At 32.0% G+C, this 72,089-nt stretch overlaps 1 protein-coding gene across 1 annotated transcript; it reads left to right on the top strand.

The window, feature by feature from the left end:
* Positions 1-39,748: 39,748 nt before the first annotated feature.
* LOC136220111 (gibberellin 2-beta-dioxygenase 2) lies at positions 39,749-48,326 on the top strand. The gene is made up of 3 exons (XM_066007812.1): positions 39,749-40,245; positions 44,703-45,051; positions 47,751-48,326. The coding sequence occupies exons 1-3, from the start codon at positions 39,851-39,853 to the stop codon at positions 48,012-48,014; spliced, it is 1,008 nt and encodes a 335-aa protein (XP_065863884.1). The 5' UTR covers positions 39,749-39,850; the 3' UTR covers positions 48,015-48,326.
* Positions 48,327-72,089: the final 23,763 nt, after the last annotated feature.

Genomic DNA, 72,089 nt, shown 5'->3' with positions numbered 1-72,089 from the left:
GCCCCCCTTTTTGGGAACGAATTGGACCGGACTAACCCATGGGCTATTGGAGATAGGAAAGATTATACCTGCGTCGAGGAGTTTGATTACCTTGGCCTTCACTGCCTCTTTCATGTTGGGGTTAAGTCATCGTTGCGGCTGCACGGAGGGTTTGACTTTATCCTCCATAAAGATGCGGTGTGTACAAATGATGGGGCTAATCCCTTTAATGTCATGAATGGTCCATCCAAATGCGCCCTTGTGTTTTTGTAACACCACAATTAACGCTTCCTCCATTTCCTCTGTCAAAAGTGAAGAGATAACAACCGGTAAGAAATTAGGAGATTGCAAAAATACATATTTTAAATTATGAGGCAAGAGTTTAAGTTCTAAAGTCGGAGGCTCTTCGAGAGAGGACTTCGTCTTTGCTTTGCTATCCCGGTCCAAACCCTCGAACCGGCTCATTGCCAACAGACATTGTTCTATTTCGGAGGAGTATTCAAATGGCTTGTTCGATGGCTCCTCATCCAAATGCTCATTACCATTTATTTCTGAAGAGGTTCCCGCAGAAGACCTAACACAAAAATCCTCAACAAAAAGATCAATAGAGTCTAAAAAAAGTTACAATCCTCCATGGTATTAGATGGGAATTTCATGGAGTTGTATACGTTAAACTCTACCTCTTCGTCTTGCAACCGTAGGATGAGCTTACCTTCGTGGACGTCAATGAGAGTCCTACCTGTTGCAAGAAATGGTCGTCCTAGGAGGATCGGTACCGAATCGTCTTCCGCCATATCGAGTACTACAAAGTCGGTGGGGAAAATGAACTTGTCCACTTTCACTAAGACATCCTCCACAACTCCTTTTGGCCGGGCAATGGATCTATCGGCCAACTGGAGCGTCATATTGGTAGGCTTTGGCTCTCCCAAGCCGAGCTTCCTAAAAACAGACAAGGGCATTAGATTGATACTAGCACCTAAATCACATAAAGCTCTACTAAACTCAACATTTCCAATCGTGCATGGGATAGAAAAACTTCCTAAATCCTTGAGTTTAGGTGGGAGTTTATTTGTTATAATCGCGGAGCATTCCTCCGTAAGCGCTACCGTTTCGTTGTATTCTAACTTCCTCTTTTTGGCGAGGATTTCTTTAAGAAACTTCGCATAGGTGGGCATTTGTTCTAATGCCTCCGCAAGCGGAATGTTAATGTGAAGTTTCTTAAAGATTTCCAAAAACTTGCCATATTGATGGTCCAATTTTTCCTTTTTAAGTCGTTGTGGAAAAGGAAGCTTCGGTACGTAAGCCCCAATTGGATCACACACATTCTTATCCTTATCCGAGGAAGTCGTGGGTTTCGAATCCGAACCGGGGTTGCTTACCACTTCCGGTTCGTCACTTACCTTTGGAGCGGTGGTAGTCGCCTTTGGAACCGGTGGTTCTAAACCCTTACCACTACGGAGAGTTATTGCTTATGCGGTCTCCCGGTTCTTTGGTCTCGGGTTTTGTTCGGTGTTAATCGGGAGAAACTCATATTGTTTCTCTTGTCGTTGGCGACTTAATTGGGCCACTTGATGTCCCAAATCCCTACAAAAAGCTTCATTGCCAGCAAGACGGGAAGATATTTCTTTAAGGAGATCAATTACCATAGAGTCTTGCGCATTGTTAGGAGGTTGAACATTTTGTCCTCTTCGGACATGAGGGAATTGGCCCAAATTTTGCTCATTGAACTCATTATGGGGTTCGGATGGGGGTTTCAACACATTCCGATTATTACCATAAGACAAATTCGGGTGTTGGTGTTGAGGCCTCCATCCGTTGTTATCGTTGTCACGGTGGTGGTAAGTTCTCGAGTTATGAAAGGAGTTATAATGAGAATTATACCTTTGTTGCTTCCCTACATAACTTACGCTTTCGGCATCGCCGGTAAAAGGGCTTCCGGCTTGACAATCCTTACCATGGTGATCACCACCGCAATGTGAGCACATCAGGACCTGTGCCGTATTTTTGAGGCTCATTTGCGCCATTAAGGCATCTAAGTTTTTATTTATTTCAACCATGAAGAGCTGGGGAGCCTCGTCTTCCACAGCAAAAGTTTGATGTCGCGAGGGTCCGACAAGCCGATCTTCTTGCCATTGGACACTTTTCCTAGCTAATTCGTGGATGAGTTCGTAAGCCTCGCTTGCCGATTTTCGAAACAAATCCCCACCTGCAGCAGAATCAACGGTTGCACGATTAGCGGGTGTTAAACCATGGTAGAAGGTACTTACCAAATCATGCTTAGGAATATCATGGTGGGGACAGCTTCGGAGCAACTTTCGGAACCTAGCCCAAGCTGAATGGAGGGCCTCGTATTCAAGTTGCCTAAAGGAAGTGATATCGTTTCTCAACTTAACCGTTTTGGAAGGCGGGAAGTAGTAAGAAAGGAATTCCTTCTCAAGCTCCTCCCATGATGTGATCGATCCCACCTCCAACGAGTGCAACCACTCCAACGCTTGTCCTGTCAAAGAGAAAGGAAATAACTTTAGTTGGATGGCCTCAACCGGAACACCGTTTTGCCGAGAAGTTTCGGCACACATAAGAAATTTATCAAGGTGTTCGTTAGGGTTTTCATGGGGTTCCCCTCCGAATTGACCAAGTTGTTGGATTAGTTGGATCATGCTAGTCTTTATTTCATATGTGTCGGCCGGAATGGTGGGGGCAACGATTCCGTTGCGGTTTTGAGGGCGATGCGGAGCAAGAATCTCCAACATCGAGCGCATGTCATTGCCACCACCATTGCGGTTATTATTCACGGGTTGCTCCGGCGGCCTTTGGTTGACCTCGGGCTGGTTAGCTTCATTGTTGAGGTTTGCCATTTTCTCTCTCCGAATCCTACAAAGAGTACGTTCAATTTCAAGATCAATAGGAACGAGAGAATCACTACGAGATCGGGTGTGCATAAAATAAATAAATGAAATAGATTATAAACAAAAAAGAATATTGTTAGTACAAAGTATATATATAAAAAGTGTATATAAACAATTTATACAAAAATAATGCTTAGACTAACAACAAAACGTTTTTGTCTAATATTGCAAGAAATTATAAATCCCCGGCAACGACGCCAAAAACTTGATGGCGTGGTGCCTAGGCGTAAAGCTTTTCTGCGACGATGACGAAATGTATATTATGATAAGTGCGTTACGACTAAGGATGTGATCTTTCTAAATGCTCTAACTCTACTAGACGCCACTATTTAGGGGCAAGTGTACCCCGTCGTATCAAGTAATAATCCGGTTAAGACCGGGTATCGAATCCACGGGATTTATAACTGCAAGTATTAAACGACTCAGTTTTGTATGTTATCTAAGCGGTGAATACTTTGAGTTGATTCAGGGAACAACTACAAACTACTCCTAACTATGGGTGAGCAAATTTATATAACAAAACTCTACGAAATGATATGGATGGCGATAAGTTATAATTATGATAAACAATGACTCCTAATGTATACACGGTTAACGATTTACTCTTGCAATGATGACTACGTGTAGTATGACTGACCCGTGAAGTACTTAGACTACGTGGTTTCTAGTCAAGGCGTGTCTAATGCTTGGGACAAGAAATCAGGGCCCGTAAGTTACGTGGCTTGTCAATTCCTACGGTTTCCGGAGCGTCACTTCCGGTAAGGCAACACCTATGTGAGTCCCTAAAGATAGCCCGAATGGCGTCGGAAATCACGTTCTCCTACACAATAATCAATTACGAATATCAAAACAAGTAACAAACATTAACACATATATAGAAAAAGGGATTATGAACCATAAATTATAAATATGGAGAATGTAAATATGAAATACAACCAAGCCTAGTACATAGGAAGAGTACAAGCTAATTAGCAAGTGAAAAGGGAAGAATCCACCCTCGAAACTAGCTAACCGGACTCAAGGCCGTCTCTTAGGACTTGGAGGTAGAGCTTTCGAGCTTAGTGGACGGAGATGGAACGAAACTTCGATGGAATGTCGGGATCAACGAACAAGCTCTCAAGGTGGAAGAGAATTGCTATATAAAGCCTAAAAACAAAATCTAAAACTACAATAGCAAGAACTTAATCTATCTCAAGAGTTTCTTTCTATGCAAAAAAGAAGGTATGAAATGAGTGCTAGTCACTCCTATTTATACACATCAAGCTAGGGTAGATTTGTAAATTCACAAAGTACAAGCATGGAGCAACATTATTTTCTGCAGAATTCCCATGATGCGCCTCACGTATGGTGGAGTACGCCCCGCGTAATTGCCCATTCCGTCAGAAATCTCCTGCATGTGGACCAAATTCAGATCTTGTTGTCTCAACCACGCCCCGCGTAGACGGGAATGCGTCTCGCGTGTTTGACTTTCTGAGATTTTATTGCTTGAATTCGGTCATTTACGCACCGCGTAGCTGAGGCACGCCCCGCGTAAATGAGTCTCTGAGCTTTTTGCATTTGAAGAACTCCCTTACACGCCACGCGTGTAAGGTGGTACGTCCCGCGTAGGGTAGTTGACTCAGGTAGACCATGCAGTCTGACTTTCAGGATTAGGCTTATCATTTCTGACACATGTTCCACGCCTCGTGTGGTTGTTGATACGCCCCGCGTATTGGTGACTAGATTCCACGTGGTGCCTGTGGATTGCACAATTATTTCTGACCAAATGTTCCACGCCCCGCGTGAAGGGAGATACGCCCCGCGTATGTTGGTGGAATTTCACTCCTTGCTCGTACCTGAAATGCAATTCTCGAGAGCCGAGTTAGCTTGACGTTTTTATTTTCTAAAGTAATAAAAAATAAGAAAAATTAACCGAAAGTACGGAATTTATTTTTATTTCGTTATTTTATTAAAACACTCTATTTTTGCAATTAAACTTATTTATTTCATCTAAAACTAAACCGTAAATCACGCTAAAAGATAGGGACGAAACGCCCCTATCACCTCCCATTAACGTCTAGAGAGATCCTAGATTCTTGCGATAGAGGATTTTGAGGAGTGAGATTTTTTGTCACATCCGACCCTAAACTACCTCAATCGGCATCAGGCGTGAAATAGAAAGATCATAATCAATACTTAGGAGTCTCCAATTTATCCAAATATCATTATATTACAATTGAAATACCAAAGTTAATCTAACATTAAGCAGCCAACTTCCAAATCTCGCCTAATCGGTTGGTAACCTTCTCTATATCATGTACTTTCTCACCTAAAAACATTAAAACATTTAAAAACGTGAGACAAAAATCTCAGTAAGAAACTATCAGCTATAAAAACCAACTTTACTTAACATAGCTACATATATACCTTTAGAAAAGGATTTGATCAAAACCTTATAAAATATATTCAAAACTTGATAAATGTTTTATCAAACCAACTTGTAATCAAAATAAGTGTTTTATCAAACCAAATCGTATTCAATCAAACGTAAAACCTTATAACAAAATCAATCATAACCGAAAACATAATCCAAATGAACTTAAAACATTGTATCCATCCTCGAGTTTCTCCCCTTAAGTATCAATCCATAACCACATATATAGTCGAGACGTCTCTTAACATTGCCTATCCCATATGGTCTTACCCAACACTCCACTGCCATACCCAATATATCTTCAAACTGTGTACACAGACCATGTCCCTCACTGAACATGGTCTTCAAATATAAAACCACCGATCCAGATAACTCTTGATGGATATAAAATCATAAAATCATAACATGCTCAAATTTCATTTCACAATCAAATTCCAAACTATTTCATAATCAGTTATTCAAAATATCAATCCTTAATCAATAAAAATTCCAAAAATCAATCAAATTAAGCCTTAAATCAACATAATCAAGTAAAATCCGAAAATCACAAATAAGCATAGTCAATAGCTTCATTTGAACCATAATTTCACAATAAAAAGCAAAATTATGAAAACCCCAATTTTACAAAATTCCTGCATATCCCCTGAAATATCAATTTCTGAAAATTCTTTGATTATATATATATCTATATACATAAAACTCAAAATATAGTTGATAGTTACTTACCTTGGCTACTAATTGAAGAAAATACACCCGATCGATTCTCCTCTAAATACTGTCTAACACGTTTCCCCTCCAAACACTTCCAAAACTCAAAAACTCTTCGGTTAGGATTTAGAACTATGCATAAGGATGCTATGTTTTCAATTTCGAGGGATTCGGACAGTCGAATCTCCGTAAATCAAAGAAACGGTGGAGAAACGATTCAGAGAAAATTGATGAATTTAAAAAGAATATAAAAAGAAAAAAAAGAATACAATTGATGAATTTAATCCGGTAAAGATCCCATTTGATCCTTTATCTTTATATAATCTTTTAAAAATTATCCTAATTTTTAATTTACACATAAACCCTTCAAATTAACTCCAAACTTTTCCTATAACACCAAATTAACTTCACACACCCAATAATTATAATATATAATATTATTAAGGTATAAATTCTAGAAATTTAGACACGGATGTGACATTTTTGTTAGGGGGAGTTCCGTTAAAGGAAGAGAAGCGGGGGCTTGGACTCCTTGATGTGAGTCTTTGACGCTATGTAAGATCCACATTCACCGCATCAATTTGATGTGAATAAATGTTGAAAGGGATCTCTCGGTGCTTGGTTCCAAAGCTGATAAAGCATGCAATAAGACAGAAAAAAGATCAAAAGAGGTCCGAGATCCAACACCCTTACTCTTATGTTTAAATTAGTATACGCTTGTGAAAACGAAGATGAAGAAGATAATGAAACTCCAGGATTGAGAGAATGTGTGTTACCTTGGATGTGCCAACTTCCTTACTTAGATTACAATGGTATTTTAGGAAAACACTTGTTTCCTACGCTATTTGACATTCAAGACACGTGTAAAGATGAGGTTATAAGCATATTCTTTGATGGAACCATATAGATTTAACGTGTGTTAACTGTAAGCAGTACATGATCACCCTTAGACTGGGACCTACCCACTTTATTGGTCCACATCACTAAGACTATTACTATTTCATCATCATTCATATATGAAAATAAATATCTCCAACCTTTACATTTAAAAAAAAAAAAATTACAAAAGTATATATTATATTTCTATGTCACGGGGAAAAAGAAGTTTTGCATAAACAATATATGAACAATGATATGTGACAAAAGAAACAATATATTCGAAAATTAATGATTTGATTAAATTGAATGAATTGCTTTCTTTATGTGGTGCAAGGTGAATATATAATTAATCTATTAGTGTCCTTCAATTATTATGTTTCCTGGACATTGGATTACTTGGAAGGATAAACATCAATACAAATCAACAAACAATAATTAATAATATTCCAAATTAATGATTAAAAAAATCATTAGATGCTCTACTATTTTATTTTATTATATGAAATCATCATAAATTAATTAACGAATAATGTTATGCATTTAAAAAATTATCCTATTTTTTTATACCTAAAGTGGTAAATTATAATTGAGCCAAATAAAGTATTATCATAAATTAATATTGTATTATTGGTACTTATTGGTTGTGTATACTTTCTAATTATAGGATATGAGTAAAATATAAAGAATTACATGTCCTCGTCGAGAGAAGTGAGAACACGTATTGCAAGAAGAGTTTTCAGATCAAATTAGGTTAAGATGAGTAACTGTAAGACACATGGATCAATAAGAGGAGTTGCAAAATTACTCCGGAATAGATCCCTTATCCCACGTTTAGAATCAAGGGAATACAGTTTTAGCACACAAATTATCCTCATTGCAACGGATATTCATCATTTAGAGGTAGGCACATGTTTTTAAAAGAAGTTAGAGCGTATATTACAACCGACCACTAGAACTCTCCATGCTACCCTATAAATAGAACGTGGTGTCATATGACTAAGGTATACGTACAAACATTCTTTAAAATTCATACTCAAATATTTTGTGTTCACCTTCTTATACTATGTTAACTTTAGCATTAGAATGGGATCGTTAGTCTCTGACCCCTCCTTGATCTCCTTTTCTATCCTATATCAAGCACTAAGGGAATCTTAGCTGACATTAGAGTAGTACTCTCTAATTAACTCATACCAAATTGGTGCGGTGAACGTGGGTCGTACAAACTATACTCATGGCTAAAAAAATTGTGAATCCATCATCCTCGGGACCTACCTGAGGAACCTAGAACCCTCGTGGATGCTAGCAACAACCCACTTGGATTCTAACCAAAATTGCACCTTTAGTGTCAGCTCTGACAAGTTTTGAGGATTCCTTATCTTACAAAGAGGAATAGAATCTCCGAATGGGCTTTACATTTGAAAAATTCTGACATAAAGTCAGAGCCTAGAAAGGCTTTCAAAGCTCAAGCATTTGTAAATTTTCTTGTAGAAATCTCAGAATTAGAAGCATATGCTCTAATTACACTCGACGTATTGGAAGTATTTGTTGATGAGAGCTCTAACAAAGATGGAGCTAAAATTATAATTTAAATCAAGGGCCCAGATGGGATCACCCTTTAGTATGTGATGTGACTCGAGCTAAGACTCAAAAGACTCACTAAGGGATAATGTACCCCATTGTTATTAAGTAATAATCTGGAAAATCTAGGTATCGAATCCTTGGGATTTATACTACAAGTATCGATTTATTCAATTCCTAATTGATATTTAAGAGATGAAAAATCGATTTGGTTTTGTTTCTAATCTAATTTCTAATTCTAAGATGATACAAATTAACTGTTAATACCTATGAATGTAAACAGAGATGATACAATAATAAGAATGTTTAAACAACAATCAAACTTAATTATTAACTGAATTATTAATGCATAAAATAGTTAAAGATCAACCTGACTTACTCTATGAAAGTTCTTAGCACGTGATTCCCTAAATGGGGGCGTAACTAACTTAATTAGATCAGAAACTTGGGTTTGTTTACTGTGGTATTGTCAATACCTATAATTTCCAAATACTGTTAATGTCACACCCGACCCTAGACGACCTCAATCGACATCAGGCGTGAAATAAAAAGATTATAATCAATACGTAAGAGTCTCCAAATTATCCAATGCCATTATATTACAATTGAACTACCAAAGTTCTAACCATAATTCTCACAATAAGCAGCCAACTTCCAAACCCCGCCTAATCAGTCGGTAACCTTCTCTATATCCTGTACTTTCTCACCTAAAAACATTAAAACATTTAAAAACGTGAGACAAAAATCTCAGTAAGGAATTATCAACTATAAAAACCAATTTTACTTAACATAGCTACATATATACCTTTAAAAAGGAATTTAATTAAAACCTTATAAAATATACTCAAAACCAAAGTTCATATAATTTTATCAAACCAATTCATAATCAAATAAATGTTTTATCAAACCAACTTGTAATCAAATAAGTGTCTTATCAAACCAAATCGTATTCAATCAAACGTAAAACCTTATATCAAAATCAATCATAACTGAAAACATAATCCAAATGAATTTAAAACATTGTATCCATCCTCGAGTTTCTCCCCTTAAGTATCAATTCATAACCACATATATAGTCGAGACGTCTCTTAACATTGCCTATCCCATATGGTCTTACCCAACACTTCACTGCCATACCCAATAGGTCTTCAGACTGTGTACACAGGCCATATCCCTCACTGAACATGGTCTTCAAATATAAAACCACCGATCCGGATAACTCTCGATGGATATAAAATCATACAATCATAACGTACCAAATTTCATTTCATAATCAAATTCCAAACTATTTCATAACCATAAATCATTTGGCTTCAATGAGCCCTTTTGTATCATAAAAATCATATTTGGACTTCAATCCAAAATAATAACAACAATAACCGCAACAGATTTCTCAATCCAAAAACAATTCGTAAGAAATCATCAAATTCATTTTGTTCAATATAGATATATATTGAAACCAAAAACATATATGTATATATGTAAATCAACCAAATTAAGCCTTAAATCAACATAATCAAGTAAAATCTGAAATTCACATAGAAGCATAGTCAATAGCTTCATTTGAACCGTAATTTCACAATAAAAAGCAAAATCATGAAAACCCCAAATTTTACAAAATTCCTGCATAACCCTAAATTATCAATTTCTGAAAATCTTTGATATATATTTATCTATATACATAAAACTCAAAATATAGTTGATAGTTACTTACCTTGGTCACTAATTGAAGAAAATACACCCGATCGATTCTCCTCTGTAAATCAACCAAATTAAGCCTTAAATCAACATAATCAAGTAAAATCTGAAATTCACATAGAAGCATAGTCAATAGCTTCATTTGAACCGTAATTTTACAATAAAAAGCAAAATCATGAAAAACCCAAATTTTACAAAATTCATGCATAACCCTAAAATATCAATTTCTGAAAATCTTTGATATATATTTATCTATATACATAAAACTCAAAATATAGTTGATAGTACCTTGGTCACTAATTGAAGAAAATACACCCGATCGATTCTCCTTTAAATTCTGTCTAAGACGTTTCCCCTCCAAACACTTTCGAAATTCAAAAACTCTTCAGTTAGGACTTAGATCTATACATAAGAATGCTATGTTTTAAATTTCAAGTGATTCGGACGGTCGAATCTCCGTAAATAAAAGAAACGGTGGAGAAACGGTCGAGGAATGGCGAAGAGGCAAAGAATCAGAAAAGAAAAGAAAAGAAAAAAGAAAAGAAGATGGTGGAAGCGACGGAATTTGGGATTTATATTCCAAATTCGGCAAATGTCACATTTGATCCTTATCCTTATAGAATCTTTTAAAAATTACTCTAAACTTTCAAATTACACCTAAAATCATCGAATTAACTCCAAATTTTTCCTATAACACCAAATAAAAATCACACACCTAATAATTATAATATATATTACTATCAAGGTATAAATTCTAGAAATTTAGACACGGACGTGACAGTTAAGACTCACAATATTAACTCAGGAATATCTGTGGATTTATGAAGGACTTATATCTCCTATTTATCAGGAGTGATGAATGCTCAATCTAACATTAACTATCCTACAATTACTTTATGTGATACCTAACGCCTACTGGCACACACCCCAGAATCATCCTTGTTATGGATCGTGTTTAAACAGAGTCTAAGTATTACACTCCATAATCCAGAATCACTAATTAATGTTTATTTGAGTCTGGGGATTACTTATACCTACTAATACCATTTGAGATGAAACATGTGACATTAGATAAATTCATCCATCCTGTTATCTCAAGTCGGGTCCCCAATCCTAATGAACTCTTTTACCGTATCCACATAATTGCCTAGATATCTCCATATCTAAAGCTTGTGAGATCAGCTCTCTATTCACAACAGAAGACACTATTACATTCACCAGTTAGAGGCTCGCACATGTTTTTAATAGAAGTTAGGGCATACATTACAACAAACTACTAAAACTCCTCATGTCATCCTGTAAATAGAACGTGGTCAGTCATATGACTAAGGTACACATACAAACATTCTTTGCAATTCATACTCAAATATTTTGTGTTTACCTTCTTATACTATGTTAACTTTAGCATTAGAATGAGATCGTTAGTCTCTCACCCCTCCTTGATCTCCTTTTCTATCATATATCAAGCACTAAGGGAATTTTAGCTGACATTAGAGCAGTACTCTCTAATTAACTCATACTAAATTGGTGCGGTGAACGTGGGTCATACAAACTATATTCATGGCTAAAAAAATTTGTGAATCCATCATCCTCGGGACCTACCTGAGGAACCTAGAACCCTCGTGGATGCTAGCAACAACCCACTTGGATTCTAACTAAAAGTGCACCTTTGGGGTCAGCTCCGACAAGTTTCGAGGATTCCGCATCTTACAAAGAGGAATAGAATCTCCGAATGGGCTTTACATTTGAAAAATTCTGACATAAAGTTAGAGCCTAAAAAGGCTTTCAAAGCTCAAGCATTTGCAAATTTTCTTGTAAAAATCTCGGAATTAGAAGCATATGCTCCAATTACACTGGGCGTATTGAAAGTATTTGTTGATGAGAGCTCTAACAAAGATGGAGCTAGAATTATAATTTACATCAAGGGCCCAGATGGGATCACCCTTTAGTATGTGATGTGACTCGAGCTAAGGCTCAAAAGACTCACTAAGGGATAAGTGTACCTCATTGTTATCAAGTAATAATCTGGAAAATCTAGGTATCGAATCCTTGGGATTTATACTACAAGTATCGACTTATTCAATTCCTAATTGATATTTAAGAGATGAAAAATGGATTTGGTTTTGTTTCTAATCTAATTTCTAATTCTAAGATGATCTAGATTAACTGTTAATTCTTATGAACGTAAACAGAGATGATACAATAATAAGAATGTTTAAACAACAATCAAACTTAATTATCAAGTGAATTACTGCATAAAATAGTTAAAGATCAATCTGACTTATCCTATGAAAGTTCTTAGCACGTGATTCCCTAAATGGGGCGCAACTAACTTAATTAGATCAGAAACTTGGGTTTATTTACTGTGGTGTTGTCAATACCTACAATTACCAAATACTGTTAAGACTCACAATATGAACTCGGGAATATCTTTGGATTTATGAAGGACTTATATCAACTATTTATCAGGAGTGGCGAATGCTCAATCTAACATTAACTACCCTTCAATTACTTTATGTGATACCTAACGCATGCTCGCACACACCCCAGAGTCATCCCTGTTATGGATCGTGTTTAAACAGAGTCTAAGTATCACACTCCATAATCCAAAATCGCTAACTAATGTTTATTTGAGTCTGAGGATTACTTATACATACTAATACCATTTGAGATGAAACATGTGACATTAGATAAATTCATCCATCCTGTTATCTCAAGTCGGGTCCCCAATCATAATGAACTCTTTCACCGTATCCACGTAATTGCCTAGATATCTCCATATCTAAAGCTTGTGAGATCAGCTCTCTGTTTACAACAGAAGACACTATTACATGCAAGTCTCAACAGTATTATGTTAATCCCATAAACACATTACTTGACTTGATGTTGTTTTAAGTTTATTAGTTTATTATAAAATTTAGTCTCACTTCCTGTTTGTATGAACACTTTATAATCACTTAAATAAACTTTGGGATTTATTTTATTTAACTTAATTTTTTCCGATAAAAGATAAATGCTTGTATATAGTTAAATGTACTATATTTTATAAAACAAATGATAATGAACGATTCATTTAACTGATTTATATCTTATAACAATTGACTATAGGACACTAATTACCCAACAAGATATATCGAATACTCACATCTATGATTGCACCCAATAATACAACCATTAAATTTGGAAAAAGAAAAAGCAAAAACTATTTTGAGGCTCTTGATTTTTTTTTACATTAAGTTCTTGAACTTTTATTTTTCATCACATTATGCACTTGCTTGCCAAATTAGTTAGTTGTGAACATATGGTTCAATTAAAAAATACATTATTCATTTTATTTGTGTTCAACATTCAATTTTTAAATTCGAAAAAAAGTTTTTACAGTTTTTCTATAGTCACATTACACATATCAAAATTTATCATAACACATGTATCGCGTATGACATAAGGGACATGATGACTTGACGTCATCCTCGCCTTTCTCTGGCTTATCACCAGGAGTCTCCTCAAGGTTCCAATCTCAACAGTGGCAACTAAGCACTAGGGTTGCGCTTATTAAGGGACTTAACCCAACATCCTACGACACATGTGTTCGTATTCCCGCATGCACCCCTCTATTTCAAGAGGATTCACGACATGTCAACCCCTAATAAGATTCTTCTCTTTGCGTCGAATTAAACCACATGCTCCACTATTTGTGCGGCCCCATCAATTCCTTTGAGTTTCATTTTGAACTCTTAAAAATACAAATTCCAAACGCAAATGAAATGAATAAAACCATGTTAACTGAGTTTTATATTAGAGCTGTTTTTTTTTAATCATCACCAAAAAACTAAAGGATTAATGCACTTAAAAATGAACTCTCACAATGTTTTTTTGGCTTAATACATCATTTGCCCCCTGAACTTGTCCAAAAAGATTGATTGGCCTCTGGAACTTTCAAAGTGTCTCGGTAGCTCTATGAACTTGCATAAAATATTCAGTTAGCCCTCTAAACTTGCGCAAAATGTAATCAATTGATCAATCGGTTGCAAAAAGTAAGTTAAATGCGGAAAATGTATTGCACGCGTCTTAAAAAAATTAAAATAATCAAGATCGGGGTATTGCGGTTGTAATATTAGAGAATACAAGGTTTATAGTTTAGCAAGTAATAACTTCATTTTTACTCTATTCTTGAATTATGTAATAACATTCTAAGACACGTAGAATATATTTTCCGCATTTAACTTACTTTTTTGCAACCGAGTGATCAATTGGTTGCATTTTACGCAAGTTTAAGGGGTTAACTGAATATTTTATGCAGGTTTATGGAGCTATCAAGACACTTTGAAAGTTTAGAGGGCTCATCAATCTTTTTGGACAAGTTCAGAGGCAAACGATGTATTAGGCCATGTTTTTTTATAACCAACTATGAGTATTAGGTGCAAAGAATATTTTAATTGTGACTTAAAAAAGAATATTTTCTTTAAAAAAAACATTATTATAAAGAAAAATCTATAAACAAAACATTATTATAATTATTAAATGGAATTTTAGGTGAGGGAGTAGGCTCAAGGAGAGCATATAGACCTTATAATTTGATTGAAAATGACTTGAAAAATGGGCGGTGTGAAAGTGGAAAGAAGTCTCATTTTCATTGAAGTGTGGGACTATAAAAACTATAAATAGAACCTTATTAAGGGTCAAAATACTATAATTAATTTCCAAAAGTATATCTATTTCTAGTAGGGGGATTAGGTGATCCTAATCTTATTTTAATTACTATAATTAGTGCCATCTCTATTATTGATTACCAAAACTCACATTTTTATAGGGTAAATTACACCCATGGCCACTGAGCTTTACCCATTTTCACATTATGGCTACTGAACTTCATTTTTTCCCGGTATGGCCACTGAACTTTATACTTTTTAACACCAGTGGCCACTTAACGCTTCAAAACGACCGTTGACGGCTAAAAATAAAAAATCCAAAGCATTAATAATATTTTAAGGAACTTTAATTCTTGAAAATTTTCGTTTTGAGGTCATTTAAGTATTGTTTGGTTAGGAGAGAGAAAGTGAATTTTTAAAGAGAGAAAGCTCCAAAAATTATGATTTTCGAAAATAAAAAATGTGGTTTCATGGTAAATGTCGTTTTGAAGAACTTTAATTCTTGAATATTTTTATTTTGAGGTCGTTAACGATCGTTAACGGTCATTTTGAGAAATCAATTAAAATTGGGTGGTCACCGGTGTTAAAAAGTATAAAGTTCAGTGGCTATACTGGGAAGAAATGAAGTTCAGTAGCCATAATGTGAAAATGGGTAATTTACCCCATTTTTATATAGGGTAAATTACACTCATATCCACTGAACTTTACCGATTTTCACGGGATGGCCACTGAACTTCAAAACGTAAGATAAAAGCTATTGAACTTTACATTAAAGGCTTAAAGTGTCATTTGATCCCTGGCCTATTGTTCGGTCACATCTGGCGTCTAACAGTCCCAATTGGTAAATTTTCATCCAATTTGGATGAATTCTTGATTAAAAAAAAAACCATCCCCTGATATATAGTGATATTTTGACATATGGAATTGGACATGTCGTACGTTTTAAAGTTTACTTACCACATAAATTTTCTTATGTTAACACAATTAATTAAATTAAAAAGAAACAAATCCCTAAATTCAAAATTTATCAAATTAAGTGTCAAAATATCGTCAAGTGCCAATAGAATAACAGTTATGTTAAATCTTCAGTCATATTGGGTGAAATTTCACCAATTAGAATACTAATTGGAATACGATAAAAGCCAGATGTAACCAAATATTAGGGGAAGGACTAAATGATAAAAAAAAGTGGATAGATGGAAGCTCAAATAGTAGTTTAAGTCTACAATAAATTTTGCTCATGACCACTATTACCGCTGACTCGCCTTTTTGACATTTTGACTCCTCAACCGGTTAGCTTCTCTTTCTCCCTATTTTACTCATCTCAAGTAGGGTTGGACACAGTTCGGTCCAAGTCGGGGATTTATAAATCTCCAGTATTAGATTGAAATTCAGAGATTAATAAAAGGAAATCTTTAAGATTGGATTAAAAGAATAAATCTCCAGATATTCGGTCCAGTCCAATATCTCCAGAATTCGCGTCCAGTCCTAATCTCAATGTCTTCTTTGTTTTCATCTCTTTCACTCTCTATGTTAACATGTTGAAGATGGAATCAAATATCAAAAGGTGGATCAATGGTAATAGTGGCTATAAGTGTAATTTAGTGGTCATGGTGTAAATTACCCCATATAGAGTAAATTACATCCATGACCACTGAACTTTTCTCATTTTCAGAGTACTGCCGTTGATTTCAAAACGTAACATAAAAATTTTAAACTTCATATTAAATTACACTCATGACCATTATTACTGTTGACCCACTTTTTTACTTACTCCTTCCTCAACAGTTTAACTTCTCTCTTCTTATTTTACTCATCATTTTCACTATATACGCTCTTCTTCGTCTTTATCTCTTTTACTCTCTCTCTCTTAACCTATTGAAGATTGATCAAATGTCAAAAGAGTGAATCAACGGTAATAGTCGTTATAAGTGTAATTTAGTGTAAAATTTAGTGACTTTTATGTAACGATAAATATGGACAAAGTTGAGTGTTCATGGATATAATTTACCCACGTATATATCCATACATTGTCCAATGAATTATATAGTATATGTCTCTTGCAGTCATATAATATATAGTTTCTATTATTGTACCAAAACTTACTTAATTCTACAATTTAATCTTCATATAATTAACATGCTCTAGCTATATGGAGTAATTATTAGTTTCTTTTTGGAGATTGTGCCTTCCTACCTTATTTTATGGCATTATTCCCTCTATTATTGAAAACAATACCAAATTATGTAGTACAATTATGTCTTTTGATTTCAATGTTGTTATCCACAATGTTATAAAAACCGGACCAGACCGATTGAATTTGAGAACCAACCTAAGTCCGGTTTATTAAATCTTCAATAAACTGAACTACTAGTCCGGGGTTGAACCAGGAACCACGGTTGAATCGGTTTGTTGAATCTTAACTTAATACTTGAGATGAGGTTAAATTTGCCGTATCGTTTTGAGGGAAGTGCAGTTTTTACTCCTAACGTACAAAATAGTACCATTTCATTACTAGAGTTTCAAATAACGTCAATTTTATATCTATCTAATAAAAAAAATCAAATAAACGGGTTTATTGCTATTTACTCGTTATTTAATTATCACATCAAACATTTCAAAAATTAATTATGTTTAAAATATTTATTCTGTTATATAGTTACAAACAATTTACGAAAATATTTGTATTTAAATCTGTCAAATACAAGCTAATCATAAAAGTTGTCTAAAATATCCATTATATGTTATTAAAACAATTATAAATGACGTGTAAAAATACACAAAATTGCTTCTGTTTATTGATAAATTTATTTGAAAAATCTAATATTGTAGTCGAATAATTGTCAAATGAATACGTTCAAATCTTTTTAGGTTGAAATAAAATTAATCTTATTTAAAAATATTAAGAATAAAATGACATCATTTCATTAATTTCTATAAAAAAAACAATACGCACAAATTTATGTCTTATCCTAAATATTTTTATATCAATTATTTAGAGTAAGAAAAATACTAAAAAAAGTTAGCAAATGGATACAATGTAACACAGGAATATTCATATTTAAATGGAAAACTATATATATTATAAATATTTAAAAAATTTATAAATAAGTAAGACTTTAAAGTTTTTCACTATGGTAAACGTGTCAAAGATCGGCATTGATAACTGTTGGCTAAAACCATAATTAGATCCTTGAACTTTCTCAATTTTAAAATTTATCCGGATTAAGTTTTTGAATTTTAATAGTTTTAAAAATTAAGCATCTGATCTTTAGTTTATATAGACAATGGGTCTTTTACTAAGGACTGATGTTTTAAAAATCGGATCGAAAATCGAACCGGATTAAGAATGAAGTCAAGGATCAATGAGTTCAATTGGTTAACTCGGTATAGTTAACAGAGCCGTTAGTGAATAACTCAAAATGTGTGAAAATTAAAAATTATGAACTTAATCTTTAAAACTATTAAAGTTCAATGACTTTAGCCGGAAAAATAAATGATCAAAGCTTCAATCGTTAAAACAGAAAATGTTTATGACTTGTTTATGCATTATAATTATAAGGATAATGGTCAAATTTAACCCTCACATTTCAAACATAGTGCAGATTTAGTCCTAACTTTAAAATTGGTGTAAATTTAATCTTAACGTTTCCGAGCGAAATCAATTTTAACCATGCGCTATCAAAATTTTGAAAAGACTAATTTGACTGTTATTTAACTGTAAAATCGGACATTCCAAATAAGTTTGTCTATAAATTTAAGTAATTTCATACATTTTTTTTGTTGATTTTTTTTACTATATAATAACAATAAATATTATAGACAGTTTGAAAAAAAAATTGCAATTAACTTTAACAGAACTTTTATAATTTTCTTGGTAATATACTAAGGCCCCGTTTGGTACAATGTAATGTAATCAATATTGTAACGTAATCAAAGTTGTAATGGAATGTAATAGTGATTCCATTACAATGTTTGGTTGGTAAATTTAAAAAAAAAAATTTGGTAAATTTTTTCCATTTTTCTCGTTTTCATGTTTTCACGTTTTTTTTTTTTTGCATTTTTTGCATTTTCCATGTTTTTCACGTTTTTCCCATTTTTCCGTTTATGCATTTTTATGTTTTCCCTATCTTTCTCGTTTTTTTTTGTTTTTCGTGTTTCATATTTTTTTCTCATTTTCCCATTTTTTCAGTTTTTCGTATTTTCCCGTTTTCACATTTTCTCCATTTTTCGTGTTTTTCATGTTTTTCTCATTTTATGTTTTACCGTTTAATAAGAATTGTGGATAATAAAGATAAATAACAACAATAATAATAATAATAATATATTAGACCTAGTCGTAATGGATATTCATGTCTATTTTTTTTATGTAATCCCCATTATATAAATTTATAAAGAAAATTTGAGTGATGTAATTGTGATTCCATTACAACAAAAACAATATGATTATGGTAATGAGCATCCATTGTAATGGCATTCTATTACAACGTTTATTACAATGTACCAAATGGTGCCTAAATATTCTTGACATAATTGATATTTGGAAGATTTAAAATGACAGTTAAATATCAGTCAAACTAGTTTTTTTTTAATAATATATAGGGCTAATTACAAATTTAGCCTAATTAAAAGGGTACATTTACATATCTAACCCACTTTGCTTCAATATCACCAAATTAGACACTTTCATCCACTTTGGACAAAAATACCCATATTTCTATTCGATTCATTCTTCTTCTTCGATCGATTCCTCTTCTTCTTTCTTCTTCTTCTTCTTCTTCTTCTTCTTCTTCTTCGGTTCATGTTCTTCAATTTCTGATACCAATCGTTAGTGATTATTGAAGTATTATGTTCAATTTCCCGTAGAAATTGTATGTTTTTAGCTTATATACATATTTTTCTTGCTAGTCTTGCCTCTTTCTTCATCTGTAATGGTATTGTTTCAATTTCCTCTATTTTCCGTCAATTTCCTCCATTGTTGTCGCATTTATGACGAATTTGTCGCATTTAGTCACAAATGCGACACCACTTCACAAATGCAACAATCGCTGTCGCATTTTGTCGCAAATGCAACAACTGCTGTCGAATTTTGTCGCAAATGCGACAATAGCTGTCGCATTTCGTCGTAAATGCGATAACTTGCTATCGCATTTCGTCGCAAATGCGACAACCGTTGTCGTAGATGCGACAAATCTTGTCGCATTTGCGACGAATTCGTCACAAATGCAACATCACAGCAGTTCAATTGTTAGATTTTTTCTTTCTTTCTTATTTTTTTAAGATTTCCTTCCTAATCCTCTTCCGCAGACACTAGTTCTTCAAAGGTTGAACGAAACAAAATCTCTTCTCTCTATAAACCACCGTCTTTTCACCTGTTTGGGATGACGAGAAAGACGTTCAGAATCTGAGAAAGAAGATGAATTGAAATAAGGATATTCTTGTCCAAAGTCGATAAAAGTGTCTAATTTGGTGATATTGAAGCAAAGTGGGTTAGATATGTAAATGGACCCTTTTAGTTGTACTAGATTTGTAATTAGCCCTAATATATAATTAAAATTGATGTTACTTAAGAATAAATATTCAATTTTATACGTTAAAGTTAAATATACACTTCTTGTGGTAAAAACACCTTAGAGCTAAATTTAGAAGGGGTTTTGCTATTCATCGCCCTCAAATTACTTATCACCGCATCCTCTTAGACATTTTCGCTCTTTTCATTTTTCCATTCAAAAACTTAATATCCTCTCTCTCTCGAGCCAAAAATTGGATTTATGAAAAATGGACCCGAGAACGTCGAGGAAATCGAATAACTACAATTCCTATTTACACTAATTGAAATTCGTCTCAAAAAACTAACCGATTGAATCAATATACAAAAAAATTCATACAAAATGTGTTAAACGGGTGATTCACACCATTTCACCTAGGTAGAAACGGAGGCGGAAATGGGTAGCAGAAACGCGTGATCCACCCATATCCACCTAGGAAGAAACGGGTGATCCACCTTCTACCTAGGTGAAATGGTGTGAATCACCTGTTTAGTACATTTTGGATGAATTTTTTCTTTGAATCCGGAGATGAAATTCGTGTTTTCGATTCGATTTTCAAATAAAAATACTTATCCGATGAATTATTAGTCTTTTTCATTTACCGTGTTTAAATTCATGAATGTTGTTCGGGTTTTTAAATTTCAAAGAAATTTGAGAGAATCTCAGTTTTTGAATTTAAAAAATGAAAAGGGTAAAAATGTTCAAAAGGAAGCTGTGATAAGTAATTTGGAAGCGGTAAATAACAATGCACTTCATAAATTACTTAAAAAAAAATAGTAAAATAAATAAATTAACTAGTGAAGCTGTTGCCTCGTGAAAGATCAAGTCAAAGGTATATACAGTAAAGTCAAAGTCAAAGCAACCTTGGTTTTCTTTAATTAAATAATAATAAATATATTCCACAAGGAAAAGAACACGTGTTAGCCTAGAAATATGTACACACAGCTATGCATGACGTCATCATCCTTGAAGAAATATGTGAGGCTGTCATATGCTTACTTGTTCAATAAGTATCCAACATGGATAATAGAAAATAAATAAATAAATATAGAGGACAATTATGCTCATTTATTTGTTGAATAATATTTAAATAATATATATTTTTGTTTTCGATATTTATTTATTTTAAAAAATAAATCAAGTAAAAAAATTAATATTAATCAATTTGAGAAATACAAATTTAGCTTTAATATATGAAATTGGATAAATTTAAGTCTAACATAGGTCGTTGGTGCTCCCTTCAAACCAAAGGTCCAAAATCATGCTCCGTTGGCTTGTCCAGGAGACTTGTTCTTAGCGGTTACTGTACAACGGACAGGGATGTTGACATTGCGTCGTGTTTGCGGATCAGGCCAAGGTCGCATCCGGCTCCAAACATAACCAAGGTACGTTGGCTATCATCGCCTCGCGGATGGCTGAAAGTGAATGTCGATGGCTCAGCTGTTGAAGCACTGGGAAACGCAGGTGCAGGAGGTATATTCCAAAACACAAAGGGATTTCCTAAAGGTTGTTTCGCCTTTGCTATCCCTTACGCCTTTGCTATCCCTTGCACCTTTGCTTATGTAGCTGAACTAAATGCAGCGATTTTTGCGATTGAATTGGCTTGGGAGCACAATTGGAGAAGGTTTTGGATTGAATCAGATTCAACATACGTAGTGGAGCTTCTAAAGCAGAGATCTAGGAAATTTTCCTGGATCGTTCGTCAGGAATGGATAAATTGCTTAAATATTTGTTCACAGATGGAAATACAAATAACACACATTTACAGGGAAGGGAACATAGTTGCAAACGCTCTCGCCCAATTGGGAGTGGCTACCTCAGGCATCAACTGGTGGTCATCAGCTCCAACATTCTATCACTCGCTGATATATGATCATCTGTGTAATGTTAGCCACCTGCGGTTTTCGAAGTTTAGTTTTTTTTTTCAGTTTCCTTCTTTTCCTTTTCTTTCATCTCCCTGCTTGTAAACTTTATAGTTTTTAATTTATTTATTCTTTGGTTCCGCCTGCCTCCATCTTCTAATAAAAAAAAAATTATTTATTCTTTGGGTTTTATGGTGCTTGGTCCTGGGGTGCTGACCTAGTCGGGATGTCAGGGACAGTCTTCTGTATCGTCCCAATTTTTATAAAAAAAAAAAAAATCTAACATAGATCGGTCCTAACATTTTATGGAGCCTAGATGACATAAGATATAAAAGACCCTTAATAAAAAAAATTGTATTTAAAATATAAATTTGAACTCATTTTATTGTAGGCCTAAAACATCATATTATTTAGCTTTTTAAGCCTTAATTGATATTATAACTACATTTATAATAAAATATTAAACAAAATTTTGGATCTTTGACTCTTGGGTCTGGGTGGCCGCACTTTTGACCTATGTCCAGGGGCTGGGCCTGGTGTTTTTAAATAAGACTAGCTTTAGCCCTATGTCACCGAAAATTTAAAAAGACTGGTTTGACTGTTATTTAACCGGCACATCAGACATTCCAAACAAGTTTGTCGATACCAGTTAAGATTAGGTTGAGTGGTTAATGGTCTTAAATCGCTTAAACTAGATCTCGAGTTCAAGTCCTAGCGTACGCATAAAGCTTTAATTGGAAGAGGATCCGCCTAAAAGGTGTATGACGAGCCTCAAACTGAGAAATCAGATAAATTATAAAAAAAACAAGTTTGTTGATAAACTACAGTAGTTTCTTATATTTTCGTTGGTTATTTGTAACGATATTTAGTAACACACTAAACATTTTAGAGACTTTAATAAAAAAAAATTGTGATAAATTTATATGTAACAGACTTAGTTGTTAGCATTTTAATATGTTTTTGTGTAACTACGTGAGTAACACATTAAATATGTTAGACATAATTGATGTTTGAAAGTTTTTATATGATAGTTAAACAACAGTCAAATAAAAAATTTCAAAATTTCGATAATATAGGCTAAAATTAATCTTGTTTGAAAATATTAGAGTTAAATTTGAACTATTTCATACGTTGAGGTCAAATCTGCATTTTAATGAAAATGTTAAGGTCAAATTTGACAGTTACCCCATAATAAAAAAAAAAAGTAAATAATAAAAAATATTATCCTCGTTTAATGATATTCTACTTTCACTTTATTACTTGATATTACTTAATATATGATAAAGGTGCACTTGCATTCACAAAATCAATAGAGATTAAAACAATATTACAACTTAAATTTACACCTTCTAGACCTGACGAAAACCACCGACTTGTCATATGTTATTTTTTGAACATTAAATTTTTTTTTATTAACAATAAAATAGATGAAAATCAGACCTGATTAGTGTGTAATAGTAATATGCTAAACTTGTATTAAGAAACTAATAAATTATTTGAAATCACTATTTTGAAGAAAAATTTCATTTGCTTTCCAATTTTTTAAGTTTGAAGAAAAAAAAATCAGCAGCCAAAAAATGAATTTTAAAATTTTAGAAATAAACTTTTTTTTTAAGAATTGAAATAAGCTTTTAAATTAGAGATAAGGTGCAAAACCACCATAACGTTTACATCCAGAAGTAATTTTGCCTTTAACGTCTAAAATGATGCAATTTTATTCCTAACATTGGCAACCAAGAGCAATTTTACCCCTAACGTTGGCAAAGTGGATCAATTTCAGATATTATTATACAACATATACATTTTGTTCCTTATTCTACACCATTTGCATATCCGTTGTTTCAAAAAAAAATCATACTTTTTCAGATTTAATAATTGAATCAGAGATTAATATTTTGAAATTCGGTGAAATATTTGAATTTTTTTGTCCAACTCGTACAAAACACAGTATTTTTTATGGGGTAAGGTGCAAAAATACCCCTTACGTTTACGGTCAGGATCAATTTTACTCCCAACGTCTAAAATGTGCAATTTTACCTCTAATCGTTGGCAGCCAAGAGCAATTTTACCCCTAATGTTGGTAAGTTGAGTCAATTTTAGACATTATTATAAAACACAGATATTTTGTTCCTTATTCTATACCAATTGTATATCAGTTCGTTTTAAAAAAAATCATATTTTCTTGATTTACCAATAGAATTGAAGATTAATATTTATAAATTCGGCGATTTTTTTTGTCCAACTCATACAATAGCCAGTATATTTTTTAATTTTTTTAGAATTTTTTTCACGTCTAATCATAAGTTTATGATTTGTTAGTAATAAGTGATAAAAATGATTCACATGTGAAGTGTAGATGACAAGATTCATGACCGAGAAGACAGTTTGATGAATTATTTATCAAATTGACCCAACTTGACAATATTAGAGGCAAAATTGCTCTTAGCTGCCAATATTAAGGGTAAAATTGTACCATTTTAGACGTTAAGGGTAAAATTGTTCATTGCTATAAACGTTAGGGGTATTTTTGCACCTTATCCCTTTTTTTTGAATTTTTTTTTGCACGTATAATCATATGTTTACAATCTGTTACTAATTAGTGATAAAATAATGCATATATGAAGTATAGGTAACAAGATCTATAATCGAGAAGACATTTTGATGAATTATTTCTCAAATTGATCCAACTTATCAATATTAGGGATAAAATTGCTCTTGGCTGCCAACGTTAGAGCATCTCCAAGAGACACTTAGTGAACTCTCTATAAATAATATAAATAATTAACTCTTAGTGATTTAAGAGTGACTAAGATATATCATCTTCAACAATGCTCCTTATATTCACTCATTTATTATTTTATTATTAAAGTTATTATTTATGGTTATATTACCAATAGTGTGAGGAGAGAGACTTATTCATAATAAAATATCAAGTTAGGAGGCACTAAGAGCATCTCCAACAGCCTCTTAAGTTGGCTCTTAAATTAAAATTTGAGGAGTGAGAATGAAAAATCAGCTCCAACAGCCTCTTAGTGGCTCCTCAAATCACTAAGAGCCTCATCATTTTCTCTATTAATAGAGAGTCTCTCTCCACCTCTTAGTGCATCTTAACTTCATTTTTTTTATTAATAATTTATTATTAGAGACTCTCTCTTTACACTATTGGTAAATATAACAACAATTAATAATTCTAATGATAAAATAATAAATAAGGAGTGAATATAAAAAGTATTGTTGGAGATGATATGTCTTAGTCACTCTTAAATCACTAAGAGTCAATTATTTATATTATTTATAGGGAGTGAACTAAGAGTCTCTTGGAGATGCTCTAAGAGGTGGAGAGATGCTCTCTATTAATAAAAAGGATGAGGAGACTCTTAGGCTCTGTTCTTTATCGCTGAAAAAAACTGAACTGAACTGAACTGAATTGAACTGAATTGAATTGAACTGAACTGAACTGAACTGAATACTGTTGAATACTGAACTTTATTTAACTGAATACTGAACTTAACTGAATGCTACTGAACTTAACTGAATGCTACCGAACTTAACCGAACTTAACAATAATGATGATATTAGACTTTAAAATAATTTTCATGATAATATTGGACATTAATGAACTTATAATAATAATAATGGTTCTAATAAATTTAATAATATTAATAATAAATAAATATATTATTAAAGATAAAACTAAATTGAATATCAAATAAAAGCCCGGGATGATAAAATCTTGGCTCGATAAAAGCCTATGAAATTAAATAAAAATAAGTCTAATTTAAATTAAAAATACAAATTACATACAAACACACATTTATATATAATTTAAAGCCTATGAAATTAAATATAAATCTTCATATGAATACAAACTCTTAACTTTTTATTTTAATTAAGGGTTAAAGTGCAAAAATAACGTTTTGGGTCAGAAGTAATTTTACCTCTAACGTCTAAAATGGTGGAATTTTATCCATAATATTGATAAATTGGATAAATTTGAGAAATAATTCATAATATTGATGCAATTTTTAATTTTTAAATATGGATGCATACTTTAGTATTTTTTTTTTATTAAACTATATATACTTTACTAAACTATTATTTCTTGACTTTTATCTAATTTATAGATAATGATAAACTATAAATAATAATAATAATAATAAATAATGATAAATTATAGATAAATAATAATAATAATTATAATAAATTATATAAATAATGATAATATAATAAATAATGATAAATTACTGAATACTGAAACTGAACACTGAAACTGGATGCTGAAACTGAATGCTGAACTGAACTGAACTGAATTGAACTGAACTGATTGTTACTGAAATTAAGTGATAAAGAACAGGGCATTAGTGATTTGAGGAGTCACTAGGAGATTGTTGGAGCTGATTTTTTATTCTCACTCCTCAAATTTTAACTTAAGAGCCAATTTAAAAGGCTGTTGGAGATGCTCTTATAGGGTAAAATTGCACTATTTTAAATGTTAGAGTAAAATTACTTCTGACTTGTTTTTTTTCTGTGCATCTTATCCCTTTAATAAATAAGTTATTATTGACTTTTGAATTAAAACAAACAACTCAGGATTTCTAAAATTTTCACCCAACTAAAATCAAACAATATTTTCCAAAATAAACATTCTAAAATAATTGATTATTTCTATATTAGCCATTGTGAAAATAAATTCCAACAAAAAAATTGTCAATAACCAACCAATTTGTTAATTTTCTAAAAATGAAAATACATTTAATAATAATTTTCTAAAAATGAAAATACATTTAATAATAATTTCCTAAAAAAATATAATAATAATTTTCTATATTAGCGATATAATAATAAATTTTTCATTTCTACAACATTTAATATTTAATTTCCTAAAAAAGTAATAATTTAATATATTTTTTTTTTTGAATTTTTTTTGTCTAGTAAAAAATGTAACCGACAGAATTCAACAACCAATTACATTAATAAATTTCCTTAAATTGAAAACTTTGTTATATATGACAATTAATGTATAATATAAAATGATAATATAATAAAGGATAATATAATATAGTTTTTTAGGTATGAATAAGAAATGAATCAATTAATATTTATTTGACCAGAATATGTAAAATTTAAAGTTGATCCGGGATTTACGTGATATATTTTAGTTGACAAGTAAAACATTAAATAATGTATATATAGGAAAATTTTATTTGAAAATAATGAAATAATATTTTGTTTGTTAGTTGAAAAATTTAATGAATAATATACTATTTTTGTGATTTTTATTATATATATAGGAAAATATTATTATATCCACAATTTCAAGAATATTCATATAAATTAATAAATATAGGAAAATATTATATATAAATACTGCCATAAATTGAGGAAAATATACCCGATCGATTCTTTTCTAAATTCTGTCTAAGCCATTTCCCTCCAAACACTGCCGAAACTTAAAAACTCTTCGATTAGGACTTAGATCTATATATAAGGATGCTATGTTTTAAATTTCAAATGATTCGGATGGTCGAATCTCCATAAATCAAAAAAACGGTGAAGAAACGGTTCAGGAACGATAAAAATGACGAAGAGACAAAGGTAAACAAAACCACCAGAAAAGAAAAAGGAGGAAGATGGTGGAAGCGGCTCCAATTTGGGAATTATATCCCAAATTCGACAAATATCCCATTTGATCCTTTATCTTTATATAAGTTTTCAAAAATTATCCTAAACTTTTAATTTACACTTAAAACCATCGAATTAACTCCAAACTTTTCCTATAATACCAAATTAATATCATATACCCAATAATTATCATATATACTAATATTAAGATATAAATTCTAGAACTTTAGACACGGATGTGATAATTCTCCCCACCTTAAGAAATTTCGTCCTCGAAATTCATATTCTCTAATCTATCTTAATTTTCTTCCTCAAATAATCATTAACCTCACGAAGTTATTTCTAATTATTAAGATTCCTCATAATCATCATAACGCCACAAATTTTAATGTTTTCCTTCATTCACTTCATCATTTATCCATATCCACATCACTGTAACAATTACTTATACCTAACTCTTAGTAACTCTAAATTCCAACCTAGTTAATTCCATCACCAATAAATCCACAATAAAACTTCAAATATCATATATTCAACTTTGTATAATATGATACACTTTATATTCGTATTTTCGTAACATACGCCAAATCTCACTTTAATAAATTTAAATCACAATTGATTCCATCAATTGCATATATATCAAATATATTTCACCTATCTTTAAGTTCTACCGACTTCAAAAAAAATCACGTTTGAACCACTAATATGTACGATATTATATTTTCCTTAACCTTTAATTAATCTGAATCAATGATTTGCATCAACATATAATCTTACTTCATCATAATAATAATACTATATCTATAATTTTTCACTCCAATCATGATGAATACGAACTCCAAGTCATCATCATCAATCAAATATAAACCTTATATCGATAACATATTTCCTCTATGAATATCACCTTGACTTATTTATTTTCGTAAAACCTCTATAATCAAATCCTTACGATAAGAAAAATCAATATAGATCATTCTTATACCGATCATCCTACATTCCATTAATAACTCAAAATAAATTTAAGTTTCTCATCAAACTATATGGATAACAAATACGATTTACTTAAATCGCAATATGAAAGTTTTTGAAATCTCCAAGCAATATCCTCAAACATAATAAACACCTAAAAATTTTATAATGTCATTCAATTTCTTTATTTGATCTATAACTACTCAACATTTTATCAAAAGCTAGTTTATGAACAAATAACCGTCTTATCAAATCAAATCGTAACCAAATAGACATTTTTATCAAACCAACTCATAATCAAATAAATTGCTTTAATAAACCGATTTGTAAACCAACTCGTAAAACATTGTATTTCAAATCATCAAACATTGTCAAAACGTAATACAAAATTTACGTGTGTCCATCCTCGAATTCCACCCGTGTAGTTTCTTATAACATCAATAAGATCAATAATCGAGATATCGCGTTCCTTGTCTAACGTTCGGACTACCAGCCGTGCACTCTGGCCATACCGCCATTAGATATGGTCATACCATAACATCAATCATATCAATAATCGAGATATCTCATTCATATCTCGCCTTGCCTAACGTTAGGACTACTAGCCGTGCACTCTGGCCATACCGCCATTAGATATGGTCTTACAACTTACAACTCCTACCCCGGGCAATCCTAGATGAACAAAATCATTTTATCTTTCTTTCAAAATATCACAACATAAAAAAAATCATATTTAGACTTCAATCCAAATCACATAACCACAACAGCTTTCTCAATCCAATCCAAAAACAATTCGTATAAAATAGTAAAATTCATTTGCCAATCCAAATCGAGAGTATTCAAATATTTTAAATAACAATTAAAACCAAAAGTATTCATAATCACTGAAATACTTTTCAAACTATTTTTAAACCAAATACTTTTCTGAGACTTATTTTTATCTGTCACCGGAATAGTTACGTGTAACACTAAACCGGTATGATTATTTTAGATTGCATATTCTGTTAGACTTGTTATATTGTCTTAAGTCTGTTTGAACTAACTTTATATTCCAATTCTTCTACCAATTTTGTATTCTATTTTATACCCTATCTAATTGGAAAATATCATTCGTCACCGAAATTGTAATTTGTAACACTAAACTTGTATCGTTAATTCTGACCGAAGGTTCCGTTAGACTCGTGACACTGTTAAAAGAATGTTAATACCGAATTCAATTTCACTTCAGTAAATCTAAAGAACAACTGTCTGAATTTTATATTTTTTTATTAGTAATTTATCGGCTTGATAAATTACTATCATAATCCTGTTAAAATTTCAAAAGTACTAGAACCGAACTTACTCAAAATCACACATAGAACATTTTTAAAAAAATAATTGAGATCCAAAATACAGTTACCAAAATATCATCATCAGTCACCGATAATTAATCGGTGTGGTCCATTGACAACTCCGTCGTCGATCACTAAAAATTACTCCTTTTTCTCTCCTTTTTCTTCCTCTTGTTTTAACCATAAATTAGATGTTATATATATGTTTTTAGAAATCAAATGGAAGCAAAGTTTGCAAAAACTTAAATGAGTCACCTATGCTTTAATATTGACAAGTGGTTTTAATACCTTGATGCCACGTTTTTTTCTTCCTATTCATTTATTCATTTTCTTTATTTATTATTTTAACAAACTATACATATAATACATATGATTTTCGAAATTGGAATAATAATAATTTTGATCCTTTTAGTTTATACGTTTTATAAAACGTACCCTACACTTTTAATTTACACAACGAGATATTAAATTAAACTCAATAATATACTTAAATATATAAATAAATGAACACTATCTATTTTTAAAAAAATCAAAATTAGAAATTTTAGACACGGATGTTACAATTCTCTCCACCTTAAAGAATTTCGTCCTCAAAATTCATATCGATTTTTTTTTTCGATTTTCTTTTTAACTCACTATCGAACTAGTAACCGTCAGAATTTCTATTTCCAAATTTTCATATTTCTAAATCACAATCCACATTAGGTCCGAAGAACATAACCGTTGCTCTGATACCAAAATGTCACACCCGACCCAAAACGGCATCGGGTATGAACAGAAGACAGGATAACGAACTTCTAGCAGTCTAAAAGCCAAACTTATTTTCTAATAGATAAAAATTTATTTGGACTACCTAAAATTTTAATAATTATTTGGCTTGGACTCGATAATTCTATCGAGCTTCCTACGTATCCCGAATACCTTTGAATATTTAAATCGAGAATCAAAGCCACGTAGTTCTACCTATTTTAAGTAGTTCTCTTAATTAATTGATACGTTGATCGACACGCTAATTATTTAACTGTATATTTCCCTTTACTTCTATATAATTAGATATATATATATCTCTTTTGGGATAGGCAATGTTAAGAGACGTCACGATTATATATGTGGTTATGGATTGATACTTAAGGGGAGAAACTCGAGGATGGATACAATGTTTTACGTTCATTTTTGTTTTCGGTTATGATTGATTTTGATATAAGGTTTTTGATTAAATCCCTTTATAAATGCATATATGTAGCTATGTTAAGTAAAGTTGGTTTTTATGGCTGATAGTTTCTTACTGAGATTTTTGTCTCACGTTTTTAAATGTTTTAATGTTTTTAGGTCAGGATATAGAGAAGGTTACCGACCGTTTAGGCGGGGTTTGGAAGTTGGCTGCTTATTGTGAGAATTATGGTTAGAACTTTGATAGCTCAATTGTAATATAATGGCGTTGGATAATTTGGACTCTTAAGTATTGATATGATCTTTCTATTTCACGCCCGATACCGATTGAGGTCGTTTAGGGTCGGGTGCGACAATACCATTAATAAATATATTATTTTCTCGATTTTGTTTTAATATAGTGGTCAACCAAAAAAGTATAAACAAACTTCGAGTCATCTCATTCATTTTTTTAGAAGTTTTATTGAACGGACTTTTGGAGTTTGAAAAGTGAAAAATGTATATGTAACGTCTTGTTGGATCTTTCTGGTCTAACCTATAAATGAGAGAGAGATCGGAATCCGGCGAATCCGCTCTGATGTCTAAGTCAGTAGATGCTTAGGACGGGTTAAAAAGTATGACTAGTTGTGAGTTGTAGTGTTAACGTACACTGGGAGATGGCCATACATGTCTATTTATAAGGGCAGGGTCGAACTCTTCTTCTTTTACGAATCCTTTTAATATAAGACTTATGCTCCTATTAGAGCATCTCCAATATAATCATAAAATATATTATTTTATTTTCTCTCGTTCACATCACTTTTATCAACTTTTTTTAGAACCTGCTTCAATGCTAAACGACTCCAAAATTTGTCACTATCGCCCCATAAATCATTATTTTACGTATAATTTATTTTAATTATAAATATTATCATAAAAATACACGAATAGTAAATAACTAAATCATTTTTTTATATTTAAAAAAACATAATACCCTTTTGGATCTCTAAACTAAAGCTTCAAAATCAATTAGGACCTTAAACTATGAAAATCATCAATCAGGTCTCTGAACTAAGTAAAAATCATCAATTGAGTCCTCATTCTAATCATAAATCATCAATTGAGTCCTCATCGAAAATCATTCGATTGAACAGTTTTAAATTTTCTTCCCCAAATCCATTTTGAGCGAACACAGAAATCGTTACAGTTCATGTCAAATAGCCATAATTGATGATTTTTTCTTAGTTCATGGACTTAATTGATGATTTTGATAGTTTAAGGTCTTAATTGACTATGAAGTTTTAGTTTAAGGATCAAAATGAGTGTTATGCCTTTAAAAAATGATAAAGTACGAGTACCAAAATAGCAAAATTGCTATAAAAAACTAAGCAACATTGGCTACTCCAATAGAATGCACTCTTCCAAGCACCATCCACCTCATCAAACCCAACCTCCCCCCCCCCAACCCAAATTGGAGATGCTCTTAGGAGTCTCGCTTTAGGAGAAGTTCTCCATAGCGTGGAGTCTTCAATCTAGCCGCATGGAGTTTCCTTTTGAGGGGGGGACGTTCCACGGTAGCTTCTCAATAGATCTGAATGCCGATTTGAGACGCGTGGTGGATGATTTGAAGACTTCTGAAATATCATGTGTCTGATTCGTTTTATACAATGTCAAAAGGTTAGATGAAAATTATGCAATTGATGTCTTCGTATTCATTTCATATACAAATAGATATTGTAATTGCATTAATAACATTAACATTAACATTAGCCGATCTCGTTTTGTATTTCAATCAAAATCTCAAGTTTGTGTCATATGATCCATTGAATAATTCAAATGATATTGTTATAAATGAAAATTACGAGGATACTAAAGCAGCTTAGATGAATAAATTGAGAGAAGTAAAAGGAAAAAATAATTTTTGAAATGAAAAAAGTATTAATTTTTTTTTTAATAAATGTATGTTAGCTTTGAAAAAAATAATTATAAATAATTATATGGTTATTATTAATAAATATTTTATTTATATTATTTTAAATTATTATTTATTATTATTTTAGATTGTAAATAGCATATTAATATTAGTTTATATATATATATATATATATATATATATATATATATATATATATATATATATAAACTACAACAACTCTTTATATAAGTTTAACAAATATTAATTATTAGCTAACAAAACTAGCCAATACTAGCTAATACCAAACAACTCACTGCAACAATTAACAGTTCCCTGCAATAATTAACAACTGGACCAAACAGATCGTAAATGTCTGATTAGTTCAATTTGTTCATACCCAATATTTGTTATTTGTTATTTTTCAATTTTAACACCAAAAAATCGGTTGTGTCCCTAAATTTAGAGAGTGTCATGTTAGCTCTATAAACTTGCTTAAAGTAACATCGTTAACTCCTTAAATCCTTTCTCAAAAACAAAAACTCCTTAAATTCACGTGACAAATTAAGATATGATTTAAAAAAATTAAATTGTACACCACATTAAGCAAAGTTAGAGGACAATAGATCACGATAATCAAGTTCAAGTGATAAATAGACTATTTTAAGCAAGTTGAGGCCCAATAAAAATTTTGGGCCAAATTCAATAAGCTTCTTATGTATTAAGGGAAAAAAAACTAAAAAAACAAATGCTATATTAGATAAAGGAGTAAATAGTTATTAATCTCTATATTTTCACCTAACACATTATTTAATACTTGTATTTTTACATTATAAAAAATTTAACTTTTATTTTATTTAATATTTTAGTCTTTTAAATATTTTGAATTATTAAACAGTTTACTTCATCTGACTACAACAAAAGCTAATGACCTTATATTATAATATATTATTAAATAAGATAAAAAAAATCAGTGTATTAAATAAAAAAAATGTAAAGAATAATAAATAATTTAACCTAAATAAAAATATTTCTTCATTCACATGAAAACATATAAATATAAAATGTAAAATTAAAAACTCATAACTATTTTTTTATAATAAAACTATTTTTTTAAGAAAACTAAAATTCTGTTATATATAGTATTTAATTTATTATGAAATTATATAAAATTTTATTTTAAAATTAGATATTGTTAATTCTTTTGTAGGTATATTTTCTTTTTATAGTTTGTTCCATTTTTCGATTCGAGACTCGTCAGACATCCTTTCAGTAGATCTTCTCCTAATTAAACATTGTTGTCGGGATCCTCAAAGTCATTAATACTAGATCGCCACTCTATGCGGATATATGGACAAGACCAATGCCAAGGGGATTCAATCCTTTACTCAAGGAGTACAATGGATTGGGAGATTCCATTGTTCATGTGTCAAGAACTTCAGAAGGTTATTGGAGAACATAATGACCTCTGATGTTGTCATGTGCCGACTATTTCCCACAACTTTAAAGAATGCAGCCGCTTGTTGGAACAAGCAAATCCCACCTGGGTCCATTCAGAACTTTAATAAAATGGCGAATGATTTCTCCCAACCCTTCGTTACATTAATACCGGAGAGCAAAACCATACAAGACCTAATCCAGGATCCGTATGAGAGTCTTTGGAAATTGGATGAAAGGTTCCAAAAAACTCCAGTCCATATTAGACTCCTCAATATGGACGAAGTTGTGGATGCAATTGCAGCAAATTGCCGAAGTAAAGACTTTTCTAAAGAAATTGCCAGAAGATGGGATAGACATCGCTCCGGTTAATACTTTGAACCAATAATGGAAAGGAAATGGATCGAAGAAGACCACATGAGTAAGTGAAGCTCGACTTCGCACCATCGAACGCTCCTAAAAGATAGATTTTATATTGGGTAGAGAAAAACAAGCAACAAATTCAATCGAAGCTCAAAATTCTTATTGTCGAAACAATGTAATATATTATGAATTCCATAGGAGCAAAAGGGCATGATATCTATTGACAACTAGCGTTTGAGCTAAATCGAATGCTCGAGCAAATAAAGTTAGAAAATTTCTTGAAAACTTTGGAAAAAGAACTAGTACAAAAGCCAAAAGATAGGCAACCCACCGAACGTGCACCTAGAGGTGTCATAATGTAATAGCTAGCGGACTGGAGGAAGATAGATTGGTGAAATGGAAAAGAGTTTATGAAGATATGGAGCGCCTATATAAATTTACCTATGAATGTTCATTTAGATACCTGAAGAATGTCCTAAAGCATGCTCATGAAGACACCTTGGTAATTGAAATTCTAATTGAGGATTTCAAAATTCGAAGGGTATTTGTTGACACTAGCAATTCGGTCAACATTATCACTAGAAAAGCTTTTGAAGGTTTCCAACTTAATTTTTGACAAACTAAACCTTACATTGGTACTGAAAACTCGACTATTGCATTACTTCGACTTGACATTGAGAGAATCTTACTATTGCATGACATGCCACCTTTAACCGATCTATTTGTAACACACTTAGTATATACCTGCTACATATGTATTTTTTATTGCGCGCTCAAAACACGTCCGTTATTTAAAAGATCTTACTAATAACATTTTAATTCTACGAGTTTATGGAATTATAATGGCACTAAATCCTTGTTTTTTTAACCAACTGATATATAGTATAGAATATATGAACAAAATATTTGAGTTATTTCAATGATATCTGAAATTAGTTCAACTTATCAAAATTAGATTCCAAATTGTACCCGTTAACATTAGACATTAGGGGTAAAATTATTTAAAAAATAAAAGTTTGAATTTTTTGTGAAAAATATATACTTTTATTTCATTTACCCTTTTAACCTAATAAAATATTTACAGTATTAATAAAAAAAAAAAACTATGCTACTAATAATACTATTTTCTTATACTAATTTGTAATATTTCAAGCTATCAAATTAACAAATTGAAAACTTAATAAAATTAAAATATAAATATAATAATGGTGATGTTTTTTAGTATGAATTCCTAATTTTCATTTTTTTTAAATGAAGTTTAAAAATCCAAACTACTTTAATCCATAAATTTAAGAACGGATTTACGGATCACCGATTGAACTGTCCAAATAGCTGAACACATCACCTTCCAAGCGGGGAAGAGACATATCGCACTGTATATCGTTCGCTCCCTCTCTCTCACCATTGGGGATATAATATAATATCTTATGTTTATCTGAACTAGTTTATTTATGGAATGCGTTTCAATCATTGACCTGGTCAAATCTGACAACATTAATTATTATATTAAAAAATTTACAACATCAATAAGCAAACTATATACTAACATATACTAACAATAATGTTGTTTACTATTAATTTATAATGTTTCAAAATATTAAATTAACAAATTGATCGCATAATAAATTAAAATATCAATATAATAAATTCCCAATTTTCATTTTTTGAAAAAAAATGAAACTTAAAGAAAAAAATTGCATAACGCTACATTAAATGACAAAAAAAAAAATCAAAATGGTTCCAATCTATAAACTTGAGCATGAATTTATGAGCCACCGATTGAACTGCCTAAATAAACGGTTTTTTATAATATAATATTTTATGTTTATCTGAAATAGTTTATTTATGGGATGTGTTTCAATCGTATTGACCCAGCCAGATCTGACAACATTAATTATCATATTAAAAAATTTACAATATCAATAAGCAAACTATGTACTAATAATAATGTTGTTTAAAAGTTTGGTGTCCACCAATTCCAGTCTCTACAAAAGTTTGGTGTCCACCTCAAAACGGCGTTGTCAAAATTAATGGCGACGCCAAGTTTGGGGAAAATGACCTTGCGTGTAGAGTAGGTTTAGTGGCCCGTAACTCTTCAGGACTCGTAATGGCTTCGGTAGGGATACCGATTCGTAACTGTCTGTCTGTTGAAGAAGCTGAGCTACAAGCCATCCTTGAAAGCATGTACCTGGCAAGAGACTGCAGCTTCAACACCATCATCATCGAATCCGACGCAAAAACAGTGATTGCTGCACTGCAATCTGGTTTCCTCCCACAGATACGACTTCTCTTCCTATACGAAGACGTGTTAGCTTTGAGCTCGATTTTCAATTCGTGCTCTTTCTCTTTTGTTTATAAGGAGGGAAATAAGGTCGCTCATTCATTAGCCGAATGGGCAACACCATTATCCTACCCCGTGTTTCTTATTGAGGATGTCCCTGAAACTATTTGGGACCTCATTTGTATGGATTCTAGTGCTTTGACTGAATAATAAAGAATCTACATTTTCATCCAAAAAAATATTAAATTAATAAATTAATCATATAATAAATTAAAATGTCAATATCATAATAGTCATGTTGTTAGTATCAATTCCCAATTTTCATTTTTTGAAAAAAAAAAAAAACTTCCTTTTAAAAAAAACTTAAATAAAAAAAATTCATGACGCTACATTAAATGACAAAAAAAATATCAAAAGGCTCCAATCTATCAAGTTGAGCACGAATTTATGGACAACCGATTGAACTGTTTAAATAAACGGTTTTTTATAATATAATATTTTATGTTTATCCGAACTAGTTTATTTATGAGTTGCATTTCAATTGTGCTGATTCGGCCAGATCTCACAACATTAATTATTATATTTTATCTCTCTTTTATTTTCAATTTTTTTTTAATTAATTGAAGTCAAACAAGGAAAGAACTCAAACTTTTGGGTGTTAAATTTAAAGAAATTTGCTAGTTGTACTTCATTCCACCATGCCCCCACCCCAACCTAACCAACAAAGTAAGAGCCTCTCTAGAATCCCCCTACCTATAAAATTAATTCAAAAATAAATATTTAATATATCAAAGGATGGCTAAAAAAACCCGATTAAATTTATATAGTGTCTCGTTAATTAATTAACTTCTAATAACTTATTGACCACTAAATTTTTAAAATGTGATCTATAAGGCTCTATTTATTTGTAAAAAACTATTATATCTTGAAAAATATTCGGTAATAAATAAAATTTTGTTAAGAAATAAACTTTTTTTTTTTGTGTTTGGTTACGGCACCGAAAAACGGGAATAAATGATGAGTGATTAATGTTCTTAAAAGAGAAAATGAATGAGATATAGTTCCAAAAATATTTTACTCTTTTAAAAGTTATCCTCACGTTCTTCATATATTTTTGAGATAAGATGCAAAAATACCTCTAACGTTTACGGTCGGGATCAATTTTACTCCTAATATTGGCAGCCAAGAGTAATTTTATTCCTAACATTGACAAGTTGGGTCAATTTGATAAATAATTTATCAAACTGTCTTATGAATCATGAATCTTGTCATCTACACTTTAGATTTGCGTCATTTTATCACTAATTAGTAACAAATCACAAACATATAATTAGATTTGATTTAAAAAAAATTAAAAATATATTGTATTTTATATGAGTTGGACAAAAAAAATTCAAATATTATACCGAATTTAAAAATATTAATCTCTAGTTATATTATTAAGTTACAAAAATATAAATAAATAAAAATTAGAACCAAGAATATGCAATTGGTGTAAAATAAGAAACAAAATATTTGTGTTTTATAATGATGTCAAAAATTGACCCAAGTTACCATGTTAGAAGTAAAATTGCTCTTGGCTGGCAACGTCAGGGGAAAATTGCACAATTTTATATGTTAAGGGTAAAATTGCTTCTGGCTATAAACGTTAATGGTATTTTTATACCTCATCCCTATATTTTTCTATTGACTAACTTAAAATTTTCGGTTGACGTATTTTTCTAAGTAAAATAAATCGGAAAATCATGACAATGTTTTTCTGCACAATATTTTTTGGCAAACAAACCGGACCTTAATCTCCTTAAATTTGTTTAAGGTGATTTATTCCCTTTAAACTTACTTAAAATGATACAAATTTCAATTTATCCAAATAAATAAAAAAAATAAATAAAAGCTTAATACATCATTTGTCCCATGAACTTATTCAAAAAGTTTGATTGGTCTCTTGAACTTTCAAAGTGTTTCAATAGTCTCCTAAACTTACATAAAAGGTAACCAATTAATCATTCGGTTGTAAAAAAGTAAACTAAATGCGGAAAATATGTTGCACATACCTTAGAATGTTATTACATAATTCACAGAATAGATGAAAAATGAAGTTCTTATTTGCTCAACTGTAAAACTTGTCTTCTCTATATTATAATCACATACTCTAATTTGGTCGTTTTACTTTTTTTTTTTAAGACGCGTGTAATCCATCTTTCGCATTAATTTACTTTTTCTAACTGAATAATTAATCGCACATTTATGCAAGTTCAATTGAACATTCTACACAAATTGAGAGGCTTATCCGTACACTTTAAAAAGTTTCAAGAGTTAATCTAACTTGTTGAACAAAATAAAAATCACGTATTAAACCAAAAATAAATAAATAAATAAATTCCCATCAAAGATTCTTCTCTCTCTAACTTTCTCTCTCTACCTCTCTCCTATATTAACATCTTCACTCCAAGAAAAAAAAAAGTCCATCTTTATTCCTCTCTTTCTTTCTTGATCACATTCTTGATTTTCTTGCTACAAGAAAACATCATCCCAAACCACCTCTCTTTCTCTCTTTCTTGAAACATGGTGGTGGCTACTCCGGCCCCCATAATCCGCGGCGTAGGCGAAAAGCTTCCTCCGGCGATTGAACTTCCGGTGATAGACCTCTCAATGGTAGATAAATCGGAGCTATCAAAACTCATTGTAAAAGCCTGTGAAAACAGTGGGTTTTTCAAGGTGATTAACCATGGAGTTTCCGAGGAGGTGATTTCCAAAATGGAAGAAGAAAGTCTGAATTTTTTTGGCAAAACGGTGCCGGAAAAACTTCAGGCCGGTCCGGCGAATCCCTTCGGTTATGGCTGTAAAAATATTGGGTTTAATGGTGATATGGGTGAAGTTGAATATCTTCTTCTTAATACTAATCCTTTATCCATTTCTCAACGGTCCCAAACTATCTCCGGCGACCCCAAAATGTTCAGGTTGGTACTTCTTTCTTTTTTTTATTCAATTTCATCCTTGCATGAACGTAACTCGGGATAACTCGGGTTATTCTGTTGTGATCGTGTTATGTTATTTATATATTTTATATGACCGGGTATGACGGAAACGTAGGAAAAGAATAATTGTGTTAAATAAATTGTATCGGTCAAAATAACGTTATTTACGGTTACGGTGTATGTTGGAAATATAGAAAAAATAATCGTGTCAAATAAACTGTATCGGTCAAAATAATTTTATTTACGGTTACCATATACGATGCATATATAGAAAAAGAATAACCGTGTCAAATAAGTTGGTCGATCAAGATCATTTTATTTACGGTTTGTTATTACTGATTTTTTTTTTTTTTTATGAAAATTAACTGATTTTTTTAGTAACGTCTATAGACAGTTTAATTATTTTAAAACAATGATAAAAAAAATGATAAAAAATAGATAATTTATGGTCCTTACATTTTTATTTAATATATTGTTTAATCTTTGTATTTTAATAATATATTGTTTAATCTGTAATTTTTTATTTTATTCAACAGTTTAATCTATTGTAACTCTTTAATAATTCAAATATTTGAAGGGTTAAATCCCCCAATATCACAAAATTTAGGGAATTAAATAATATATTAAATAGAAACTAATGAATTATTTATCTAACAAAATAAATTGATTATATTTGCATCATGCAAAAGTGATAATGGATTTGTTTCAATCCTATGAATAATATCAAATAAACATAGCACTAGTTTTCAACTTTATTTTATAGTGATAAAATATTAAAATAATCTTAATTTTTTTTAAGAATAATTAATTTAATTTATTATAAAACAATAGAATTTCATTACTCACTCTTATCAAATAGTATAATTTTAGTTTCAATGTTTATCAAATAACGCAATTAAAGTTTTATAGGAATTGATATATTAGATATTTATCTCGTTAACCCTTTTATATCTAAAACCCAACACTCTAGAAGTATGACGTGACCTTGAGCACAGAGGGGTTAACGGTACTATACTCTGAGGTGTCAACTTCTTTTAGTAAGGTTTTTATTTGTGCCATTTAATAAACGTTGAAGACTGAAATTATATTTTTTTTACGTGCGAACTAAATTAACTCTTCCCAAAATCCTTATTTTATATAATTCAATGGGGGCATAGTAATTTTTATTATTATTTATTATTATTATTATTTCTATGTTTATATGTTTATAGATATATTTCCATTTATGTTTTCTTTTCTATTTAATTTGTTGAAGGTGTCTTCTTTTTTTTTTGAAACAATGAAGGTGTCTTCTATTTATGCACAAACACCAACATCTTGTTTCACTATATATATATATATATATGAAATGCAAGTATTTTTCTTAAGTAATTAAAACTTGAATATATTATATTTCTCAAAAAAAAATGAATATATTATTTATTTTTAATTAGTAAATATTTATTTTTTATTGTTATTATTTTCTCAAAAGAAAATATTTTTTATTAGTAAATATTTGTTATACAATAGCATAGTATTTATCAATAATTAAAAAAGAAGCACCTAAGAAGGATATGTCTAACCAAATGAGTCAATCTGAAAAATCAATAATGTACAAGAAATTCTGATAATAACAAGAGATAATAATAATAATAATAATAATAATAATAATAATAATAATAATAATAATAGCCAACACTTTAAGTTATATTATAAATCAAACACAGTTAAATTATACGAATGGTATCTGGACTTTACTCTAATTCACACTTTTGATATTTAGATTTCATTTTGTTTCAAAATATACCACGAGTAACGATGATGGCATAATTTAGTAACTTTGATTGGTTTAATGCCGGTTTGCCAATTTTTAATTAAAATAGAATACTACCTAAAAAATATAATACTTTTCTTTAATTTTATCAGTTCCCAAATTTTTAAACGTAATACACTGTTTAGTCTCTCTATTTTGAAAAACATATTATTAGGTCCCTATCATTATCACCGTTAACCTTTTGGTATTTTTACCTATTTTTTTAGATTTTTAACTAAACATATCTTAGCTTCCAGAACAATCATGTTATGATACAAATAGATATATTACTTTGTTATAAATAGACATGTTACATGTTATTTTTGGTCTGTTTATACTGAATATAACATTTGTTAAAATAGAGGACTTAACGGTGTGTTAAATTATTTATTTTTTTACTTAATATTATTTTGAGTTATAAATTCCACATATCAGATTTTAGTTTAATAAAATATTATTTAAAAATATCAATGTAATTTAAAAATAAATAAATAAAAAAACTTAAATAATGGATACACTTTAGAAATATAAATGGTAGTTAGTGTATGTTGGGTTAGTGGTCTCCATCTACGTACGGTAGATATGATGTAGAGTAGTATGACCCGTCCTAGAAAGTGGGATCACCTTTCTCAGACACAGTTCTCTGTCAGTAGAAATACATGTCATGTTTTTTTCAACTCTCCATTTTTTTCTTTAAAAAAAATTTATCCGATTACTCGGTTTCGAAATTCGTTAAACACAATTTAAGTAGATTTTCAGAATTTTAATTTTCGGTATACATTAAGACGTGAATATAAAATCTATAAATTAACCAATTTAAAGTTATTTTTTTTACCATTCGTCACTCTAAATTATATTTAGAGTCATCAGATATTTAAACTTGTTAATTTTCGACCACCGATACTCTTATCCACCTAAACACATTTTAGAGTAAATTATATCTGATATTATTCATTTTCGCGGTATGATCATTAAATTTTAAAATATAAAAGTTCTTCAAATTTATGATTTATAATTTTATGGAAACTAAACTTCAATCAACGTATCAAAATAAAAATATCTAAGAACTATAGCTGTTTATAACTACATTAGGTGTATAATTTTATACTAACCTCCTTAAAAAAGCTATTTTTTCAAGTCAAATTTTAAAATTATGATAAGTTACAAATTTTAGTTCGATGAATAACAAATTTATACTTAACCGTTTAAAAATATTAGTCTTAATTTTATATAGATGGAGTAAGTTCAGATATAACTAACCACACAATATATCAGCAACGAGTTTAGGGGAGAGCTGCGAGACTTGAAAATCCACTCATCATCAAAAAAAAAAATATCGAAAATTCAATAGAAATTATATATGGTGCTTTAAATTTTTATATAAAAACACTAAAAAATGCATTAATTTAACATATAAATTACGACAAACCACCGCAACATCTCCAGTCAGTGAATCGTAAACCCGTCGTTGTATTTCAATTTATGTTTGTATAAAAAAAATTAAAATCCAATTTATGTTTAAAAAAATAGAAAAAAAAAATAGAAAAGAAGTGATATGGAGAAAGAGAAAGGAGTGTAGCAGTAGTACTATGACTGTATATCAGAAGATAAAGGAAGAAACAGATTGACAAGTCACTCAGATTTATCAACATTGTCCAATCAAATCACTACAATAAATATATTAAATTCATAAATATATTATTTTATTTTATTTTTGAAAATAATAATAATATTATTGTTTCTTTAATTATCTTACAAAAAAAAATATAAATGTAAAGTATTGACAGAAGTTAGTCAAATTATAAATTTAAGTTATACTAATATTTAAGGAAAAACAAATGTGACCAATTAAGGTTGACTTGAGTAGTTAAGAGTCTTGAGTTGTTTAAGCTAGACATCGAGTTCGAGTCTCAACGTACGTAAAAACTTTAATTGAGAGAGGATCCATCTAGAGAGCTCTAACAAGTCCAGAACCGGCGGATTGCTTCCCTGGTTAAGATATAAAAATAATTTTTATTATTACTTCTGACACGTCCTATGCAAATGCTCATTGAATTTGAAACGAATACACTCATAGCTACTGAATTTCTCATGTACTTTTATTGTGGTCCCGAATTTTCAGATGTAAAAAGCCAAGAATTAAATTTGTTTAGAACCATGTTTCATATAAGACAACCATTTTTTATTTTTTAAATCACTATTTTTTGAAATTTCTTTCTGTAAACAATAAATAGCTTTCACTCTCTTAATCAAACAACGTCTAAATGACATCATAATAAAAAACTTCAAAAATTGAAGTTTCTTAGAATATAATCTCCATAAGCTTTATCATGAAGGGTTGCATGTTATTGGAAATGTCATTTTGATCAATGTTAAAAGGAGCTATAATGATAGTAAAATGTAAAATTCAGGAGCTATAATGTTCGATTTTGAAGTTCAGGGATCATAATGAAAGTAAGAGAAAATTTAGGAGTCATGAGTGCAATTTAGAGAAAAATAAAATAATTTTATTATATGAAATAGGTGAAATTTGCCTTTACAATATGTTTCTCAATTATATAAATTTGGTGTGGTTATTATTATTATTTATTTATTTTATGTAAAGAAAATATGCTTATTAATAATATTAATAAATTAATGGTGACAGTTCTGCTGTGAGCGGGTACATAGAAGCAGTTAGAAGAGTAGCGTGTGAGCTATTAGATCTGATGGCCGAAGGATTGGGGGTCCCAGACACATCAGTGTTTAGTAGAATGATCAAGACCGTTGATAGTGACAGTATCCTCAGGCTAAATCACTATCCAGCTATGCCTATTCATGACATGTCACCTTCTTACAGTAGAGTTGGCTTCGGAGAGCATTCTGACCCTCAGATCTTAACCCTACTTAGATCTAACGATGTTGGTGGCCTCCAGATTTCCTTGAACGATGGTGTATGGGTTCCTATTTCTCCTGACCCTACTGCTTTCTGCGTTAATGTGGGTGATCTCTTGCAGGTTATTTTTCTTCCTCTTTTTTCCTCTATTTATTTATTTATTTATGGCTCAAATGATATTAATAATAATATAATAATGGGTAAATAATTTATTAATCCTATATTTTTTTTATCGAACATACTATTTAGTTCTCATATTTTATTAATATACTAATGTTTAGCCTTCAACTTTTATTCTATTCAATAATTTAGTCTTTAATGAACTAAATTATTTAATATTTTAAATATTTGAAAGACTAAACGGTTCAATAGAATAAATTTTTTTTTTGTTAAAATCGTATTATATAATTATATATGATATAAATATAAAAAAACGATAATGGACAATGATTCTCACGAGGCGGGGATACATGTCCCCGCCCCGTCCCTGATTTTGGGGAAAAGATATCTCAATCCCTATCTCGCGGTTAAAACCCTAATCATTTATCAATTTATTGCTATTTTTTAAATAATATTTATTTAGAAAATTACAAAAATTTAACTAGAATTTATATGATGAGAATAAAATTAACATCATATAAATAAATAAAATTGTACTTTCCTAATAACTTTCTAGACAAATTTAATCCTTATCTCTATAATTTTCTCTCAATTTGGTCCTTTTCTTTCTATTGTTGCAATCATAACAATCTTGCTATGAGAAAACCCAGAATTGACTGATTGATGCAAATATTGGCCAGCCATAAATGGGTCCCATGATTTATCAGTTTCTATCCAATGAAATGAAAGCACATTTTCTAGTTCAATCACTATTATTATTAGAAGGGTAAATAATTTATCAGTACCAGTATTTTCAGTTAACACACTATTTAGTCCTCATATTTTTATAATACATTATTTATTTTTTAAATTTTATTTTATTTAAGCGTTTAATCCTTTATAGAATTATTATTAAAGTACGAGAAAATAGTGTATCAGGTAAAAATGTATAAACTAATAAATTATTTACTCTTAATAAAATACAAATGAACTAAAATTTAATAAATTTTTAAATATTAAAATAGATTGTAAGGTTAATTACAAGTAGATGTTTTGTGGTTATACGGATTTGCAGATAGGTACCTGTGGTTGTAAAATTTTGCATTTTGTTTCACTTTGCCAAATTTGACCGATAACGACCTCAAAATGAAAATTTTCAAGAATTAAAGTTTTTCAGTATCATATTTACCGTGGAACCATATTTTTTATTTTTCAAAATCATCATTTTTTGAGTTTTCTCTTTTAAAATTAACTTTTTCTCTCATAAAAAACAACACCTAAATGACCGCAAACCTAAAAAGTTGAAGAATTAAAGTTGTTTAAAGTATCATTTAACTTTTAAAAAATTTCATTTCGATGTCGTTATCGGTCAAATTCTAACAAAATGAACCCAAATGTGAAATTTTGCAAACCACAAGGTTGCACTGCAAAAAACAAATACCACAAGTACCAATCTGTAAATCGGCAAAACCATCCAACATTTATATGTAATTAACCCAAGATTGTATTTTGACTAATTTATCAAATATTTCTAACTTAATTTTTTTTAGTAAATATGTTTTTGACTATATAAAAATAATTATATTATTTATTTTTGTTGAATAAAAAAATAAAAGTCATTTTTGGTAATAGCTGTATTTTCTGAAAAATTGTATTTCCAAGGAGGATGATTCTTGTTTTGAAAAGGATATGTTTGAACTGAAAATGACACTTGATAAGGTGTACTCTTGATCTTGAATAGCTATTTTCGTAGCTGTTTTCTCAGACTTCACCATCTTTTTATTTTTCAATGGATTCATAATTAAATTAATTAATTAATATTGGGGATGTATACGAGAAGGGAATTTTCCGTTTCCATCGCTCCGTCGGGGAGACAGTTAATCCTCGATTAGAATTCTCGCGGTGTGAGGACGGGATTGCTTTGTCTTCCAAAAGTGGGGACAAGGTAGGGACAGAGATAGGTATCACGTCCCGCGGGTTCCACAATTAGTTCTCCGTTAAACATTTATTTTTTTTTATATATTTTATTTATGATTCTTTTTAGAGTTAACGACATCAAAATGAAACTATTCAAAAATTAAAGTTGTTCGGAACGAAATTTATCATGAAACCACCTTTTATTTTCCAAAATCATATTTTTTTAGAACTCTCTCTCTCTCTAAAAGTTTACGCTCTCTCCTCTAACCAAAAAATACCTAAGTGACCTCAAAATGAAATTTTTTAAGAATTAAAGTTCTTTAGAATATCATTAACTCTTCAAATTTTTTATTTTGAGACCGTCAACGGTCGTTTTGAGGCATTGAGTGGCCTCCGGTCTTTAAAAGTGTAAAGTTTATTGGTCATACCATTAAGAATTGAAATTCAGAGCACATAACATTAAAATGGGTAAAGTTCAGTGGCCATGGGTGTAATTTACCCTTAAAAACATAATGAAACGGGGAATGGAGATCCCACAGGGTGAGGATGGGAAAAAATTCTCCCTTTTAGGTTTCGGTGATGGAGAATCCCCGATAGGTCGATGAACGGGGATGGAGAATGTAATCCCCGCCCTGCTTCATTTACATCCCTAATTATGATCTTATATATATACTTATACACTTGTGAAAACGAGTTATTGTGCGATAATTATATTATTGTTTTTATATAAATGTAACATGAATAATAATCGTGTTAAGCAAGTTATATCTGTATTCTAAATGACCTTTTTTTTTTTTTTTGTAGGTAATGACTAATGGAAGATTTGTAAGTGTGAGACATAGAGCTTTAACAAACTCTTATAAGCCAAGAATGTCAATGGCTTATTTTGCTGCTCCACCTCTCGAAGAAACCATTACGGTCCTACCGGAGATGGTCTCACCGCCGGTGAAGCCGTCGTTGTATAGGCCTTTCACTTGGGCGGAGTACAAGAAGGCTGCATATTCTCTTCGACTTGGCGATAGTCGCCTTAAGCTATTTCGGAAGCAAGTAGACGGGGAGATTGCTTGATCGATATACCAGTGGCGGAGGGAGGGGAACATTGGGTTCGATTATGTTATAGACACTTGGAATTCGGTTCATATAGGGTTTTCAATCTTTTATCTCGTTCACATCTACAGAAATTTTGTTTTGGTTCCGCAACTGGATGTAGCTAGTAAGTAAAAGATAAAAATGTGAAAAGGGTTAATGTTTTTGTCCCCTTCAAGGGAATTTTGGCAAAAATCCATAGAAAGAATGAAAAAGTTTTCCTTTTGTAGTTTTGTAATGGATATATGGTTTCTTCTAAGCCTATTTGAATGAAGTAATTAATGTAGAATTTAATTTTTTTTTTGTCAAATGATTTTGTACACACTAATATTGTTAGGTTAGTGTTGAACAAATTTATAAGTTAATACCATGGTGATGTGGGTGAAAGATGTGAAGGTTCCTAGTGAGTGATCGGTGGAGGCGAAGTCTACAATAAGAGAAAGAAAAGGTTGAAGGAGGGTGAGGAATAGACGACTGCATTCTGATGTCTAAGTTTATAGGGGTTCTTTAAGAAGAAGAAGATAAAATAGAGAGAAATATAACTCTTAGAGGTTGAGAATGAGAGATATATATGTCACATCCGTGTTCTTAATTTTAGTTATTATACCCTAATATAAGGTTATATTATAGTTGTTTATTGATTGGAGAGTTAATTGAATATTATGGATATAGTTTGGAGGCTAATTTCATACTTTAAGTGTAAATTAAAAGTTTAGGGTAAATTTTAAAAGAAGTTAAATTTTAGAGAGATCAAAATATATATTTTTCCTTGTTTGGAATCTCAATTTAACATTCCAATGTATAAATTTCGTGCTCATCATATATAGCCTTCTCCCCAAATAATTTCTTCTTCATCTTCTCCCTTTCTCATTCAAACACTAAATGTACCCAGCTCTATTGATTCTTTGATATCTAGAGATTTAACCGTCCGATTGAGCCAATTTTTTTACAGTAGCTTCTAGACATCCTAATACACATTGTGGACGGTGTGCTTTTGATTTGGAGATCTCTAGATTTGATTCAAGCTAGGCATATTCTAAGCAAGAAAATGAGTTCTTAGTGTGTTCTTCTTTTCTTTACAAAAGTAAGTAACTATCAACTACCCTTTTGAGTTTTTATGTATATATATATATATATATATATATAAGTCTATATTTTCTAGAAAATTAAATTTTTATGGTGATTTTTGTCATGCATTTGATTAATTGGAGTTTTTATGATTTAGTTTTTAACATGAGCTTAAAGTTAAGTTCAAGTAATTATATGTATTTGCATGCTAATTTCAACCTATAATATATATTTATGTATACATAATTTGAGTTTTGTTTTGATGAACTTAGTATATTTGATTAATATTTGTGTAAGATTTGATATTTTGAAGAGTAAAATTCAAAGGGAAGTATATTGAGAAACTTTATTGATAATTGGTTTGTGAACAAAGGTATATGTATATATAATAAGTGGGTTTCTATAAATTTATTTCTCAAAGTAAATTTGAGTTTTAATTAAAGGTTGTTAAAATAGTAATTTTAATGAAATTATGATTTATTGAAATAAAGTTTATATAGGATGATTTATGTGTTTATTTTTAAGAAATTGAAGTTATTATTGATAAATATATCAATAAATTATTTATTGGTGATTTTAGTTCAATAATGAATTATGATTTAGTATTTTGGAAATGGATTGAGTAAAGGTATTGAGAAAATTTTATGATGTTGATTTATGAGTTATATATATATATATTTGTTTTTAAATTATATTATGAAATTATAATATTTTTAGTATCCATCAAGAGTAATCCGGATATGTTGCTTTAATTAAAGTCCGTATTTAGTGAGAAATACGGCCTGTGTACATAGTTAAAGACCTAATGGGGTATGACAAAGAAGTGTTGAGTAAGACCATACAGGGTAGGCAAAATTATGAGATATCTCAATTCTATTATATTGTGGGGATTGATACATAAGGGGATTATCTCTCGGATGGATACGTTTTGTGAAGTATTTATTGATATACGATTTATAAAGTATTTGTTGAGATACGATTTGAGAAGTATTTATTGATATACGATTGTTGAGATACGATTTGTGAAGTATTTATTGATATACGATTTATGAAGAATTTATTGAGATACGATTTGTGAAGTATTTATTGATATACGATTTATGAAGAATTTATTGATATACGGTTTATGAAGTATTTATTGATATACGGTTTATGAAGTAACTATTGATTTACAGTTGATTTAAGTAAATGGTTAATTGCAACCTATTTATTTTGTATAGTTGAGATTTTAAAGAAATAAATACATATAACTATTTTGAACATAAGTTTTGGTATTAAGTATTTTAATACAGTGATTTACGTTTTGACAATGTGAGATAATTTGTGAAATAATGTTTATAACAAGCTTATGATATTTTAAATTGCATATTCGGTTAAAAGTATTATTTTAAATATTTTATTATGGTTTAATCCATAAAATGTTCATTTTGAAGAATATAGATTTTATATAATGCATTTTGAAAATTAAACTACAGATATAGTTATTTTGAGTATAAGTACTTTATGTAGTTGATAATTGCTTACTGAGATTTATGTCTCACGTTCTTAAATGTTTTAATGTTTTTAGGTGAGAAAGTACATGATATAGAGAAGGTTACCGACCGATTAGGCGAAATTTGGAAGTTGGTAGAACTTTGGTATTTCAATTGTAATATAATGGAGTTGATAAATATATGTTGAGGTTCTTGAATAACTGATGTAATAGGAATATGAATTTATTTTAGAATATATATTTAAGAGGAATGCCGAAAAAAGTGATATTTATGATTTTTGGATAATATGGAGACTACTAAGTGTTGATTGTGATCTTTCTATTTCACGCCCGATGCCGATTGAGGTCATTTAGGGTCGGGTGTGACAATATAGTTGCTCTGATATTACTTCTATTGACAGCTTTATTAACTACTTCTTTGAAATTATCATCATAAGAACTTGGATGGACTATTGCAGAATTCTGTGAACCTTGAGACTGAATCAATAGCAAAATCCGAGATAACTTCTCTTGTGCAAAAGCATTTGAGCCAACAACATTTCCAGAAAAATTTCCATTAAAGACCTCTGAATTTTCAAGATCTTAACAATTCATCAAAATGTACCATTGTAGCTCAAACGAACTTTCCTCCCCACTTAAGTCTTGGAGGATATTCATGTTTCTTATAACAAGTCTCGACAAAATATCCTGCATAACCACAAATCTGTACAAACTATCTTCTTGCTTGTATTATTCAATAATTTCTTAAAACCAACTGATTTATTAGACAATGCAGCCACTGCAAAATTATTAACAGGCTTATTAGACATCACAACCACCCCAAGAGGTTTAACAGAAGACTCATAAAGACAAAATATTCTTTCGTGTTGCAAAATAGGGGAAAAGTGTTTAGTAATATCTGGTAAATGATCCTTAACCATGATGTGAGACTTAACAGTGGAAAAACTCTCATATGTTAGCCTTTTAAAAAACAAATGACATAATCTGCATCTTGATTTTTTTTTGTAATACTGCACCCACATTACATATACAACCTTTAAAAACACAGGTTGGAAAATGCCTAAGATTGGTTTACTCATCCCACAACTCTTCTTCCTATACCTATGAATCAACAATGAAAAATAATTTGTAACTGATTTCTCAACTTGTGCAATAATACAAATCTCTCTTTGGAGACCAGCTAAACGAAATGTATCTCCTTATGCAAACTCAGACTTTAAACTATCTTATACTTTCTGATACGGATCGGTCTCGAAATGAGGATTTTAATCTTAAATCCACAAAGAACTTTCTTCTCAAGCCTATGCTTGAAGGAGTTAATCCCAAGTATTTGATAAAGCTCTCAACAATTGAGGCTAGAAACATTCATATTCATAAAGTTGTGTTCTATTATAAATAAAAGAGTTTATATACTCTCTTATAGGTTAAGTAAATATCCTAAGATACCTTCACTAGAGCTACAAATAATTAAAGGACCTTAGGGATAGAATATAGATAAGTAAATAAAAGGGTAGAAAGGAAAATAAGACTAGTGGTAAAACAGTAATTAGTTTAGTAGCAACACAGTAATTACGGTGGTTCTAGCTCTTGTCCTGCTTGGCGAAGAAGTCATCTTAATGAACCTTACATGTCGTGTCATATAACCCACACGATGTGTGAGTCCAGTTCTAGTCTATCGCAAGTAATTCATCATTTCTTTACGTGAGCTCCCACGTCGAGCAGTAGTGGCATGCCGAGTGACATGACATGTGGGAAGTGACATGATGTGTCACGCAGGTTCTACCCCAATCATCGTTTCAGCTTCCCTTGTCGCGTTTGTGGTAGAGATGTCCTCATTATTCACCCTTCTTCAAAGGAGTTGGACCCCAACTCGTCCCTTGTAGTCTCAAGATGTCCATCCGGCTTCCACAAACTTAAGTCCCGCACATTAAATAAGTTTGACATCTTTCCTAGCCATTTGGGATGGGCAAGATGATAAGCACTGGCATTTACTTTCTTAGTGATCTTGTACAAGCGGTACCTACTCGGTTTGAGCTTGCTGCTTAGGGAACTAGCAAGCCTTTCTTTGCTTAGGTATACCATGACTTTATCCCTTACCTCAAACTGAAGATCCAATCGGTGTTCATCCACTCTGGCCTTGACTTTGCTATTTTTGTCTTCAATACTTCGCTTCACCTCTTGGTGCATTTGGTGGTATTCGTTGACTAGGTGTTGGGCCGCCACACTCTTTTTCCCCATTCGGGAAAGTCTCCAAGATCAAGAGGATGATTTGGAACCTTTGTCCATAGAACCTCGAAAGGTGATTTCCTGGTGGTAGAACTCATGGCTGAGTTGAAAACAAATTCAGCTTGTGCTATCACATAGTCACAATCTTGGGTTTGTCTCGATATTTACTCCTCAATAAATTGCCCAAAGTCCAGTTGGCCAATTTAGTTTGCCTATCTGTTTATGGGTGAGCGATAGTACTAAACTTCAAGTTAGTGCCAAGGATAGTCCACAAGGTATGCCAAAAATGGCTAACAAACTTTGTGTCCCTATCCGACACTATGCTCTTCAGAATCCCATATAACCTCACCACTTCTCGGAGAAACAACTTTGCTATGGTCGTAGCGTCTTTGGTCTTACGACATTGGATGAAATAAGCTGTCACGTCCGTGTCTACATTTCTAGAATTTATATCTAAATATTAATATATCTATTATAGTTATTGGGTATGTGATTTTTTTATTTGGTGGTATAGGAAAAATTTGGAGTTAATTCGATGGGTTTAGGTGTAAATTAAAAGTTTTGGGTAATTTTTAAAGGATTATATAAAGATTGAGGATCTAACTGGATATTTACCAGGTTTGGGATATATATCCCAAACCTTCTCCAGGAGGTGTCGCGTACCACTTTTCTTTTTCTTTATCTTCTTCTTTTATCTGTCAATTTGTTATCAAACCGTTCTTCGATCGTTTCTCCACCGTTTCTTTGATTTACGGAGATTAGACCGTCCAAATCACTTGAAATTTAAACTATAGCATCCTTAGACATAGATCTAAATCCTAACCGAAGAGTTTTTGAGTTTCGGAAGCGTTTGGAGGGAAAACGTCTTAGACAGGATTTAGAGGCGAATTGAATGAGTTGTTTCTTCAATTAGCAGTCAAGGTAAGTAACTATCACCTATATTTTGAGTTTTATGTATATAGATATATATATAATCAAAGAATTTCGAGAAATTGATATTTTAGGGTTATGCCGGAATTTTCTAAAATTGAGGTTTTACACGATCTTGCTTTTTATTGTGAAATTATAGTTCAAATGAACTATTGACTATGTTTATATGTGAATTACAGATTTTATTGGGTTATATTGATTTGAGGTTTCGTTGGTTGATTAATTTTGGAATTTTATTTGATTAAGGATTGATATTTTGGAGAAATGAACACGTGTGAGCTTGATTATGATCAAGTGAAGTATATACATATATACATATATATTTTTGGTTTCAATCTATATCTATATATGGAATTAAATGTTTGGTATCCATTGAGAGTAGTCCGGTATGGTGGATTTAATTTTCAAAGACCATATTTAGTGAGAAATATGGCCTGTGTACACAGGCTGAAGACCTATTGGGTATGGCAGAGAAGTGTTGGGTAAGACCATATGGGATAGGCAATGTTAAGAGACGTCTCGTATATGTTGTGAATTGTGATTTGAATTATAAGGGGATGAACTCAAGAATGGATACAAGATTATATATTCTTGGTTTTTGGTTTAATACCTTGATTGAGTATATTTTACAAGGTTTTGATAAATCCTTTATAAACGTATATATATGTAGTTATATTAAGTAAAGTTGATTTTTATAGCTGATAGTTTCTTATTGAGATTTTTATCTCATGTTTTCCAAATGTTTTTATTGTTTTGTTTTAGGCGAGGAAGTGCAAGGTACCGAGAGGGGTACTCGATCCTAGGGCGTGGTTCGGTTACAGCTACGAGGTGCAAGTCGTCTCTAGGGTATTGCATCCATTTGTTCATGTACATATATGTGGATAGTATACGGACACTTGACGAACTTGTTTTTGGCAGTGTCCTTTTGTTTGGTTTGTATTATCTACCGGTATATATATAGATATAATAAAGAATTGTCTATATAGGTGATGCGGAAAAATCAGATTCATACCTGAATCTTGTGATGAATTTTTCGACCAGATATAGGCCGAATCTGTCTTGGAGTCCTAAATGAAAGTTCTTTATTTTTGTCTTATGTTTCCAGGGGTTTTTGAATCGCCTTAATCGGACTCCGTATGAAAAAGTTAAGCTGGAAACAGAATATGTTGTTCATTTTAGCTTTAAACTAGAATTTCGTTTTTGATTTGATTTTTCTCCTTATTTGAGAGATACTGCTATTGGTTTATATAATAAGTCAGTAGTAATGTCTCACCGTCTTATCTGATCTTATTTTAGGTCGGGTTTGACATTTTGGTATCAGAGAAATAGGTTTAATCCATATCCATAAGTGGATATATAAGTAATATAATGTGATTCTTTGTATTTCTTGTGTTGCACACATGACATTCATGCATAGCATATATCTACATATAATTATAATTGTGTCTTTATCATATAGATGCATCCGAGACGACCGCGTGGCCGACCGCCTCTAAATAGAGGTAGAGGTAGAGGTAGAGATGAGGAAAGAAGAGAGTTAGGATGGGATCTTGAGGGCATAGGGGATAGTGAAGCCTCTAATGCAAGAGTTCCACCCATTAACCAACCTCAAAGACAACAACAACCATCACCTCCACGTCGACATGTTAATCTTCCAGCTGAACAACCTGCACCGTATGTGGCTCCACAAGCTGCAATGCCACAAGTAGTACAACTTGAACCCCGAGCTTTAGTTGAAGCTTTTGTTACTATAATGGAAACACAGGAAGCACATAGAAGGCCCAGTGAGCTAATTGAGGATGCTAAAAATTGTGGGGCATTTGATTTCAAAGGTACAATTGACTCTGAGGAAGCTGACAATTGGTTAAAGGCTACAGAAAAAGCCTTTAGTACTATGCAGTTACGTGATGAGGATAAAGTCAGGGTTGTGTTTGGTTTATTACATGGACCAGCAGATGCATGGTTAACTCGAGTCAGGGGTTTGTATCCTGAAGGTTTGAATTGGGGAGTTTTCAAACGTGAGTTTATGAGAGAATATCTGACTGAAACATTCCAGAAGGCGAAGAGAAATGAGTTCTTTAATTTGAAACAGGGGACTATGGCTGTGAAAGAGTATGTGGACAAGTTTGATGATTTATATCGTTATGCTAGTCAGTGGTTTCCTACTGAGGAAGTGAAATGTGAGAGATTTAAGGATGGATTGAGTGCATTTTATCAGAATGAGCTGAGTTTATTCGAGGGTGTACATTATCGTGGCTGGGTAGAGAAAGCATTACAGAAAGAAAAGTTAAAGGGGAAGTTAGAATCTGAGACCAGTCAGAAGCAGTCAGAGGAATTTGGGAGATCAAAGTTTGCTAGAGGAGGACCATCTCAGTTTCGGGGTAGTCAGATACAAAGTCAAGGTTCAAGGGGAGCATTTGTGAATCGTAGTACTTTTCGAGCACCTGATACTTTTAGCCAAGCTTCACACAGTCCTTCAATTGCTAGCAGTGGTAATGTTTTAAAATGTAGTCAGTGTGGGCAATTTCATTCAGGTGAATGCAGAAAGAGAACATTACAGTGTTTTCAATGTGGCAGAAGTGGTCACTTAAGAAGGGATTGTCCTTCAGGAAGGACAACTGAACCTCAGAGAAGAATTGTTTGTTATGAGTGTGGTGAGGAAGGACATGTACGTACTCGTTGTCCTAAATGGAACAGAGCTGGAAGAGGTAGAGGATTACAGACTGACAGAGGAAGTAGAGGTAATTTGTTTGGGAGAGGAAATAATCAGGGTAATGGTAGAGGTAATAACATGGGAAGAGGAGCTGGTAATACTTCTCAAGGAGCTAGGAATCAGGGTAATCAGTCAGATAGAGCTGCAACTCAACCTCGAGCTTTTGCTATGACTCCACAAGAAGCTGTTGCATCTGCAGAAGTTATCACTGGTACGATTTCTTTATTTGGAAAAGATGCTTATCTGCTTATTGATCCTGGTGCTACACATTCTTTTGTGTCTCCATTATTTATGTCTGATATAATTTGGGAGTCAAAACTTATGCCAGAACGTTTAACTGTTAGCATGCCTATGGGAGAATCTTTAGTATGTACACATGTGTATCCTAATTGTGAAGTGAAGTTAGGAGAGTCTTTTATAGATGTGAATTTGATAGCTTTGCTGGTGCAAACATTTGATGTCATCTTAGGCATGGATTCATTATCTAAGTATCAAGCAATGGTAGATTGTTCTAAAAAGAAAGTTAATCTAGTATTAGCTAGTGGAGAGGGATATGTGTTTCATGGTGAGAGAGGTGTACGTAGAAGTATAGTCACAGTTATGACAGCTATGAAAATGCTAAGGAAGGGATGTGCCGCTTTCTTGGCATATGTGGTAGATAGTAATAAAGAAGCTCCTAAATTGGAAGATGTGCCAATTGTGAATGAGTATCCAGATGTCTTTCCGGATGAAATACCAGGGTTACCACCAGTAAGAGAAGTAGAGTTTGCAGTTGATTTGCAGCCTGGTACTGCTCCTATATCACTTGCACCATATAGAATGGCACCGGCAGAAATGAAGGAATTGAAAGTGCAGTTGCAGGAGTTATTAGATAAGGGATATATTCGACCTAGTGTATCACCATGGGGAGCTCCAGTTTTGTTTGTAAAAAAAGAAGGATGGTACAATGCGGTTATGCATTGATTATCGTCAACTGAACAAGGTTACTATTCGTAACAAGTATCCATTACCTAGAATTGACGATTTGTTTGATCAATTGCAAGGAGCAACCATGTTTTTGAAAATTGACTTGAGAACTGGGTATCATCAATTGAAGGTCAGGGAAGAGGATGTTCAGAAAACAGCTTTTAGAACTCGATACGGGCATTATGAATTCTTGGTTATGCCATTTGGATTAACTAATGCACCTGCTGCTTTTATGGACCTTATGAATAGGATTTTTAAACCTTACTTAGATACATTTGTGATTGTGTTTATTGACGATATTCTTGTGTATTCTAAGGATAAGGAAAATCACAGTAAGCATTTGAGAACAGTTTTGCAGATTCTAAGGGAGAAACAATTATATGCAAAATTTAACAAATGTGAGTTTTGGCTTGATGAAATGATGTTCTTAGGTCATGTGGTATCAGCTAGGGGAATTTTAGTTGATCCTAGGAAAGTTGAAGCTGTAGCTAATTGGGAAGCACCATCGAATGTACATGAAGTACGTAGTTTCCTGGGTTTAGCGGGTTATTACAGAAGATTTGTGAAAGGATTCTCACTTATAGCTTGTCCGATGACACGATTACTGCGGAAGGGTGTTAAATTTGAATGGTCACTTGAATGTCAAGAAAGTTTTGATATATTAAAGTCCAGACTTATCAGTGCTCCTGTGTTAGCACTACCTATAGTGGGTGAAGGTTATACAGTGTACAGTGATGCATCAGGGCAAGGTCTCGGGATTGTATTGATGCAGAATGATAAAGTTATTGCTTATGCGTCACGACAATTAAGGCCACACGAATTGAATTACCCGACACATGATCTTGAATTAGCTGCCGTGGTGTTTGCGTTAAAGATTTGGAGACATTATCTTTATGGTGAAAAGTGTCTAATATTCACTGATCATAAAAGTCTGAAATATATAATGACACAGAAGGAATTGAATTTGAGGCAAAGGAGATGGATTGAGTTATTGAAAGACTATGACCTGACTATTGAATATCATCCTGGTAAAGCTAATGTTGTAGCTGATGCTTTGAGTCGCAAGAACGTTGGAAGTTTGAGTTATACACAATCAGTGAGAATGTCTTTATTGCTTGATATGAGAGCTTTGAATGTTGAACTGGTTTGTGGAGATGAGGCAGTATTATGTGCAATGCTGAAGGTGAGACCGATTCTTCGAGACAGAATTAAAGAAGCTCAAAATCAAGATGAATTTTTAGAACAAATCAGAAAAGACATTAGCGAGGGGAAGAAGATTGAATATAAGGTAACAGGAGATGGCATGTTAATGTTTGGAGACAGAATGTGTGTTCCGAATGTTAATGATATCAAGAAGGAGATATTAGAAGAAGCTCATGATTCGTCATATGCAATGCACCCTGGGAGTACTAAAATGTACAGAAATCTTCGAGAGCATTTCTGGTGGAAAGGAATGAAAAGGGAGATAGCTGAATATGTGGGTAGATGTTTAAGTTGCCAACAAGTCAAAGCAGAACATCAACGACCTGCTGGTACTTTACAACCACTTCCTATTCCTGAATGGAAGTGGGAACATATTACAATGGATTTTGTCAGTGGATTACCTCGTACACAACATGGTAATGATTCTATATGGGTAATTGTGGATAGATTAACAAAATCATCCCACTTTCTTCCGGTGAAAGTGACTTTTTCTTTAGAGAAGCTGGCACAGTTGTATATCAAGGAGATTGTTAGACTTCATGGTGTACCGGTTTCTATTGTTTCTGAAAGGGATCCTCGCTTTACATCAAGGTTTTGGCCTAGTTTTCAAGATGCATTAGGCACGAGATTAAATTTCAGTACAGCTTTCCATCCACAGACTGACGGTCAAAGTGAACGTACCATTCAAACTTTGGAAGATATGTTGAGAGCTAGCATTTTGAATTTTCAAAGTAGTTGGGATGTACATTTGCCTTTAATGGAGTTTGCATATAATAACAGTTATCAATCTAGTATTGATATGGCACCTTATGAAGCCTTATATGGAAGAAGATGTAGAACTCCATTATGTTGGTCTGAAGTAGGCGAGAGACAGTTATTAGGGCCTGAGATAGTGCAGTTGACAACAGAAAAGGTGCAAATCATACAACAAAGGTTAAAAGAAGCACAAGATAGACAAAAGAGTTATGCAGATCTGAAACGGAGACCAATTGAATATGATGTGGGAGATAGAGTATTTCTAAAAGTATCACCGTGGAAGGGTTTACTTCGGTTTGGCAAGAAAGGGAAGTTGAGTCCTAGATTCATTGGTCCATATGAAGTTGTGGAACGAGTTGGGCCAGTTGCATATCGATTACAATTGCCTCAAAATCTCTCTAATATACATGATGTATTCCATGTTTCAATGCTACGGAGGTATAGGAGTGATCCGAATCACATCATTCAAGAGCAGCCAATTGAATTGTCTGAAGACTTGTCCTATAAAGAGGAACCAGTAGCTATTCTAGCTAGAGAACAGAAAGTCCTCAGGAACAAAACCATACCACTTGTTAAAGTCATGTGGCATAGACACTCTCGTGAGGAAGCAACCTGGGAAAGAGAGGAGGATATGAGACAACAATATCCCCATTTATTCACTTAGACGGGTAAGTCCAATTTCGCGGACGAAATTTCTTAAGGTGGGGAGAATTGTCACGTCCGTGTCTACATTTCTAGAATTTATATCTAGATATTAATATATCTATTATAGTTATTGGGTATGTGATTTTTTTATTTGGTGGTATAGGAAAAATTTGGAGTTAATTCGATGGGTTTAGGTGTAAATTAAAAGTTTTGGGTAATTTTTAAAGGATTATATAAAGATTAAGGATCTAACTGGATATTTACCAGGTTTGGGATATATATCCCAAACCTTCTCCAGGAGGTGTCGCGTACCACTTTTCTTTTTCTTTATCTTCTTCTTTTATCTGTCAATTTGTTATCAAACCGTTCTTCGATCGTTTCTCCACCGTTTCTTTGATTTACGGAGATTAGACCGTCCAAATCACTTGAAATTTAAACTATAGCATCCTTAGACATAGATCTAAATCCTAACCGAAGAGTTTTTGAGTTTCGGAAGCGTTTGGAGGGAAAACGTCTTAGACAGGATTTAGAGGCGAATTGAATGAGTTGTTTCTTCAATTAGCAGTCAAGGTAAGTAACTATCACCTATATTTTGAGTTTTATGTATATAGATATATATATAATCAAAGAATTTCGAGAAATTGATATTTTAGGGTTATGCCGGAATTTTCTAAAATTGAGGTTTTACACGATCTTGCTTTTTATTGTGAAATTATAGTTCAAATGAACTATTGACTATGTTTATATGTGAATTACAGATTTTATTGGGTTATATTGATTTGAGGTTTCGTTGGTTGATTAATTTTGGAATTTTATTTGATTAAGGATTGATATTTTGGAGAAATGAACACGTGTGAGCTTGATTATGATCAAGTGAAGTATATACATATATATTTTTGGTTTCAATCTATATCTATATATGGAATTAAATGTTTGGTATCCATTGAGAGTAGTCCGGTATGGTGGATTTAATTTTCAAAGACCATATTTAGTGAGAAATATGGCCTGTGTACACAGTCTGAAGACCTATTGGGTATGGCAGAGAAGTGTTGGGTAAGACCATATGGGATAGGCAATGTTAAGAGACGTCTCGTATATGTTGTGAATTGTGATTTGAATTATAAAGGGATGAACTCAAGAATGGATACAAGATTATATATTCTTGGTTTTTGGTTTAATACCTTGATTGAGTATATTTTACAAGGTTTTGATAAATCCTTTATAAACGTATATATATGTAGTTATATTAAGTAAAGTTGATTTTTATAGCTGATAGTTTCTTATTGAGATTTTTATCTCATGTTTTCCAAATGTTTTTATTGTTTTGTTTTAGGCGAGGAAGTGCAAGGTACCGAGAGGGGTACTCGATCCTAGGGCGTGGTTCGGTTACAGCTACGAGGTGCAAGTCGTCTCTAGGGTATTGCATCCATTTGTTCATGTACATATATGTGGATAGTATACGGACACTTGACGAACTTGTTTTTGGCAGTGTCCTTTTGTTTGGTTTGTATTATCTACCGGTATATATATAGATATAATAAAGAATTGTCTATATAGGTGATGCGGAAAAATCAGATTCATACCTGAATCTTGTGATGAATTTTTCGACCAGATATAGGCCGAATCTGTCTTGGAGTCCTAAATGAAAGTTCTTTATTTTTGTCTTATGTTTCCAGGGGTTTTTGAATCGCCTTAATCGGACTCCGTATGAAAAAGTTAAGCTGGAAACGGAATATGTTGTTCATTTTAGCTTTAAACTAGAATTTCGTTTTTGATTTGATTTTTCTCCTTATTTGAGAGATACTGCTATTGGTTTATATAATAAGTCAGTAGTAATGTCTCACCGTCTTATCTGATCTTATTTTAGGTCGGGTTTGACATAAGCTATCTTGGAGAACTGATCCACAACCACATAGATGGAGTCCATACCATATTGCGTCCTCGTTAACCTAAATACGAAGTCCATAGAGAGATCCTCCCAAATAGATTCTGGCACCGACAAAGGCATACGTAAACCTGCATTGGATGCATGCCCCTTAGAAGTTTGGTAAATTCCACATCTCTCCACAAGGTAAGCCATATCCATCCTCATCTTTGGCCAATAGTAACGGGCACTCGCGGATTCGAAGGTCTTATCTCTCCTGAAGTGTACTCCTAAAATTCCTCCATGCAACTCTCGGATCACCCTTTCTCAGATTGACGTACCCGAAAGGCACAATTGACTATCCCTCATGAGATACCCATCAAACAACTGATACTCACCATTGTCGGTTTGATCCCTACACTTCTCCCAAACACTATTGAAATCCGGATCATCCCGGTAGTCTCCTTTAATATGTTCAAAATCCTCTAGCTCAAGTGCTACTGTCTTGTGGAGTGCCACTCTCCTACTCAAGGCATCTGCCACTTTATTTTGTTGACCCGCCGTATGAAGGAGCTTGTGACATGCTTCCTTCTATATATGTTGGTTGCAAATTCCTAGTTACTTCCACTAAGCCACGTTTTCCACCCAATGTCTCACGTTTTCAGAAATTGCTCCATCTTATGGTTCATATGATCTCAATGATGGACTTGACATCACCTTCTTGATTTCCTACTTCTTAGGCTCACATAATACGTGTTAAATAATTAAATGACCTCTTAAAAATTGGTTTCCCTCTAAGTTTACCTCAGGTCTTTCTTAGGTTTCACTTAGTTGAAGTGAGATTCATTTTAGGAAAGTAGTTTCTCCCTAAGTTCATCAAAGTAAGAAAGTAAATAGTCAGAGAAGGGATCAGATCTCGCTTCGCTTATAAGGATAAGGTCGTTCATAGAGGCTAAACCAATCAAAACGTCATCAAGTCTCTAATCATCGACTCCATCATGTTATCTGGGGTAGCCCCAACTTCTATAGGTCTTTGGTTTGACCTTTTAATGCGAATTGAGGTCGCATACACAACCAATGGGTGTGACTTTAGGTCCTTGGTTCGACCTCTTAATGAGAATTGAGGTCGCATACACAACAAAAAAAAATTTGAGTCTTGGAAAGGAGTTAGATCATTATAAAGAATATAAGCTAAGAGCAAGCTTTAGCAGCTTGAAAATGGGTTTACAGATTGTGGTGAGGTTTAAGATGAAGCAGGCAATGTAGTTGATCCTTCATGGAGTTTACTCAACTCTACTTAGACGTAATTTTAGGCCATTTAATATATTAAAAAATATCTAAAAGCCAATAAATTTATTATGGTTCAAACAATTACAAATTAGCAAACACATTGTAGATATCATGTTGGGTATTCCATTCTTGTCATATACACGTATTTGCAAACTTTTAAACTACAAAAATACCTTTAGAAATGTGTAGTATCATAAGGTTTATTTTAATATTTTGCTTTGTGATAAATTGATAACTCAATATGTCAAATTGAAAGATCATGAGTGAAATCAACGAAATAAAAACAATAATTATGTTAAGTATTCCACATTGGTAGCTATAAAGATAGAGTCATCTATACGTGTAGGTCCACTTTCGAGGTGAATTAGTTTTAGTTTTAAAGTTTAAGATAGTATTTGAGCCTCTTAGTCTAATACTGGGACACCCAAAAAAAATCTAATATGGCAAACATCACGATTTAGATGTCCAACCTTGAGTGTGAGGGAGTGTGTTAAGTATCACATATTGGATAACTATAAAGCTAACGAGTCATGTTTAAGATGTCAGCAGATGACCTAATAATGGAAGTCTCAACATTATACTAGAGTATTCTAGTACCATTTTAAACATTACTCATTAATTTTATAGCTAACTGTGATATACTTAACGATCTAAATAGTGACCACTCTGAATGTGATTCAGTTTTGCTAAAACTAATGAGTTATGTTTAAGATGTCTATAAGTGAGCCAATAATAGGAATCCCAATATTGGACTAAAGCGCTATGGTACCATCTTAAACACGGCTCATTAACTTTATAGCTAGCCAATGTATACCGTCCTCCAAACTTCACACTCTAAGATGTTTGCGGATGCCACAACATTTAACTAGAGTGCTATCATACCATCTTAAACATAACTCATTAGCTTTATAGGTAGTCAATGTATTAAGCCACCCGTACATGATAAGTCCTACAAACTCCACACTCCAAATATTTGGTGTTGGACATGAGAGGTATGTTAAGTATCTACATTGGCTAGTTGTAAAACTAAGGAGTCATGTTTAAGATGTGTACGAGTGACTTAATAATGAATGTCCTAATATTGAACTAGAGCGCCTAATATCTTCTTAAACATGACTCATCAATTTTATAGTTAACCAATGTATTGGACCACCAGTAGATTAACAGTGCAAAAAATTTCATGCTTTAGATATCCAATGTTGGGCATGATGCGGTATGTTAAACTATCCTACATTGACTAACTATAAAACTAATAATTCATGTTTAAGATTTCTACGATTGTCTCAATAATAAGTGTCCCAATATTAGATTAGAATGCTTTGATACCATCTTAAACATGAATCATTCGTTTTTATAACTAGCCAATGTATTGGGTCACCTGTAGATGTATAGTTTTATAAACTTTATGCGTCAAATATTCAATCCTGAGCATGATTATGGATGTGTTAAGTATCACATGTTAGTTAACTATAAAACTAATGAGCCATGTTTCAAATGTCTACGTATAGAACAATAATAGGTGTCCCAACATTGAACTAGAGTACTCTGATACCATCTTAAACATAATTCGATAACTTTATAGTTAACCAATGTAAGATACTTAACCATCTAAATGATCATTATTATGAGGGGTATATTATGTATCCTAAATTGATTAGCTATAAAAACTAAAGGGTCATATTTAAGATGTATGTGAGTGACTCATTATAGGTGTCCTAATATTGGATTAGAGGACTCTAATATGATCTTAAATATGACAATGACCCATTAACTTTATAGGTAGTCAATGTAGAATCTAAATGGTGATGACTCGGAACGGTTTGGCATTCGATTCAATAAAAACTCGATTGTGTTCAGTTCGATTTATAAACGAGTTGAGATTGAGCATGATTTTAAGGATCGACTCACAACGAGACGAGCTTGAACATGAAGAAACTCAAATTGAAAGCTCGCGAGCATGCTCGTTATAGGTTCAAGAACAAGCTTGTGAACAAGTTTGATTATAATGTTCATGGATCGATGTCGTGAGCAAACTCGATTTAATTATTTTTCTAATAATAACATTCCTATATAATAACAACAATAAAGTCTTAGTCCCGAAATGATTTGGGGTCAGCTAACATGAACCGTCATAGGAAATCGTGAAATCAAGTCATGTCAGCGACATAAATTCTCTCCCTCCACTATGGTATGGGTAAATTACACCAATAGTACCTGAACTTTACCTAGTTTACACTTTGGTACCTAGATTACATTTTTTCCCAAAAATATACTCGAAGTAACGATGACCTGATAATTTAGTAAATTTTACCGGCGAATGACCGACCAATGCAAGTTTGATGTGTAAATTATATCAATGGTACCTGAATTTTATCCTAATTCACACTTTGGTACCTAGATTTTTTTGTCCTAAAAATATAATTCAAGTGAAGCTGACTGGACAATTTAGTATATTTGACCAGTTAATGACTAATCAACGCGAGTTTGACCATTTTGAATTAAAAATTAGGACCTACAATACACTCAATTAACATAAAATTATAATACTACCCTTTAATATATATGTAGAGCTAAATGGTAGTATTGTATATGTTAATCGAGTGTATGATGGGTCTCAATTTTTAATTTAAAATGGTCAAACTCACGTTGGCTGGTCAAATATACTAAATTATCGAGTCACACTTGAGGTGTATTTTTTGGACAAAATAAAATTTAGGTACTAAAGTGTGAATTATGATAAAGTTTAGGTACAATTAGTATAATTTACTTGTCAAACTCGCATTGACCGGTAAAACGTACTAAATTGTCCAGTCATCATTAGTTCAGGTATATTTTTGGGACAAAATGAAATCTAGGTACCAAAGTGTGAACTAGGGTAAAGTTCAGGTACCATTGGTGTAATTTACTCTCCTATCCACTGTTGTATTTTTCTCAATCCTCAATAAACTCATATCACTCTCAATGATCATCTTCCAAGTTTGCTTAGGCATTCCCCTACAACTCTTCAATCCTTTTAACTGGCGCATCAAGCTCTCTTCGTCTTACATGGTCAACCCACTATAGTTGATCTTTCCTCATTTTATTCTGAATAGATGTAACTCCTACTTTCGTCCTAATTATTTCTATAAAGAGAAAAATATAAAATTACGTAGTATTGTGTAAAACTTTAGTTTTATAGATTTCAGAACTATGTAGCTTATAAATATAATTAATGAGTTGTTCGCGAGCAAATTTAATGAACAGAATTAACGAGCTATCCACGAGCAAATCTCGTTAATAAATGAACGAGTTACCCACGAGCAAAGTTTGTTAACAAATAAACGAGCAACTAACAATCAATAATTATCTTATTGAATCGATTTCGAACTTGTCCACTTTCTACCAAGCCGAGCATGAACATGCCAAAAGCTCGGTTCTGTTCCGTTCCGTTCGACTTTGCTCAATTATAGATAACTTTCTTAATAAACTGAATTCGAACATAACATTAAACTCGAACCGACTTCGAACTCGTCCATCTTTTACCGAACCGTACATGAACATACCAAAAACTCGGCTCGACTCTGTTACAACCTTACTCACAATGTGATTCAGTTTTGACAGATAATATGATGCTCGCGAGCATCTCATGATCAATAATTTTCCGAACTGAGTTCGAACATAACGTTAAGCTTGAACCGACATCCAACAAAACGTTATGTTCAAACCGACTTGAAACTTGTCCATTTCTTATTGACCCGTGCATGAACATGCCAAGATTCCGTTCGCATCCGCTCAATTACATATAATTTTCTTAACAAATTTTCTACCGAAATGTGCATAAAAATGCCAAAAGTCAGGCTCGGCTCGGTTCGATTACATCTTAGACTATGATTCAATCTTGACACATAATATGATGCATTGATTGACCCAAATCCTAATAACGCATAAAAATGTCAAAAGTCCGGCTCGGTTCCGTCCTGTTCGGTTTGCTCGATTATAGATAATTTTTTTAATAAGCCAAGTTCGAATAGGATATTTGTTGTGCAGAATTAACGAAAGATAAATAAGCAAATAATCAAAACATAAATTTACGTGGTTCACCAACGTTGTGTTGACTAGTCCACAGACAGAAGGAAAATAGTATTTATTAGGAGGCAAAAAAACAGATTACAAATTAGGTTTACATAATGGGGTATTTATAATACCCAATCTAACCTAATCCGACTTGGAACCCATGACCTAATCCGACTTGGAACCCACGAACCCATGATGTCCCCACGATGTGGAACCGTTGCTTCCTGTCGTAGTGTGTTATACTGATTCAAGGCATTACGATAATATTGAACTCGTCCATTTTTTACCGAACCGAGTATGAACATGACAAAACCTCGGTTCCATTCCGTTCGGCTTTGCTGAATTATAGATAATTTTCTTAATGAACCAAGTTCGAACATAACATAAAATCAAACCAACTCCAAACTCATCCATCTTTTACCGAACCGTCGGCTCGATTACAGCCTTACTCACAATGTGATTCAGTTTTGACAGATAATAAGATGCATTGATTGACCCAAACCCTAATAATGATGGAATAGGGTTATAGTTTCTAGTAAGAGGCATTTCAGTTAGAAACAATGAGAGATTTAGTGGTTTGGATACACAAAATTAGGACGCAACAGCTGTAACCAGTCCTTAACCGATCTGGCTATTGATGGCATTGTATGGTGCTCCACAATTTGGACCACCCAAACACGACCTTATTCCCTTATAGTTTCCTCATTTATCTAACCGAGCTGTTTTTTTTCTAATCTAGGATGTTCGGTTACACACCTCAAGAAAAAATAGGAATTTGTGACAGTTAGACTACAGCTGAGATACTAGCTGGCATTTCTACTTGTTTTGCTCCTCAACTACTCTTCAATTTATGACTCAATTGGGAGGTGAAATGTTACGGGTTCGGGTGATAAATGTGTTGGTACGTTTAAGTTGTAAGATAAATGAGTTATTTTGCGGGAATTTTGCTATTCACGTAATAATGTAATTCACTCAATCTACAGAGGATTAGGAGCTAAAATGTAATGAGTTCGGGTAATAGATATGTTGGTACGTGTAACTCGTAAAATAAATGAGTCATTTTGCGGCGACTTTACTATTCACTCAATTAGGAGCTAAAATGTAACGGGTTTGGGTAATAAATATGTTGGTACGTTTAATTTAAAATAAATGAGTCATCTTGCGGGATTTTTAACAATGTAATTCACCTAATCCACAATGGATTAGGAGCTAAAATGTAACGGGTTCAGATAATAAATATGTTGGTACGTTTAACTCCTAAAATCAATGAGTCATGTTGCGACAATTTCCGGATTCACGCAACAACAACATAATTCACTCAATCCACAAATTAAACGAGTTAGGAGCTAAAATGTAACAGATTCGGGTAATAAATATGTTGGTACGTTTTAAGTTGTAAGATAAATGAGTCTTGTTGTGGGAATTTTATCATTCACATAACAATGTAATTCACTCAATCCACAACCGATTAGGAGCTAAAATATAATGGGTCAGGTGATAAATATGTTGGTACGTTTGCCTGTGTAAAATAAATTACTCATGTTGCATAACAATATTTCACTCAATCTACAAATTAAACAGATTATAGGAGCGAAAATGTAATGGGTTCGGGTAATAAACATGTTGGTACGTTTAAGTTGTAAGATAAATGAGTTATTTTGTGGGAATTTTAATATTCACGTAATAATGTAATTCACTCAATCTACAACGTATTAGGAGCTAAAATATAATGGGTTCGGGTGATAAAAATGTTGGTACGTTTAACTCGTAAACTAAATGAGTTATGTTGCGAAAATTTTACCATTCACATAACAACATAATTCACACAATCCACAAATTAAATGAATTAGGAGCTAAAATGTAATGACTTCGGATAATAAACATGTTGGTAGTTTTAACTCATAAAATAAATGAGTCATGTTGCGGGAATTTTCCCATTTACATAACATAAATCACTCAATCCATATTAAATGAATTACGAGCTAAAATATAACGGGTTCAGGTAATAAACATGTCAGTACGTTTAACTTGTAAAATAAATGAGTCATGTTGCGACAATTTTAGGATTCACGTAACAACAACAACATAATTCACTCGATCCACAAATTAAATAAATTAGGAGCTAAAATGTAACTGGTGTGGGTAATTAACATGTTGGTACGTTTAACTCGTAAAATAAATGAGTCATGTTACGGAAATTTTACCATTCACATAATAATATAATTCACTCAATCTACATATTAAACGAATTAGGAGCTAAAATGTAAGGGGTTTGGGTAATAAACATATTGGCACGTTTAATTCGTAAAATAAAACGAGTTCAAGTAATAAACATGTTGGTACGTTTAATTCGTAATATTCACTTAATCCACAACGGATTAGGAGCTAAAATGTAACGGGTTCGGGTAATAAACATGTTGGTACATTTAACTCGTAAAATAAATGAGTCATCTTGTGGGAATTTTACTTTCACGTAACAATACAATTCACTCAATCCACAATGGATTCTAAAATGTAACAGGTCCGGGTGATAAACATGTTGGTACGTTTAACTCGTAAGATAATGAGTTATCTTTCGGGAATTTTACTATTCACATAACAATATAATTCACTCAATCCACAACGGATTAGGAGCTAAAATGTAACGGGTTTGGGTAATAAACATGTTGGTACGTTTAACTCGTAAGATAAATTAGTCATCTTACGGGGATTTTACTACTCACATAACTATATAATTCACTCAATCCACAACAGATTAGGAGTTAAAATGTAATGCTTTCGGATAATAAACATGTTGGTACGTTTAACTCACAAGATAAATGAGTCATGTTGCGGGGATTTTACTATTCACATAACAATATAATTCACTCAATCCACAACAGATGAGGAGCTAAAATGTAACGGGTTTTGGTAATAAACATGTTGGTACGTTTAACTCGTAAAATAAATGACTCGTGTTGTGGGAATTTTATCATTCATATAACAGTATAAATCACTCAATCCACATATTAAACAAATTAGGAGCTAAAATGTAACGGGTTTGGGTAATAAACATGTTGGTACGTTTAACTCGTAAAATAAATGAGTTGTTGTGGAAATTTTGAAAAATATTCATTTTGAGGCCGTTAGAGCCCAAATTTGGCAATGTCAATCCAAAAGTCTTCAATTTGCAAATTTCGTCAAGCACGGTCCTCATTTTTACAACAAAAAAACCATAGTCCTTCATTTGCAAATCAATGTAACCATATGAGTTTTTTTTTCTAATTAAACCTTAAGTAAATAATAAATACAAATTTTTTATGTCATTTGACTGCCATGTCATACAAAAAGTCAATCATTTTCAACGTGACAATCATACCACTATTCGAGTGATTTTTTCTATGTGAAATGATGAGAATAACTTTATTGAAATAAAAATAAAGTTCAATGACTTTATTAAAATAAAATAAGTTTAATGACCTTTTTAAAACTAACTCTAAATTTCCGTGACCATTGGTGCAATTAATCCGCGATTCATAACTGTATAAAGTAATTCTTCTCCTTTAAACGTGCTTTACTCAGTGAAGTTAGCCAAATTTTAGCATGAACAAGAGACATTGATCGGTTTCAAATAAAATTACAGTGCATACGTTAAATTTGAGATGTCTAATTTAAGCAACTTGAAAGTATTTTATTGATCAAATAAAATATTAAAGATGATCTATAAAGGTGACAATTTATGCACGATTTACACCGACAATTTGATTGACATGATTATCATTTTTCTTGTATTTATATCATATAATTGTCACCCCCAATTTAAAAAGGGATAATAAATTCCAAATTTATCTTTATCATTTTTGGAGAAGTGCAGATTTACGCCTAAAATACAAAATGATAAAAATTTATTCGTAACGTTTTCTAACCAAGATAAATTTTGCCCCTACGTAACAGCTAATTTGTACAAGCTGATTTACCGTTATTTAATTGTAACAGTAGGCCTCCCAACTTTTTTTACATGAAACCATATATTGATGAAATCAAAATATGCAGTTTTTATGAATTAAGGGTCAATTTGACTCTAAAAATTGACGCATATGTCCAGTTTAGTTCAAATCGAAGTTTGTGTATCAATTCGGTTTCTGAAGTTGACAATATTTAACAAATTAACCCAAATTTGACAAATTTTTAGATATTGAAATTGATTGTATTTGAATTAATTTGTCAAATATTGCTAACTTCAGTCTGAAGTGATATCTAAATTTGAATTTGTACTAAATTGAATCCGTCTGTAAATTTCAAGGACCAAATTAACCCTTAATTCTAGTTTTTACATACCAAAGTATAATCGAAGTACTTTTAATGTTGAATCAAGATCCGACTAGAACAGAAATGAAGCTTTGAATAAAATTATTCTTTATTTGGTTAATGTCTAAAAATGCTCAGTTCAGTTAAGTATTAATTTAAGCGGATTCAGATTAAAAATCAATTCCAAACTTAGTCCATATAAACCCACCTAGAGCATGACGGACCAGACTAGTCCGTGTCATTTTATAAATCCAAGTCCACCCAAAAAATTGACAGAATGTGATTAATGTCTAAAAATGTTCAGTCTACCCTACTGTTAATTTAGGCGGACTCAAATTTTAAAATCAATTCCTAAAACTTAGCCATATAAACCTACCTAGAGCTGGCCAGACCGGACCGGTTCATGTTCTTTTTTAAATTCCAAATCCACCAAATAATTCAAGGAATTTGGTTGATGTCTAAAAATGCTTAGTCCAGCTTTTTATTAATCTAGGCGGACTCAAATTTAAAAATCAATTCCCATAATTTAGCCCATATAAACCCACATAGAGTAATCGGACCATA

The sequence above is a fragment of the Euphorbia lathyris genome, chromosome 2, assembly GCF_963576675.1.
Source record: "Euphorbia lathyris chromosome 2, ddEupLath1.1, whole genome shotgun sequence".
NCBI lineage: Eukaryota > Viridiplantae > Streptophyta > Magnoliopsida > Malpighiales > Euphorbiaceae > Euphorbia > Euphorbia lathyris.
This window is presented reverse-complemented; position numbering and strand designations above follow the sequence as displayed.

What these genes read in the sequence shown, in the direction of transcription:
- LOC136220111 (XM_066007812.1), top strand. Translation starts at nt 39,851, where the DNA reads ATGGTGGTGGCTACTCCGGCCCCCATAATCCGCGGCGTAGGCGAAAAG. An exon ending in GGCGACCCCAAAATGTTCAG is followed by an intron (nt 40,246 to 44,702) that starts GTTGGTACTTCT and finishes TAATGGTGACAG; the next exon opens with TTCTGCTGTGAGCGGGTACA. An exon ending in ATGTGGGTGATCTCTTGCAG is followed by an intron (nt 45,052 to 47,750) that starts GTTATTTTTCTT and finishes TTTTTTTTGTAG; the next exon opens with GTAATGACTAATGGAAGATT.